Genomic DNA, 72,089 nt, shown 5'->3' with positions numbered 1-72,089 from the left:
CTTTCTGAGGGTATTCATATTTTTTCACACTACTCCAAGCCACTCTTCTGTCTTTTCCTTTCAACATGCAGAAACCCCTTTAGTAATTCTTCTTGGACTGATCTTTTGTTGATGAACTCTCTATTTACCTTTTCCTGTGAATATTTTAAAGTTTCCCTCACTTTGAAAGATAAACAATTTTTGACTGGCAATCTTTTGCTTTACTACCTTAAATATATCATACCACTGCTTTCTCACCTCCATGGTTTCTGATGAGAAATTGGCACTTAGTCTTATTGAGGATCCCTTATATGTTACAAATCAGTTTTCACTTGCTGCTTTCAGAAGTCTCTTCATTTTTGGCATTTTGCATTCTGATAAGTGTGTGTCTCGAAGGGGTTCAATTAGGATTTATTCTGTTTGGAGTATAATGTGCTTCTAGGAAATGTGTGTTTATGTTTTTTGTAAAAGTTGGGGGATTTGGGGCTGTTATTTCCTCAAATATTATTTCTGACCCATTTCCCCTCTTTCCTCCTTCTGGGACACCCATGACACATATGTTTGCATGCTTCATGCTGTCACTGAAATTACTGAAACACTGCTAATTTTTTTGTAGTCTTTTCTCTGTCTTACCACTGACAGTATGCTTCCTATTTTCCTCTCTTTTAATTCACTGATTACTTTTGCCTGTAAAATCTGCTGTTGTATGCCTCTAGTGTATTTTAATCTCTATTATTGTGACTTTCATCTACATAATTTCTGTTGTTTCTTTTTATACTATGAAATTTTTTATTCTCACACATTGTCTTCTTAATATCCTTTAGCTCTTTATCCTTATTTTCCTTCACCTCCTCAACTGATATGGGGGATTTCTTTGAACTACTTTTTTAGTTGATGTGTTTCCTCTGAAGTTTTAATTTGTTTCTTTGACTGAGCCATAGCTGCCTGTTTTGTAGTATGTCTTGAAATTTTTTGCTGATGTCCTTAGATTAAATCTAAAGGTCAGTTTCTCCCTCTTGTCTAGGGTTTATTCTTTTTTTTTATTTTATTTTGAAATAAATTCAAAGTTACATGAATAGTTGCAAAAACAATACTAGCCCCATACACAAAATTCCATCATACCCTGACCCCCCTCCCCCGATAGCTCAATCCACCAACTTTAACATGCTGTCACATCACTATTTCTTTCCCTCCCTCGCTCCTTCCCTCCTTATCTATCATCCATCATATATTTCTCTGTCTTCTGAATATATGAGAGTTAGCTGCACACATCCTTGAACATACACTATAATTCACGTATGTACTTCCCATGAACAAGAACATTCTTTTATGTAATTCCATTAAGCACAGCTAAGAAGTATAAGAGATTCAACAATGATACAATGCTTACATTCTATATTTCCTTTTCCTTATGTCTCAACTGTGTCCCTTCGAGCCACCTGTCCTCCACCCTGAATGTGGGGTGCGCACATGGGTGGCCAGGGAGGAAGGGCAGCTCTCTCTCGGTGTCCTGTAAACCACCGGACTTGGCGTAGCGCCCCTGGGTTCTCTGAGCGGATCCCCCCTCCCAGCCGTGATCTTCCCTCAGCCGAGGGGGGTGCTGTGCTACATCATCTGTGTGCACCGTCCCTCTAGGGAAGCCCTGGGCCACTTGGCTGTGCCGTGGGGCTCTCAGCTCATTTCAGAATGCAGAATGTGTGAGGCTGTCTTTATTGCAATGCCTTGTGGGCTGAGAGCAGCTGAGGTTTTCTCCACAGAGAGAGAGCGAGAGACAGAATATTTCCCCCGATTCTCGCAAGGTCAGTTGTCACCAAAAGCCTCTGTCTGCTTGTTGAGGATTCACTGTCTGTACTGGGCAGTTATTATTAAAACCTCATTTGGAGCTGGGCTGAGAAAGTGCATGGCGCGGCTTCCATGAGGGAGGGGCTCCCGGCTCTAGGTTCTCAGTTCTCAGTGCGGGTCCGCAATTTTACTTACAGATTTTATGCTGTGATCTTGGGCATTCCTCCCAATTCATGTCGGTGAATGTTGAGTGTACAGTCACGTTTCTCTCCCCGCTGCCATTCCAGGTTATTTAATGGTTTTTTGTTCCTTTATGAATTGTTCTGGGGGAGACTAAGTCTTCCACTTCTTTCTATGCCACCATCTTCCCAGAATCCCCTAGGGTTTATTCTTAATTGGCTTTGTGTTAAGGATCTCTAGTACACTTGGTCCATCTTATCCTATACTTTTGGAGTAGTCCTTGTTTAATGGTTCAGATTATCTCAACACTTCTTTATCTGATTCTTGCCCTCTGTATGTGATACTATTTTTTCAGATTGCACTTTTTCAGGGATTGCTTAACCTCCAGGAAAAAGTTTCATTTCCTCTGTTCCTTCTCTCAGGATCTTGGTTTGTTCTGTTTGTTTTTGTGCAGGGTTTTCTCCCCAGTGCCTCTCCTTTGATTTTATTCCCCCCCTCACTCAGTTATTTCTTTTCCTTATGCTTTTCATTTCTGGGACACCCTTGGCTTACAGCGATTCAATTTAACTAATGACCATTTTCTGTGGGATGCTTCTCTACCTCCAGTTTCTTCCCTGCTATTTTACCCCACCACACGGTGTCAGGTGTAGTGAATCAAGAAAGGCTGGGTCACTATATGAAATTTCATTTTGTATTTAGGTGGTCCAGCCAACATAAATGTATGTTTTAGTAAGTGCACCTCTTTCCAACAATTCTGCCTTAGTCTGTCTCTTCTCTTCCCCTCTGGGGGGGTCTTCTGTATGCAATATGACAGTTTGTGTTTCACCCTGTGTGTCAGTTGACTTGTGTTACTGTGCCTGATATGCAGGGGTACTAACTTGCTGCTATAGCTGGTTCTATAATCTGTGACCATGGCAAAATGGAGGCTGTGCTGTCCCTGTGTGACTCACAATGTGCATGGGACTAAGTGTAGGGGAGGATATGTATTGACATGTCCAGGATGGAAATTTCCTACCTGTTCTTGTAGATTATTGTTATTTGATTAAGCATTTTTGGAGTCCTTCTGTAGTGTCCATAATCCTCCAAAGTTCTAAGCAAGGGGAATTTGTCCTTTCATTAGCCAATTCTGAGGGAATATCTTTCCATGGATTGTAGTATGTCACCATATTGATGATGTCAGAAAATGGAAATACATTCTCAATTTCCTTTCTGGGTTGTTCATAACTCATATTTGGAAACACAACAGATTTTTTTTTTTATTAATTTTGTATTCTGTAAAATTCCTGTATGTTTTTTTTTTTCTTTTCATCTGCTAGACTTTTGGGGTGTTACTATAGATTACTTGAGATTTTCCACATAAAAAAATCATGTGATCTGTGAATACAGTTTTACTTCTTCCTTTCAAATCTAGATGTATTTTACTTTTTGTTCATCCCTGAATCCTCTGGCTAGACCTTCCAGTAGTATGTTGAATAGAAGAGGCAAGAGGAGGAATACTTGTATTGCTCCCAATCTTACATGGAAAATGTTTGGTTTCTTACCATTCAGAATGATATTTATTGCAGTTTTTTAAATTCAATTTTATTGAGATTGTTCACATACCGTACAATCATCCAAAGTGCAAAATCAATTGCCCACAGTAGCATCACAGAGCTGTGCATCCATCACCACAATTGTTTTTCAAATTTTTAGAACATCTTCATTACTCCAGAAAAGAAATAAAAACAAAAAAGAAAACTCAAATCCTTCCATACCCCTAACCCACCCACTCCATTATTGACTCATAGTATTGGTGTAGTACATTTGTTACTGTTGATGAAAGAATGTGAAAATATTACTAACTATAGTACATAATTTGCAATAGGTTTATTTTTCCCTATATACCCTTCTAATAGTGAACTTCTATTTATAGTGTCATACATTTGTTTTAGCTCACTAAAGAGATTTCTAATGTTTGTACAGTTAATCATGGACATTGTCCACCACAAGATTAACTGTTTTAAACATTCCCATATTTTAACCTCCAACTTTCTTTCTGGTGACATACATGACTCTAAGCTTCCTCTTTCCACCACATTCATACACCATTCAGAACTGTTAGTTATTCTCACAATAACATGCTACCTTCAACTCTGTCCATTTCCAAACACTTAAGTTCAACCTAGTTAAAAATTCTGCTCATAAGCAACTGCTCCCCATTCTTTAGCCTCATTCTATATCCTGGTAATCTATATTTCATGTCTATGAGTTTACATATTATAATTAATTAATATCAATGAGGCCATACAATATTTTTCCTTTTGTGTCTGACTTATTTCACTAAATACAGGGCCCTCAAGTTTTCTTCATCAACCCATTTTTAGATGGTTTTTTTTACACACCATACATTCCATGCTAAGTAAATAATCAATGGTTCCCTGCATAACAAAGTATTTATGCCCTCACCACCATCACCATTATCTACATAAGGACATTTCCATTTCTTCCACAAAGAAAGAGGAAGAGTCAAAGAAGGTAGAGAGACAAAAGAAAAAGAAAAATAAAGAAAAAACTGACAGCAAAATGCAACAAAAGGAAAGATAGAATTAAAATAAAGTACAATAAAAGAGTCACACACCATCACCACTGCCAACAGTTTCATACCCCTCCCTTATATCCCCCTCTTATAAGCATTTAGCTTTTGTATATTGCCTTTGTTACATTAAAGGGAGTATAAAACAATGTTTCTGTTAACTATAGCACCTAGTTTGCATTGATTGTAATTTTCCCCAATACCACCCCATTTTTAACACCTTGCAAGGTTGACATTCATTTGTTCTCCTTCATGTAAAAACATATTTTGCATTTTATGACAGTTGTTGATCACTCTAGGTTTCACTAAGCTATACAGTCCCAGTCTATTTTCTTCTTTCCTTCTGGTGTCCCTCATGTCCATAACCTTCCTCTTTCAATCATACTCACCATTTTTGTTCAGTGTACTTACATTGTTGTGCTACCATCACCCAAAATTATGTTCCAAACCTCTCACTCCTGTCTTTTCCTATCTGCCTGTAGTGCTCCCTTTAGTATTTCCTGTAGAGCAGGTATCTTGTTCACAAACTTTCTCATTGTCTGTTTTTCAGAGAATATTTTAAATTCTCCCTCATTTTGAAGGACAGTTTTGCTGGATATAGGACTCTTGGTTGGCAGTTTTCTCTTTCAGTATCTTAATTATATCACACCACTTATTCTTGTCTCCATGGTTTCTACTGAGAAATCCACGCATAGTTTTCTCAAGCTTCCTTTGAATGTGATGGATTGCTTTTCTCTTGCTGCTTTCAGGATTATCTCATTGTCATTGGCATTTGATAATCTGATTATTAAGTGCCTTGGCATAGTTCTCTTCAGATCTATTCTGTTTGGGGCACACTATGCTTACTGGACCTGTAATTTTATGTCTTTCATAAGAGATGGGAAATTTTCATTGATTATTTCCTCTATTATTGCTTCTGCACCTTTTCCCTTCTCTTCTCCTTCTTGGACACCAATGATAATGCATTCTTGTATTTTGTTTTGTCCTTAAGTTCCTGGAGATGTTGCTCATACTTTTCCATTCTTTTCCCTCTCTGTTCTTTTGTGTGTAGGATTTCAGGTGTCTTGATCCCCATTTTCTGTGTGTTTTCTTCTGCCTCTTGAGATCTTCTGTTGTATGTCTCACTGGTTTTTCATCTCTTGTATTGTGCCTTTCATTTCCATAGATTCTGCCTGTTGTTTTTTCAAACTTTCAATTTCTACCTTATGTTTGCTTAGTGTTTTCTTTATATCCTTCATCTCTTTTTCAATATCTTTCCTGAACTCATTGATTCAGTTTTTTGAATTGACTTAACATATTTCTTTGAAAATCTTTAATTCATTTTTTTTTTCATTAAAGTGAAATAATATCTCAACTGTATCTTAATTAAGGTGTAAGTTTGTTCCTTTGACTGGGACATATCTTCATTTTTCCTAGAGTGTTTTCTGGTTTTCTGTTGTCTTGGCATCTGGTTTCCTTGATTACCCCAATTGGATTTTCCCAGACCAGAATGGGCTCAGGTCTCAGAAGGGGGCAATATTCAGTATACGGTTTCTCTGAGGGTGTGTCTTAGAAGATTGACAGACTTTCCTGTGAAGCCTCTAGCCACTGTGCTTTTCCTAACCTTCCCAGAAGGTGATGCCTGTCAGCCTGTTGCTCCCCACTGAAAGAAGTGTGGACCCTTTAATTTTAATGTTAAGTTGTTTCTGGATTGATTGTTTTCCCACAGGCCCTGGGGTCTGAGTTCTGAATGGAGGGTGGACACTTGGTTTGGGCTCCACTCCTCTCCTCTTAGGGTAGATACACTCCCTAGGGAGTTTCTTCTGCACTTGAGTTACTCCTTTGTCTCTCTGACTCTGTTAACTCCACCCCTGTCTTGGTCAGAGCTCTGCAAACTGAAAATGAATGGAAGAGGCTCTCTCCACTGAGCCACTCAGGTAGAGAGAGAGAAAAAGGGAAAGAAAGCCCCTTTTCAGGGTCAGTCCATGGCCTCCCAGTTTTGCCCATCATCCAGAGAGATCATCCATTCTCCTGGGCTCCCTTTCCCAGGGGACAGTTACCTTCTGGCTCTCCAAGTTTGGTCTCTAAAATCTCTGTATTTTTTTCTTTTTTTTAATTATTGTTTTTCTCTCCATCAGCCCCACCTCCTCTCCACTCAGAGTGACCTCAGGGTACTTTGTTGTTTGTTAGGGGTTTATCTATGTTTGTTTTCAGCAGTCCACATTTGTTAATTAAAACCCCAGTTGGAGCTGGGCTGAGCCACATTCACGGGCTCCAGGAATGCTGATTTCTCCTTCAGTGAGGTCTTTCAGCTCAGCCTGCCATGGGGAGAGGGGGCTCCCAGTGCAGTTCCACAGTTTTTACTTACATATTTTATGCTGCAACCTCAGCCATTCCACCCAATCTAGGTGGGTGTACAATGTGTAAACAGTCACAGTTGTCCTCTAGCAGTTGTTCCAGATTAACTAGTTGATCCTGTTTGTTTATTTTTTTTTATTTATTTTTTTATCTTCATTTTATTGAGATATATTCACATACTATGCAGTCATACAAAACAAATCGTACTTTCGATTGTTTACAGTACCATTACATAGTTGTACATTCATCACCTAAATCAATCCCTGACACCTTCATTAGCACACACACAAAAATAACAAGAATAATAATTAGAGTGAAAAAGAGCAGTTGAAGTAAAAAAGAACACTGGGTACCTTTGTCTGTTTGTTTCCTTCCCCTATTTTTCTACTCATCCATCCATAAACTAGACAAAGTGGAGTGTGGTTCTTATGGCTTTCCCAATCCCATTGTCACCCCTCATAAGCTACATTTTTATACAACTGTCTTCGAGATTCATGGGCTCTGGGTTGTAGTTTGATAGTTTCAGGTATCCACCACCAGCTATCCCAATTCTTTAGAACCTAAAAAGGGTTGTCTAAAGTGTGCATAAGAGTGCCCACCAGAGTGACCTCTCGGCTCCTTTTGGAATCTCTCTGCCACTGAAGCTTATTTCATTTCCTTTCATATCCCCCTTTTGGTCAAGAAGATGTTCTCCGTCCCACGATGCCGGGTCTACATTCCTCCCCGGGAGTCATATTCCACGTTGCCAGGGAGATTCACTCCCCTGGGTGTCTGATCCCACATAGGGGGGAGGGCAGTGATTTCACCTTTCAAGTTGGCTTAGCCAGAGAGACAGGGTCACATCTGAGCAACAAAGAGGCATTCGGGAGGAGGCTCTTAGGCACAACCATAGGGAGGCCTAGACTCTCCTTTGCAGCAACTGTCTTCCCAAGGGTAAAACCTATGGTAGAGGGCTCAACCCATCAAACCACCAGTCCCCTATGTCTGTGGTCATGTTAGCAACCATTGAGGTGGGGTAGGCCAATACCCCTGCATTCTCCACAGGCTCCTCAAGGGGGCACTACATCTTTTTTTTTCCTTGTTTTCCTTGTTTTTTTTTTTTTTTAACTTTCCCTTCTTTTTTAAATCAACTGTATGAAAAAAAAGTCAAAAAGAAAACAAACATACAATAAAAGAACATTTCAATTTCAAAGAGACCATAACAAGGGAGTAAGAAAAAGACAACTAACCTAAGATAACTGCTTAACTTCCAACATGTTCCTACTTTACCCCAAGAAAGTTACATAATATAGCAACATTTCTGTGAACTTGCTCCTACTATATCCATCAGAAATTAACAGACCATAGTCATTCCTGGGCATCCCCAGAACATTAAATAGCTTATCTGCTCTTCTTGGATTATTGTTCCCCCTTCCTTAATTGCTCTCTACTGCTAGTTCCCCTACATTCTACATTATAAACCATTTGTTTTACATTTTTCAAAGTTCACATTAGTGGTAGCATATAATATTTCTCTTTTTGTGCCTGGCTTATTTCGCTCAGCATTATGTCTTCAAGGTTCATCCATGTTGTCATATGTTTCACGAGATCGTTCCTTCTTACTGCCGTGTAGTATTCCATCGTGTGTATATACCACATTTTATTTATCCACTCATCTGTTGAAGGACATTCGGGTTGTTTCCATCTCTTGGCAATTGTGAATAATGCTGCTATGAACATTGGCGTGCAGATATCTGTTCCTGTCACTGCTTTCCGATCTTCCGAGTATATACCGAGAAGTGCAATCGCTGGATCGAATGGTAACTCTATATCTAGTTTTCTAAGAACTGCCAGACTGACTTCCAGAGTGGCTGAACCATTATACAGTCCCACCAACAATGAATAAGAGTTCCAATTTCTCCACATCCCCTCCAGCAGTTGTACTTTCCTGTTTGTTTAATGGCAGCCATTCTAACCGGTGTTAGATGGTATCTCATTGTGGTCTTAATTTGCATCTCTCTAATAGCTAGTGAAGCTGAACATTTTTTCATGTGTTTCTTGGCCATTTGTATTTCCTCTTCAGAGAACTGTCTTTTCATATCTTTTGCCCATTTTATAATTGGGCTGTCTGTACTATTGTCATTGAGTTGTAGGATTTCTTTGTATATGCAAGATATCAGTCTTTTGTCAGATACATGGTTTCCAAAAATTTTTTCCCATTGAGTTGGCTGCCTCTTTACCTTTTTGAGAAATTCCTTTGAGGTGCAGAAACTTCTAAGCTTGAGGAGTTCCCATTTATCTATTTTCTCTTTTGTTGCTTGTACTTTGGGTGTAAAGTCTAGGATGTGGCCGCCTAATACAAGGTCTTGAAGATGTTTTCCTACATTATCTTCTAGGAGTTTTATGGTACTTTCTTTTATATTGAGATCTTTGGTCCATTTTGAGTTAATTTTTGTGTAGGGGGTGAGGTAGGGGTCCTCTTTCATTCTTTTGGATATGGATATCCAACTCTCCCAGCCCCATTTGTTGAAAAGACCATTATGACTCAGTTCAGTGACTTTGGGGGCCTTATCAAAGATCAGTCGGCCATAGATCTGAGGGTCTATCTCTGAATTCTCACTTCGATTCCATTGATCTATATGTCTATCTTTGTGCCAGTACCATGCTGTTTTGGCAACTGTGGCTTTATAATAAGCTTCAAAGTCAGGGAGTGTAAGTCCTCCCACTTCGTTTTTCTTTTTTAGAGTGTCTTTAGCAATTCGAGGCATCTTCCCTTTCCAGATAAGTTTGATTACTAGGTTTTCCAAGTCTGCAAAGTAGGTTGTTGGAATTTTGATTGGGATTGCATTGAATCTGTAGATGAGTTTGCGTAGAATTGACATCTTGATGACATTTAGTCTTCCTATCCATGAACATGGAATATTTTTCCATCTTTTAAGGTCCCCTTCTATTTCTTTTAGTAGAGTTATGTAGTTTTCTTTGTATAGGTCTTTTACATCTTTGGTTAAGTTTATTCCTAGGTACTTGATTTTTTTAGTTGCTATTGAAAATGGTATCTTTTTCTTGAGTGTCCCTTCAGTTTGTTCATTTCTAGCATATAGAAACATTACTGACTTATGTGCATTAATCTTGTATCCCGCTACTTTGCTAAATTTGTTTATTAGCTCTAGTAGCTGTATCGTCGATTTCTCAGGGTTTTCTAGATATAAGATCATATCATCTGCAAACAATGACAGTTTTACTTCTTCTTTTCCAATTTGGATGCCTTTTATTTCTTTGTCTTGCCGGATTGCCCTGGCTAGCACTTCCAGCACAATGTTGAATAGCAGTGGTGACAGTGGGCATCCTTGTCTTGTTCCTGATCTTAGAGGGAAGGCTTTCAGTCTCTCACCATTGAGTACTATGCTGGCTGTGGGTTTTTCATATATGCTCTTTATCATGTTGAGGAAGTTTCCTTCAATTCCTACCTTTTGAAGTGTTTTTATCAAAAAGGGATGTTGGATTTTGTCGACTGCTTTTTCAGCATCTATTGAGATGATCAATTGATTTTTGCCTTTTGACTTGTTAATGTGTTGTAATACATTGATTGATTTTCTTATGTTGAACCATCCTTGCATGCCTGGAATGAACCCCACTTGGTCATGGTGTATGATTTTTTTAATGTGTCTTTGGATTCGATTTGCAAGTATTTTGTTGAGGATTTTTGCATCTATATTCATTAGGGAGATTGGCCGGTAGTTTTCCTTTTTTGTAGCATCTTTGCCTGGTTTTGGTATTAGATTGATGTTAGCTTCATAAAATGAGTTAGGTAGTGTTCCATTTTCTTCAATGTTTTGAAAGAGTTTGAGTAAGATTGGTGTCAGTTCTTTCTGGAAAGTTTGGTAGAATTCCCCTGTGAAGCCATCTGGCCCTGGGCATTTATTTGTGGGAAGATTTTTGATGACTGATTGGATCTCTTTGCTTGTGATGGGTTGGTTGAGGTCTTCTATTTCTTCTCTGGTCAGTCTAGGTTGTTCATATGTTTCCAGGGAATTGTCCATTTCTTCTACATTATCCAGTTTGTTGCCATACAGTTGTTCATAATATCCTCTTATAATTTTTTTTAATTTCTTCAGGATCTGCAGTTATGTCACCTTTTTCATTCATTATTTTGTTTATATGCGTCTTCTCTCTTTTTGATTTTGTCAGTCTGGCTAGGGGCTTGTCAATCTTGTTGATCTTCTCAAAGAACCAACTTATGTTCATATTTATCCTCTCTATTGTTTTTTTGTTCTCTATGTCATTTATTTCTGCTTTAATCCTTGTTATTTCTTTTCTTCTACTCGGTTTAGGATTGCTTTGCTGTTCATTTTCTAGCTTCTTCAGTTGATCCATTAGTTCTTTGATTTTGGCTCTTTCTTCCTTTTTAATATATGCGTTTAGTGCTATAAATTTCCCCCTTAGCACTGCTTTTGCTGCATCCCATAGGTTTTGGTATGTTGTGTTCTCATTTTCATTCGTCTCTATATATTTAGCAATTTCTCTTGCTATTTCTTCTTTAACCCACTGATTGTTTAGGAGTGTGTTGTTTAACCTCCAGGTATTTGTGAATTTTCTAAGTCTCTGATGGTTATTGACTTCTAATTGTATTCCATTGTGGTCAGAGAATGTGCTTTGAATAATTTCAATCTTTTTAAATTTACTGAGGCTTGTTTTATGTCCCAGCATATGATCTATTCTGGAGAAAGTTCCGTGAGCACTAGAAAAGTATGTGTATCCTGGTGATTTGGGATGTAATGTCCTGTATATGTCTGTTAAATCTAATTCATTTATCAGATTGTTTAGGTTTTCAATTTCCTTATTGGTCTTCTGTCTGGTTGATCTATCTATAGGAGAGAGTGATGTGTTGAATTCTCCCACAATTATTGTGGAAACGTCAATTGCTTCCCTTAGTTTTGCCAGTGTTTCTCTCATGTATTTTGTGGCACCTTGATTGGGTGCATAGACATTTACGATTGTTATTTCTTCTTGTTGAATTGCCCCTTTTATTAGTAGGTAGTGGCCTTCTTTGTCTCTCAAAACATCCCTGCATTTGAAGTCTATTTTATCTGAGATTAATATTGCTACACCTGCTTTCTTCTGGCTGTAGCTTGCATGAAATATTTTTTTCCATCCTTTCACTTTCAGTTTCTTTGTGTCCCTGTGTCTAAGATGAGTCTCTTGTATGCAACATATTGATGTTTCATTTTTTTTGATCCATTCTGCGAATCTATATCTTTTAATTGGGGAGTTTAATCCATTTACATTCAACGTTATAACCGTGAAGGCATTTCTTGAATCAGCCATCTTATCCTTTGGTTTATGTTTGTCATATTTTTCCCCTCTCTCTATTAATATCCTTTATTGTACCCATACCAAATCTCTTTTGTACTGAACCTTTCTCCAAGTCTCTCTGTCCTTTCTTTATTTCTTTGTCTGTAGGGCTCTCTTTAGTATCTCCAGTAGGGCAGGTCTCTTGTTAGCAAATTCTCTCAGCATTTGTTTGTCTGTGAAAAATTTAAGCTCTCCCTCAAATTTGAAGGAGAGGTTTGCTGGATAAAGTATTCTTGGCTGGAAATTTTTCTCACTCAGAATTTTAAATATATCGTGCCTCTGCCTTCTCGCCTCCATGGTGGCTGCTGAGTAGTCACTACTTATTCTTATGCTGTTTCCTTTGTATGTGGTGAATTGCTTTTCTCTTGCTGCTTTCAGAACTTGCTCCTTCTCTTCTGTGTTTGACAGTGTGATCAGTATATGTCTCGGAGTGTGTTTATTTGGATTTATTCTATTTGGAGTTCGCTGAGCATTTATGATTTGTGTATTTATGTTGTTTAGAAGATTTGGGAAGTTTTCCCCAACAATTTCTTTGAATACTCTTCCTAGACCTTTACCCTTTTCTTCCCCTTCTGGGACACCAATGAGTCTTATATTCGGACGTTTCGTATTATCTATCATATCCCTGAGGTCCATTTCGATTTTTTCAATTTTTTTCCCCATTCTTTCTTTTATGCTTTCATTTTCCATTCTGTCATCTTCCATGTCACTGGATCCTGTTTGTTTATTAGTTGCTACAGGGAACTAACTAAACTCCACACCTCTCTATGCAACCATCTTACCCCTCCTCCCTCTATTGTACATTTTTAATAGATACCTTTATCAGATCAAGGAAGGTTCCATCTATTCCAATTTTGTAAAAAGTATTTATCATGAATTGGTATTGGATTTTGTGAACTGCTTCTTCTGGGTATATTGAGATTATCATGTAGTTTGTGTACTTTATTCTATTAATATGCTGTAGTACATTAATTGATTTTTTGATATTAATACAACCTTGCATTTCAAGGATAAATCTCACTTGGGAGAGATCTGTAATTTTTCTTAACTGTTGTTGGATTTGCTTTGATAATATCTTTTCAGATATTTTTTATCTATATTTACAGGAAGCATTGGTCTGTAGTTTTCCTTTCTTGTAATTCCTTTGGCTTTGTTTTGAGTGAAAGTTTGGTTTCTTTCAATGAGTTGGAAAGTGTTCCATTCTTCCAAATTTTCAGGAAGTTTGTGGAGTTTTGGGTTTATTTCCTATTTAAATCTTACTGAAGATTTGACTGATTTGCTTCAATCTCATGATAAAACTTAAATGGATGTGGAGTTGCTTCTTATGGATGGACAAAGAAAATGGTTTCTTGAGAAGGAATTTACTCCTGTTGAAGATAGTGTAATCATTTTTGAAATGACAACAAAAGGTTTCAAATATTACATAAACTTAGTTGCTAAAGCAGCAGCAGGATTTGAGAGGATTGACTGAAATTTTTAAATAAGTTCTACTGTGGGTAAAATTCTATCATACACATTGCATGCTTCAGAGAAATCTTTCATAAAAGGAAGAGTAAATTGATGTGTCATGCTTCATTTTTATCTTATTTTAAGAAATTGCCACAGCCACCCCAATCATCAGTAACCCCCACCCCAATCATTCAGCAGCCATCGACATCAAGACAGTTCTTCCACAATTTCACAAGATGAAAAATATTGTCTTCATGAAGGTTCAGTTGATAGCATGTTTTATCAGTAATGTATTTTTAATAATGTATGTACATTGATTATTTAGATGTTATGCTATTGCACATTTAATAGACTACATTATAGTGTATACATAACTTTTATATGCACTGGGAAACCAAATAACTTATGTGTCTTGTTTTATTTTGATATTTGCTTTGTTGTGGTGGTCTGGAACCAAACCTGCAATATATCTGAGGTATGCCTGTATACAAAAACTACTGCAATATAGCTCTTCTCCAGGCTCCTTCTTTTGTGCTATTATTGTCATACAAATTTCACCTGTTGTTCCAGTTTGCCAAAGCTGCCATTATTCAAAATACCAGAAATGGATTGGCTTTTATAAAGTAGATTTATTGGGTTACAAATTTATAGTTCTAAGGCAATAAAAGTGTCTAAAATAAGGCATCAATAAGAGGATACATTTACTGAAGAAATGCAGCTGGTGTCCAGAACATCTGTGTCATCTGGGAAGGCACGAGGCTGGTGTCTGCTTTTCCTTTGCCCCTAGGTTCTGGTTTCAAAATGGATTTCTCCAAAATGTTTCTGATCTTTTGTCTCTCTTAGCTTCTCTCTCTTCCAGCTGCTATGCATCCTTGCTTGTTCTCCCAGGGTGTTCCTCTCTAAGTGACTGGGGGTCCTCTCTTAGTTTCTCTGGGGCAAATTCTGGGCTTTATCTCTTAGCTTACCATCTCCAAATGTCTTTTTGTCTTCATCTCCAAGTGTCTGGGACTGTGTTGGCCCCTGAACTCTCTTAGGGACTCCAATAAACTAATCAAGACTGATCCTAAATGGGCAGGCCACATATCCATGGAAATAATCTGAATCAAAAGGTCTCTACCAAAAATAAAAAGGTCTGTTCCACAGTTGGGTGGGTCACATCTCCAGGAAAACAATCTAATTAAAAATCCCACCCATAATATGTCTGCACCCACAAGATTGGGTTAAAAGAACATGGCTTTTGTGGGGGACATGATAGATTCAAACCAGTACACCTGTATACATTATCAGCCCATCAAAACACTTTTGTAATTATGGTTATATAGAGTTGTCTTTTAAATCAGAGAGAAGGAGTTATTAAAATATATTTCTAAAGTCTTTTTCCATACCTGTGTAATTATCTTTACCTGTGCCCTTTATTTATTCACGTGGATACAGGTTACTCCTAGTGCCTTTCATTTCTGCCTGAAAGATTCCTTTCAGTATTTTTTAGGACATCTCTGTTAGCAATGAATTCTTCCAGTGTTTTGTTAATCTCGGAATGTCTTAATTTCTCTTTCATTTTTGAATAGTTCTGCTGAAAGTAGTATTCTCAGTTGACAGCTTCCTTTTTAAAGCATTTTGAATATATCATTCCACTGTCTTCTGACCTCTATGGTTCATTACTGGCAATAAGTTGTTAATTTTATTGAGGATCTCTTGTAGTGATGAATCACTTCTCTCTTGCTGCTTTTAAAATCCCGTTTGTCTTTCTAAAAGTTGATTATAATGTGTCTAGGTGTTGATGTCTTTGAATTTATCCTATTTGGAATTTTTTATGGTTCTTTGATGTGTAGATTAATGTTTTAACCAAATCTGGGAAATTTTTCCCCCTTCTCTCTCTCCTGTCTTTCTGACATTATGCATATGCTAGAACACTTGGTTTCCCACAGGTCTCATTATTCATCATTCTATTTTTTTCTTTTCATTTCCTCATTCTTATTCCTTAGACTGGATAGTCTCAATCAAACTGTCTTTAAGTACTCTGATTCTTTCTTTGACAATTCAAATCTGCTGTTAAGCCCACTCAGTGGTTTAACCTATTCATTTATTGTACTTTGAAACTCCAGAAATTCTATTTTGTCCCTTTGTTAAAATTTCTACTTCTTTAATGATCTTTTCTATTTTGTGGGCCATTCTAATTCTTTATTTTAGCTTGATATACATGGTTTCCTTTAGTTCTCTCAATATATTTATAATAGCTGATTTAAAGCCTTTGTCTAATAAGTCCAAAGTTTGGACTTCTTAAGAAGCAATTTCCATTGATAGCTTTTTTGCTGTGTATGGACCCTAATTACCTTACCTGATTCATTATATATCCCATATTTTTTCTGTTGAAAAATGGATGTTTTCAATATTTTGTGGCAATATGATGTGGTAACTATGGAAATCAAAACCTCCCAGTGTTGTTATTTATTGTTGTTTTGTTTTTGTTACTGTTGTATTTTGTTTTGTGACATTCATGGACTAGTTTTGATAAGTCAGTATGCTTTGTCTCATTTGCCCACTGAATCCTGCTTCATTTGCTTAGTGGTCAGATAATGATGTGGCAAGTGTTTCCTTAAATGCCTTGAACCAATAAGTCTCCCACCCTTTGCTGAAGAGTTCTCTGTGTTGTGTTTGTGCATGCCTTCAATACTCAGGTAGGTTTTTAATTCTGACTTAAGCCTTCACTTCCTGCATACACTGGCTCTCAGTGTGAGCCAAAGATGAGTTATTAGGGCTTCCTGAATTCTTAGTTGTGAATGCACACAGCCTACATGTGCATGCAACTTTCTAGAGCCTCAGAAAAATGTCAAGAGTTTTCCAATGTTCTCTATGAACATATCATTTCCCAGGTCTTCCTTTTAAGTTTCAGGTCAGACTATAGTTATTCACAATTGGTGTCATAGCCTTAGGCAGCTTCAATGTTAAACAATTGCAACCAATTGTTTTGAGAAATGCCCAGGAAATAGTGCTTTTACTGAAGCAAAAGCTCTAAGTTTGGTCAAACATCCACGCCTTGTAAATGGGGATTTCCAAGGAGTTTGGAGACAGTTCAAATAGTGACAATGCTCTGGGACTGAGTTTTATTCAGGAGCTCCCAAGCTGGTAAGAAAATTACAGTGGCTGCAAAGGTGGCTTTTTTTTCCACAGATATCATAATATTGAACTCATTGAAAATTTTTGTAACTACAGATTTATTTTCTCTTAGAACATTCATGATTATTTTGATTTTCTAGTTTAAACATACTTGGTTTTAAAACTGTGTAAAATTGTGTTCTTTAGACATATCTAGCAATGCAGTATACGCGTGGTGATATCATTCTGTTTCTATTACTGGCAGTGAATTACTTCACACATAAGAAATTATTTCAGTTGAATTAAAAGCTGTATTTATGGGAAGTAATTCCTTCATACAAATGCATTCACAGTTTTAACTTTTAGAATCTTTTCATTCAAAATAACTCTTTGAAAAAAACTATTCTTAGGCATAAGGCACTTAGGTAAGTCTCTAACAAGTAATTAGTATGTATATAATATATTCTGTTCCAAAGGTGAAAAGATTTCCTTTTGGAAAATATTTTAACGTTTGTTATCATCATCAACATGGCAGCAATTTTATTTATATTTAAATGTTTAAAAATGGCAAGCCCAAAGAGATAATAGTCATGAACTGTGCCTAAAGAAATGTTTTGGAAAAGTCATTATTCCATAAAAATATGTTCATTGTTTAAATTACATGATACCCATGATACCAGCAATTTCTTGATATAAAATTTGTTGAATATATTAATAAGAATTCCAAAACAAACAAAAAAACTATTCATCCTTAAGAAAGGAGAGTTTATCCTTGGGTTTATTCAGCATCTTTATATCATCCAATGTTTTTTGGGGGGGGTTAAAATATGTGTAGAACCAATAATAACTTCACAGGACTTATGTGTCTTAGAAACTTCATAAGTGCAGTCCATTTCAGAATATGTAATTCCTCCAATAACAAAGACAGTCAGCTTTGACCCATTTGTACATTCCTCTAAATAATTAGCTCTGGGTTTCTGGTGAGCACTCACAGCTTCTGAGCCATTCCACACTGCTGAACACTGGAAACAATATGGCCATTCTTTTGAATCTAATCTGTTATAAATGACATCCTCCATAATATCTTTGATAAAAGGTGTCCATTGAGAGAATTGAAAAGTTTCTTCTGTACACTGATCCTTTCTTGATGGTTTGCCCTGTTGAGATTGGGGGGCAATGGGAACACCAAGGTAACTCCAGTTATGAATCATGTCACTCTCATTTTCTATTTTTACATTTGGAATCAATTTGTCCAAAATTTCTTCCATAACTCTGTTAGTATATAAAGTGTTTATGTATTATATAAAATATAAATCATTTATATATGTATATATAAAGTAGTTTAGCTCTTATTTTGTCATAATTATCATGATTTTTGTTGAGTAGAACTGGAAGGAGTACTGACATTGAATCTTTCACCTTCTATTCTTCTGCATCAGTTCCAAGTGTCAAGTCCTGTTCAATTTTGCAGAGCCTTTCTATATTAGGCTTGAACTTATTCATGCAATCTTCTAAGTTATGATGGAGAACTTGCTTAGTAGTCTGTTTACAGAAATGGGGCATTTTTTTCATAAGTTGAGCAAGAGCACTATGTGATGTCTTTCCTTCTGTTGCTTTCTTTGTTGATAAAATTTCTTTCATAAGCTTAGGAATTTCTTCTAATACAACTGCAACATGTTGATGTTGAATTCTGATGCAGAGGCCATCATCTTCCTCAAGGACTACCTCCTTTTCTTTCCCATCTGTTTTATATTTGTATGTATCATGCTCAATCAGTAGTAGATCATATGCCAGTCCCTCAAAGGTCAGTTCATGAAAGTCAGTGGACATAGAATCAAAGCCACAATCAATTATTAAGAGCTGGGAATGAGTTTTACCCTTTATTGGGGTTTTTCCATCATCTTGCAGTAGTTTTCAAGTTTTTTTTTTTTTTTCTTTTTCAAAAAGCTGTGCAAGCTTATTGGCATTATCTAGAGTTTGTTTTTAAATCTTGTTCTGGTATTTTCATCCAGGGTAGCACATACTGTACCTATATGCTCAGCCATTGCTTCCATAATGGCATATTTTCCATTTGCATTACAAGGATCCAGACAGTAAGAGTAATAGAATGCATCTGGTACATCAAGATTATACACTTTAATCAAGCCTCATTTTCCCTGTCATCTTGATTTCATCTTTTATTTCTTTTCCTGCTCTCCTTTCCTGTTTAGTCTACCTCTATCCTTGAATTATTTTTTCATATACAGATTGTACTCTTTGCTTTTCACCACCTGAGATTCAAGTGGAATGAAAGAAATACATATTTCTTTGCATCTTCTTATTGACTTGGAGCAAGAAGCCTTAATTTTTGTTAAAAGGTTATCAGGGCAAAAGTCAGTGAAGTATATGTGCACCACTTTATATCTTTTCTCTGATTTATTTACAAAAAAATCATGTAAAAAACAATCCTTGATGTTGGAGGAATAAAATAATGAGCTTTCACTGTCTGACAGTTTTGCAATTCTTAGGAATATTCTTCACAACAGTTATACCCTCTGCTAGAAGATCTGACATTTTGCAACACACTGTCAAAAGCTTACTGGTAAATTCATCTAAAAGCATTATCTTCCATTCCTTCTTTCTTGCATCATCAAATTCTGTTCCTTTTATCTAGTTTTGAGGTTATGGAAATGTCCAAATCAAGGCATCATAAAGACAATGCTTTCTTCCTGAAGACCAGCTACTGGAGTTCCTAGATCTCTCTGTCACATGGTAAGGCACATGGCTGTGCCTGCTTGTCTCTCCCTTCTCTTCTAGGTTTCCTCAAACTCACTGCACTTTAATGTTACAATGGAGCTGAGGAGAGGGGTATATGGGATAGTCAAATTAAACAACCACAAAAACTGCTGTTCTTACCAAGGTTCAGCAACTTTTCTTGAATAAATGCTCCTCAGTTTTTCACAGGCATTTGGTTAATTACAAGAGTCCTGTAAAAGTTGATTTTGGTATTTTAGCAGTTTTTTTAAAAAATTAGTTTTATGGAGTAGCAGATTTACAAAAGTCCTCATTCCAGTTTTCTAGACATCTTGATATTAATGTAATTTAATTTTAACATAAAGCAATTGTTTCTTGCAAAGGATAAATATAAAATATCATGACCACTTACTAAAGTAAACTTGTATTCCATTATTCTTCACTATACATTAGGCATGCAAATATACAGATAACACTTTGAGCCTTGGAAAAATTAATTCTGAATCACAGCATTTACAATGACATGATCTCATAACATTGTATTCTCTAGAATTATACTGTTATATTTCATGATAAAATTAACAAAATTACCACAGTGAACCTTCCTCATTCTCAATCAGTAAGATGTGAGAAGTGAAAGCCACATATATGCAAAGGAGATAAAAGTATTCATATCCAGGTTTCTACATTATATACTTTTGGTTTAGGCTCATTTACATTAATGCCAAATATCATGTACCTTGGTCAAGAATATATCTATTAAAATATACATCATGCCATTTGCCATTTTATTGTTTGGTATTAATGATTAGTAAGGAAGATTATGATTATTAGCGTTTTTCTGTCAGAAAAGACAGACAAGTATATTTGGAAGCATTAAGAGAAAAAAAAGATGTTGAAAAATTCAATCCTGACATACACATAGACCATTTTTTTTAGGAATTAAATGATGGGCTTTGTTCAGGCATTTAGGGCATTACCCATTATTTGTGGCACTTATGTTACATGGCTATGAATGATGGAAGAAGCTGAAATAACCTTTTTAAATCTGCAAAACTCTATGACAGAGTACTATTTAATGAAGATGACCATAGGAGTGTATGATGATCTTGTACAGTTTGCTGACATGAGAAAGTGAAACTGCTCCCTTTGCCATTAGGCACCTCACCAAACTTTCAGTGAAAATTGACCTTTCTTTGAAAAGTTCAAAGATTATTGGAATTAAACCCCAATAATCAGGGATAATTGAAATGCTCAGGATTACCTAAAACATACCAGCCCTAAGATGGGATTCATAAAGCACAACTGTATTTCCACTCAATAATGAACATATGCTTCCTCAGTATACACATTTAAACTTTGCTGTTTACATGTGTACCTCCGTCATTATCTATGAAATCCTTTTTTTAAATAAACAAGTGTCATATTTTTCTTTATCCCTAATGCATAGCAAACTGTCTAGCACATAATAGGTTCTGAATTAATAGTCCTTAAAAGTAAAATAAAGCCATTCATGAACAAAAATACTCAGAAAAGACTCAATATCAGGATACTGAATAAAGGAAAAGGACTTATTGAGCACTTATTAAATGCCAGACACTGTTCTAAGAAACACTTTCCCTGAAGTAACTCATCTAATACTTTTAGAAAACAAACAAATAACCAGAAGATTGATACTTTAAAAATGAAAATAGTGATGTACAGATAGTTTAAATATCTTCTACAAAAAATGTCACAGTAAGTGGAGGACCCAGGAGTAAATTCCAGGCAGTAAGTGCAGTGGTTCATTTATGAAAAAAAAATTCCATGAGAAGTTTCTTTACTGATTGTACCCCAGGCAAATCATTCAATCAATAACCCTTTCTGGAGCCTGTGAACTCTTCAAAGTTATCCTGTGGAGGCTGCAGAGTTGTATAATCTCACTTCCATTTGACTTGATCAGGTAATGGTATCTTAGAAAATGATTAATGCTAAACATAAAGCATGCATTTATGAAAAAAGTTAACTAGCTACACTATGTGTTCATTAAAAGCATCTCCCTCCCATACCAACTAGAAAAGGGCTCATGAATCTTAGTCATTGGTTTTAGTGGAAATTGGGTAAATTTATCAATTCTTTTGAAATAGACACAGAACTTCTAAGTAGAATAAAATCTTATAACCCTTCATGGTCACATGGGGAAAAGGAAAGAGAACTATATGCTGCAATATTTGCCTAACTACTCTGGCAGTAATACTACTATTACCTCCTTGTTTGCCTATAATCTATTCTCCACAGCCTCTGTTTACTCTTCATCCTCCCTTCCTACAATTCTTTACTTGCTTATTTTACTCTATCCACTTTGGCTTCCTTGCTGCAACTTAAGCAGAATAGGTTATTTCACCATCCATCCAAAAAGGAATTGAATAAGTTTTGCTGCTCCAGGTAGCAGAAGTATTTGCACTAAAGCCAGCAAGGACATAGTTACTATGTCAGCTTTGTTCCATTATTGGATAGAAGTGGGTGCCACAGAATAAAAGTGGAGGGAAAGGCCTGATCGATGCTGAATTAAAAAAATCTCCAGACTGCCTGGATTTCTATTCTGGCTCTTCAACTTGATAGTTTTTTGATGCTGGGCATTTTACTTAATCTTACTATGCCTCAATTGCCTCATCAGTTATATGGAAATAGTAATAGTATTTGCCTCATCATGTTGTTGTGAGGATTACAAGGCATAATCAATGTAAAGTGCTTAATTGACTGCCTGTTTTGTAGTAAGCCATCATTAAAGGCAAAGTATTGTTACAAGTATACCTAGTTTTTAATTTTTTTATTGAGATTGTTTGGATACCATACAACTATCCAAAGATCCAAAGCGTACAATCAGTTGCCCATGGAACCACCATGCAGCTGTGCATCTATCAACACAATTATTCTTTTTCAATTTTTATAACATTTTCACTACTCCAGAAAAGAAATAAAGACAAAAAAAGGAAACTCAGATCCTCCCATACCCCTAACCATGCCCCCTCCATTGTTGATTCATAGTTTTGGTATGGTCCATTTGTTAACATTGATGAAAGAATGTTAAAATACTACTAACTGTAGTGTATAGTTTGCAATAGGTATATTTTTCTCTATATGCCTCTCTATTATTAACTTCTAGTTATAGTGACATACATTTGTTCTAGTTCATGAGAGAGATTTCTAATATTTGTATAGTTAATCATGGACATTGTCCACTGCAAGATTCATTGTTTTATACATTCCCATCTTTTAACCTCCAACTTTCCATCTGGTGACATGCATGACTCTGAGCTTCCCCTTTCCACCACCTTCACACACCTTTCAGCACTGTTAGTTATTCTCATAACATGCTACCATCACCCCTGTCCATTTCCAAACATTTAAGTTCACCCTAGTTGAATATTCTGCTCATAATAAGCGACTGCTCCCCATTCTTTAGCCTCATTTCTATATCCTGGTAACTTATATTTCACTTCTATGAGTTTACAAATTAGAATTAGTTCATAGCAGTGAGATCCCATAATATTTGCCTTTATGTGTCTGTCTTATTTCACTCATTATAGTGCCCTCAAGGTTTCTTCATCAACACATTTCTTTTAGGATGCTTTTCTTCACACACTATACATTCTGTCCTAAGTAAACAATCAATGGTTTCCCTTACAGTCACGTATTGTCCTAGTTTGCTAATGCTGCAGAATGCAAAACACCAGAGATGGATAGGCTTTTATAAAACGGGGGTTTATTTCACTACACAATTACAGTCTTAAGGCCACAAAGCGTCCAAGGTAACACATCAGCAATCGGGTACCCTCACCGGAGGATGGCCAATGGCCTCCGGAAAACCTCTGTTAGCTAGGAAGGCAGCTGGCGTCTGCTCCAAAGCTCCGGCCTCAAAACGGCTTTCTCCCAGGACGTTCCTCTCCAGCAAGCTTGCTCCTCTTCAAAACATCACTCCCAGCTGCACTCGTTTCCTCCCCCCAAGTCAGCTCATTTATGTAGCTCCACCGATCAAGGCCCACCCCGAATGGGTGGGGCCATGCCTCCATGGGAACATCTCATCAAAATTATCTCCCACAGCTGGGTGGGGCACACTCCAAGCAAATCTAACCAACACCAAAACTTCTGCCCCACACAAGACTACAAAGATAATGGCATTTGGGGGACACAATACACTCAAACCGGCACACGTATTTATGTACTGAGCATCATTGCCACTCTCTACATAAGGACATCTTCATTTCTTCCATAAAGATGGAGGAAGAGTCAAAGAAGGCAGAGAGACAAAAGAAAAAGAAAAGAGAAAGAGAAAAACAAACAAATTAAAAAATACCTTGATATCTAGAAAGTGACAAAAAGAAAGACAGCACTAACCTAAAGTAGAATAAAGACTCAGACAACATCACCAATGCCAGGAGTCCCATACCCTTCCCCTATTCCCCACCCCCCCATATGCATTCTGCTTTGGTATATTGCCTTTGTTACATTAAAGGAAGCATAATACAATGTTTCTATTAATTCTAGCCTCCAGTTTGCATTATCTTTTCCCCCATTCCACCCTCTTTTTAGCACCTTGCATTGTTGACATTCATTTGTTCTACTTCATGTAAAAACATATTTGTACCTTTTATTGCAATCATTGAGCACCATAGGTTTCCCTGATTTACACAGTCCCAGGCTTTATAATTTGTCTTTTGTTTTGGTGTCCCACATGGTCCCAGCTTTCCTCTTTCAACATATTCACAGTCATCTTTGTTCAGTGTACTTACATTGCTGCGCTACTATCTTCCAAAATTGTTTTCCAAATCTCTCACTCCTGTCTTTTACTTTCTGTCTGCAATGCTTCCTTTAGTGTTTCCTGTAGAGCAGGTCTCTTGTTCACAAATTCTGTCATTGTCTGCTTGTCAGAGAATATTTTAAGCTCTCCCTCATATTTGAAGGACAGTTTTGCCAGATATAGGATTCTTGGTTGGTGGTTTTTCTCTTTCAGTATCTTAAATATATCACCTGACTTCCTTCTTGCCACACACGGTCTTATCAAGCTTCCTTTGTATGTGATAGATCACTTTCTCTTGCTGCTTTCAGGATTCTCTCTTTATCTTTGATGTTTGATAATGCGATTAATAAGTGTCTTGGCTTAGGCCTATTCAGATCTATTCTGTTCTTGGATCCATAATTTTATGCCTTTCATAAGAGATGGGAAATTTTCATTGATTATTTCCTCTATTATTGTTTCTGCCCCCTTTCCCTTCTCTTCTCCTTCTGGGACACCAGTGATGTAAATTCTTGCTTTTCATTTTGTCTTTAAGTTCCCAGAGACATTGCTCATATTTTTCTATTCTTTTCTGTATCTGTTCTTTTGTGTGTAGGATTTAAGGTGCCTGGTTTTCCAGTTCCTGAGTGTTTTCTTCTGTCTCTTGAGATCTGCTGTGGTATGTTTCCATTGTGTCTTTCATCTCTTGCATTGTGTCTTTCATTTCCATAGTTTCTGTCAGTTGGTTTTTTGAACTTTGAATTTCTACCTTATGTACGTCCTGTGTTTTCATTATATGGTTCAGCTCTTTTGCCATATTTTCCCTAAACTTTTTGAATTGACTACTTATTATTTGTTTCAATTCCTGTATCTCAGTTGAAGTGTAAGTTTGTTCCTTTGACTGGGCCATAACTTCATTTTTCTTAGTGTTGGTTGTAGTTTTCTCTTGTCTAGGCATGGTTTCCTTGGTTACCCCAATCAAGTTTTCCCAGACCAGAATGGGCTCAGGTCCCAGAAGGAAGAAATATTCAGTATCCAGTTTCCCTGAGGGTGTGTCTTAGAAAATTGGTACACACTGTGATACCTCAGGTCACTGTGATTTTTTGCCCAGCAGGTGATGCCTGTTAGCCTGTAATTCTTGACTGATGTAAGGAGGTGTGGCTGTTTTTCCCCAGGATCTGGGGTCTGGTTCTGAATGGAAGGTGGGTAGTAGAGCTCGGCCCCACTCCTTTCATCTTAGAGAAGATAGAGACCCTAGGGGGAGGTCATTAACATTTCAATGGTCTCTCTCTGCCTGTGCTATCTCCACCCTTCTCTGGGTCACAGCACTGAGAACTGAAAATGGCTGAGGCCAAAAAGGAACAGATAGTCCCCTTCAGAGCTAGTCTAAGGTGACCCTCCAGCTCTCCAAGGTCAGTCATCATCCAAAGCCTCTGTCTGCTTGTTGGGGATTCATACCTCATAGTGAGCAGTTCACACTCACTAATTAAAACCCCAGTTGGAGCTCAGCTGAGCTATATTCCCTTGCTGGGAGAGAGCTTCTCTCTGGCACCATGAGGCTTTGCAGCTTGGGCTATGGGGGGAGGGGTCTCCTGACTTGGATCCACAGTTTTTACTTACAGATTTTATGCTGTGATCTTGGGCATTCCTCCCAATTGAGGTTGGTGTATGATGAGTGGATGGTGTCATTTGTCCCCCTGCAGTTATTCTAGATTATTTATTAGTTGTTTCTGTTTTTTTTTTTAGTTATTCCAGGGGACTACTTAGCTTCCACTCCTCTCTATGCTGCCATCTTAGATCAATCTACCTAGATTTACTGTGCTTCACAGATATCACTTTTATTACAAATTAAAGCTTTGTGGCAACCCTGCATCAAGCAAGTCTATCAGCACCATTTTTTCAACAGTATATGCTCAATTTGTATCACTGTGTCACATTTTAATTAAGGTATACACATTGTTTTTCTAGAAATAATGCTATTGCACACTTAGTAGACTAAGTATAGTGTAAAAACAACTTTTATATGCATTGGGAAACCAAAAAATTAGGGTGAGTCACTTTATTGCTACATTCACTTTATTGCAGTGGTCTGGAACTGAACCCACAATATTGCTGAAGTAAGCCTATATTATAATTATAATAATTATCATTTTTTAAAGATTAAATGCAGTAACATATTTTGTCTGGCACAAATCATATTGTCTGGCACATATCCTATTACCTGGTACAAATTATGTTATCTCATTTAATCAATAAAACAACTCAGTGAGGGTTATTCATTTCTCCAGTTTCAGATGAAGAAATTGAGGTTCAAAGATGTTAATTAGCCTATCAGCTTGGATCTGAAAGCATGAAAAATTGGATGAGAGAAACTCCTAATGTGCAATATAGTTGAAATATTCTTTATTTTTCTGGCATACATGTTAAGCACTTTGGTTTGATGCCAGATTGCTTGATTAAAATCCTAGCTTCACCACTTATAAAGGTTATAATTTTAGACAATTTTCTGAATTTCTCTGAGCTTCAGTCTCCTCAGGAGTAAAATGGAGATATATTAGTGTCTTCTTTATAAGGTTTATGAAGATTGTGATTATAAATGTAAAATTCCTAATATGGGGCCAGGCAGATAGATGATGTTCTGGAAAGGTTAGTTATTACTTATTATAAATTAGAAATATGTATATCCCATCTGCTATGATTTTCATAAGCAATTATCTTTCCAGACCTATTTTCTAGTGTATAGCTATAACATGCTAACATTGCACACAAAGCTGACACACTTGACTAACCCCAAGTAAAAGGTAAGCTTTGAATTTTCTCTTCCAATAGTAGCATTGGATTTGCAGGAAACCGTCTTCATCACCTCATTTATTCTCCATTCTAAACAAGCTCTCCATTTGCCAGACAACCAACTAGGAACAAGGGAGCCTACCTTGCCCTTAAAATGCTTGAACTCCTGAATGGAATATTTCTAGGCTATCCTAACAAGCCATGGATACAAACAAGCAATAGCGTAGTCAGTCAAATTGTCTTAACTCTTCTATTTTCAGAGCTATTACTTGAAACTCAGCTTATCTTTAAATTTCAGTTTTCATTGATGATTTTTATCAGAAGCAAAATGCCTGTTCTGCAGGCAGAATGGGAGATCTGTAATACATTTGAATTTCCATGTATAAAGAATCACAATTTTTCATCAATTTGAAATAACATTTGTAACTATAGTTAGAAGGCTCACTTTTCTATAACCTCTCTACATTTTCTCAATTATTATTAGAGAATATCTACATGTGAAAGCAGAATGAATGAATTAATGAATCAAATTTCCTCGACAAAATAATACTCAATAAACTGTCTCATTAAACAGTAACTCTCTACTGGGTTCCTTTTGTGGTTATCTATTAAAGATGCCTGAGGAGTAAAACAAAACCATATGTATATTCTTACAACTAAATAAGCCACAGATTTCAAATTTCTTTTGCTTTTATTTGTTTTTTAACTAAGCAACATATATGCATGGAATAATTTCATTAAGATGCAAGTAAAACATAATAAAAATTCTTCATTTACGTTTTCTTATTATTTCTACTTTTTCCAGGATCTGTATAATTTATGGTTTTGTTAGTAGGGAGCCTTCAAATTTCATACACTTCTATAAAATTATCCTTAAATAATGTTATATCTTATAAGACATTTTAGCAATATTTAATGCAAAATTCTCTTACAGAAACCCAAGGAGTTTTCAAATAACATTTACAAACTCCTACTTAAGTCTGAAGGATTTGCCCCTTAAGAAGGTCTTGTGAATAGAAAGTGCCAAAATAAATACCTTCCTCAGTGCTTATCACAGATTTCCCTATTACTACTGTTTTTTTTCAAAAACAAGAAAGACTGCTCTTTGTATTTTTATATCAATACAGTATTTTCTCCCCATTACATAAAATTAGAAAACAGAGACAAGAGAGGGGAGAATGAGAGACTCTAATTGCATTTAATAAGACTTTACATGTAAAAATACATGCATTTGCCAATTGGCATGAAAGAACTCACTAAATTCAGAGGAAAAACCATATCCTCTGCTTTAAACAGTAAAAGAGGAGGTGTTCTTAGACTAATGAATGAAACTGAAAACAATTGAGTTAATTTTAAAACATTACAGTCTATTGAATTATATGAAAGTAATTAGAACCAAGTAAAATGAGATATTGTTAACTTTTGGAATTGTTTATTGGAATTGTGTTTATTTGGAAGTGTGGTTTATGTCATGTTTTTTTTTTTTTTTTCCTTTAGTAATCATGAAACAAGCTTCCTTGCATTTGGCCTACCCTTGAATGCCAGTATATCAAATGAATTCCTTTAATGCTTTTGGGCATTGTTTCACAGAGACAGTTCATATCTATATCATACACTATTTTCACTGTTGCCTGGTTATGAAACCACCCTCTAACTTCTATATTTACTATAACATTGGCAAAGAAATAAATTGATGAAAAATAATTTTCTTAGCTGACTGGGAGCAGAAATCCTAGAGCTTGAGGAGAATAAACAAGAAAACAAACATCAAGTGGAATTTAGGGCATTTTCAAATTTCTAGATAAAGAAATGGAGCTATGTAATGCATGGATGGACACATGTGAAGAGAAGATAGACACATTTCAAACATTCTTGTACTTCCAAGATACCTTAAAAATATTGGATGCCAAATGATGAGTGCCTTGTTAATCAGTCATGTCTCATAGGAATCATAGCAAGACAGCAGGATGAGGTACCTCTTTTTGCCCGTCAGTCATTGACAGAGAAGAGACAATGATTTGGGGGCAGGTCTCCTAGTCCAAGTGCTTATTTGGTTCTGAGTTTTGAGTTTGAATTTTTGTTTTCTCTTCACCAAACTCACAAAATTAATGATGCCGTAGTTTAGAATACTTAGGCTTAGTCAGATGGTTTTAATGCTCTGGTTTAATTGCACTTTAATAGCTTTCAAAAAATATTTGTTTGACTCTGGTTCAAACTAAATTCTCTGCCTCTCTGTCCCTCTCTTGTTCTCTTGTCACTTGCTCTCTCACTGTCTCTTTCTCTCATTCAATCTCTCTCCCTTTATGTGTGTGTGTGTGTAAAAATATTATTATTCAGTTTATAACTCAGCAACAACTATGGAAATTTGGGTTTGGTGTGAGGCTCAGCCAACCAGCACATTTCATTTTGGCTATAAAGCCATGGTATATTTCAGTTAAAGTCCTACCCATTCACAAAAGAACAGTTAAAGCTTCCTGAATAAGGGCTTTCAATATATTCTTAGTCCATCACCTCCCTTCCTCCTACTGACCAAGATAAACCATGCCTGAAATACATTTCCAATCCTACATCCTCTGACTGGTCACAGAGAAAGGGCTGCACATTTAGAGAAGCAAACTGTAGCTTTATTTTATTTGAGAGCCAACCAACATTCTTCAGACACAACAGGGCTTTACATGATCTGTTTATGAGTCTAAAAATAAGAATTGGAGTTAGAAATTGCAAATGCAGGGGACACAAAGTGGCAAGAGATGACCAATTTTGTTAGTAACCAAAGTGTACTTGTGACTGGGTAAAAAAAAGGAAGGGACACTAACATGGGCTGAGCATACACTATATACCATACATTTTGGTAGATGCTTTCATACACACAATATCTTTTATACTCATGGCAACTCAAAGGGATTAGGTGTTACCACATCCCCTCCCTTACTTTAGATATGAACAAACTGTTACCCCAGATAGCTTAAATAACTGTTCCAAAGCCACACAGTTAATGTATGGCAGAATCTAGATTTGAACCCATCAAATCCCATACTTTGTGATTTGAACAGGGCTGAGGCACGGATGAGTGGGGGTATTCTGGCCTTCACACTGGTAAGGTGACCAGTAGATAAAACCTTCCTGTGCCCTTTTACAGAGCCACATCCTTAGTACTATTAAATCTTACTTCTATAAATCTTTCTGTGCCTCTCTACATGGTCACTTGCCTATACCTCTCTCCCTCTGCTTCAGAAAGAAAGCTGTAGTCAATAGCAAAGGCAGCAGGTAGGATATGAGTAATAAATTATTTTTCCTGAATGCAGAATTATACAAATACTTGCTTATTTATACATTTATATAGACCATTCTGGATGCAAACACAGAAAGTTCTGAGACAAATTTTAAGTATTCTTTTGGTTGCTACCTGTCCTCTTTGAGGGAAATCACAAGTTTAAGTAAACCAAAATACAAAATTCAGTTGTAATAAGATCAGCAAATAATTGTAGATAAATTAATTTCCAAGTATTGAGCTGTGCATTGCTGTAGTAGTTCTCAAACTTAAATATGCACAGGAAATCTCCTTGGAACTTATTTTAAAATGCAGATTTATCCCTCCCCTCAGAGATTCTGACTTACCAGCCAAGGATGGGCTCATGCATTTGCAATTTTAACAATCACTTCAGTTGATTCTGATGCTGGTTGTCCCTTACTACATTTTAAAAATTTCTGCTGTAAAATAAATCATGTACTTAGCGTGGGGATGATAAGGAAGATAATTTAAATTAACTTTCATATTTTACATTTCCTAACATATTTAGTTAGTTAATTTAGGAAAATACTGTTGAATCTTAAACAATTGTACTTGGCAAAGATTTTTCCAAAAATTTGCCTGGTTGTTGACAGGAGAATAGAAATAAAATATGCTTGAAAATAGTAAAGGTGGGAGAAGAGGTAAACTTATATATTGTATGAAAGGAAAGAAGATTCATATTCTCCTTGACAAGGATTGAAGAGCCCCTTGAAGCTGCATAATGTGGATATGGTCAAGACATTGCCACCTACTTCAGGGCATCTAATCATGGAAAACCACAACAACCCAATCCAGGCAGAACCACTAATGGCCCAGAACTTTCAGGAATGAAGGTTTTAGGTCACCCAAAAGGCAAAAAACAACAAGCTGAGGAGCTTGCTGAGGGTAACAGGAATATGGAATGGGTAGTGGAAAAAAGTCATAAATACAACCTATGACTATATAACCAGTTGCAGAAATGAGTACTGTAGTGGTTGTGAGTATTTCTTCCTTGTTTTGTTGTGAATATATTTGTATGTATACATAAAGAAAATATCTTTTCTTCACTCTCATTTGAATGTCACATAATCTCAGTTGAATTTACTTAATATCACAGTATTTAAGTTACAAAATATCAAGTATAATAGTGAATATCACCCAAGGACTTGTATCTTCTTTGTTGGAAAGGGTAATGTGTTTTCAGTTGTACACAGGATATTTGTGTTATCGTAGTGAAAGTGTGAATATGTTATTGTCTTTATATGGAGATTAAGTGTGGTTTAGGGAGATGTATATAGGTGCCAAGTTGACAAATGGTGAACTCTGATGGCTAATTTAATGTGTCAACTTGGCTAGTTTATGTCATCCAGTTGCTTGGTCAAGCAAGACAAACTGTGAGGATATTTCATAGGTGGATTAGCAAGTAGGGGTGTTTACTCACCCAAGGAGTTAGGGGTATTAAAGCAGAACTGGGAAATTTGGTGGTCATAAAGAAGAATTTCTGCCTCTTCAGCCTTCCAGCTTCTTCTGGAGAATACAATTTCATCTTCATCTGAGTTTCCAGCTTGTGGCCTGCCCCATGTAGTTCAGATGTACTGGATTTCAGAATCATCTTTTATCTTTTTTTTTAATTTCCAGCTTGCAGTCTGCCCTTACAGAATTCAGACTTGTCATTCCCAAATGTCATGTGAGCCAATTCTCTGGAAATCCTTAATGCACCAACAAAAGTTAAGGAAGGAGGAGAAAAGTGAAAAGAAAACAGCTAAATAAGAAATACAAGAGATGGCATAAGTAATTTCAAATATATCATTAATGACTAAAATTGCAAGTGGTTTGAATGAACACATGAACTCTCAAATTGTTGTTATTTTAAATACATTATAAGTCTAATTAAAATAAAACTTCACTACACTGGATAGTTAAAAATAAAGGGATGGAAATAAATATACCAGGAAAGTCTAACAAAATGCTGATTTCTCAACTTGACTGTCTAAGATTTTGAATCAGAATTTGCTTTCTTAAAAGGTACTGTTCCAAAAGGGGGGAAAGAAAGGTTAAAAAAAAAGTAAGGTCTCAATGCCTAACAGATTTCAAATAGAGTTGAGAGGCTATCCTGGAGGTTACTTTTATGCAAGCTTTGGCTAGATATTCCAAATGACCACAGTATGCCAAACCCAAATCAACAGTAGTCCTGAAAATACTAAAGAATACCTAGGTCCCTACCTGAGATTCTCTAAAACTTTCACGCCCTCAGTTTATTTTTCATAAACTTAAAGCCTCCAGAGTGTTCCTATGCCAGATAAGTCCCAAAACCCAGAGGTAACAGAGTTTTCAAGATCAGACAGAGGCAGCCCCCTTCACCATAATGTCGACACCACTTTTCAATATGAACAAGTTAGGGTGGTCACTGCCCAGATATCCCTGAAGACTGAGACAGTGATCAAATGAGAGAGAGGGATAACAACAGACAAGACAGGATTTAACAAAGGATTATGAATACTGAATCTTTATATGAATATACTGTTGCTGAGAAGGGTACTAGAATAGCTAGAAGGAAATAACTTACATGATGGAACTGTAACACATAATATTCTCTGAAATTTGTGTTCAAACTACATGTTAAGTTGTACTTTGAAAGTTATCACTTTATGTATGCTATATCTCACAATAAAAATGTAAAAAATTATAAGAACAAAAGATTATGAAATTTAGTAAATATAACAGATGTGCTGCAGCTGTAGTCAGCTGATGATTATGTGTGGTACAGCTAGCTATAGCAGACTGTCTCAAGAAAGATAGAGAAATCCACAAGTTAAAGGAAAGGTTACAGTTAGAAAAGATACATGGACTTCCACATCTGCTTTATTGGCAGGTCTTCCAGAGAAATTAGATAAGAGAAATAATGATATAGATGTACTGGCCTGTCAGGTTTTAAAATTAGGAAGTCAGAAAAAAGGATGCAGCCAATGTTTAAAACTACCTTAGCTGAAAAGGATTGGAATCAAAAAACCTGGACTCCCTTGGGGGACTTCAAGAAATAACTAATAGAATTTAAAATCAACAAAAGTGCAAATTGTCAGACTGGCACAAAGTCCCTTGAACAGCCCTGTTTGGCCAGTAAATAAAACTATAGTTATGAGGGAATAGTCTGCCAGATAATTAATTAAATTGGGAAAACTTCTCCTAGTGACCAAGAAGCAAATGCTTTAGCCCATATCCTTTTAATATGTCCCACACCTGCTGAGAAGGATTTATGATATGTAAAGAAAGGGTGGGCATAGAGGAGCAGCCATGAGGTGGCAAATGGCAAAAACATTAAGAATCCCTCTTGCATACTCTAATTTAATAACTGTTATACAAGATTTTAGGCTTGTTCCCAGATTCACCCTTATTCACTATCCTATAGTAGTGGACATATACATGAAGCCAATGTGCTTCTAAAGAATTTAACAAAACTGTGAAAAATAATTTCATGAATTTCAAAATTCATGCACAATTGAATCATTGTGGGTTTTTGAGGGAACAATGTAATACCTATATGTTCCATTAATCCTTGACAAGAGTGTCTATTACTCTTTCAAAGTTTATTGACTATAATGTGTATGTGTTCAGCATTACTCTGAAAAGTTTGATTTTAATGGTAATTTTATGTTCTAAGATGTTTCCTTGAAAAGAGTTTCCAGAATCATTTTGGTAACTTTTAATCTAAAATATAAAAAAATGTGTTTCATTAAAAGGAAAACAAAAGCAAACAAACACACAAAATATACTGTTGCTGAGAAGGGGCTTGTTGCCTGATGTGCACAGGAGTCAATTCCAGGGTGTTGAGATTTTTGAGAAAGGAGTTTTATTGTGAGGTTGATCAGCAAGGAGACAGGAGGCAAGGCTCAAATTTGTCTTCCCAACTTGAGGGCTAAGGGATACCTTTTTGGGATGGGAGCTGGGTATCATTATGTGGAAGGTTAGTCTAGTGTGGTTTCATTGGTTAGACCCATATTTGTCTATATATGGTAAGGCAGTCCCCAGACCAGACTTCCCTTGTTGAAGGACATCTCACATTGGATTTTTTCCAATGCCTCTAAATTCATGCATCATTGGTTCCTGGAGGTCATCTAAGGATGTCAGTATGTATTTCTACACATGCTTACAAAACTTGGTTGACTGCCTAATAAACAAGCTCAAGAAGACAGGAAAAGTTACAGAAGTTATAGATTAGTGAGGATGCTACTAAGTGGTTCTGGGTGGTTTCAGTGCCCCACTGAGTTTTTTAATGCAATTTTATTTAGATATATTGACATACCAGACAAGCATCCAAATTGTATAATCAATGGTTCACAATATCATCATATAGTTGTGCAGTTGTCTCCACACCCCCCCCTTGATTTTTTATTATTCCTCAATCTTGAAGGATTTGGGACAACAGCTGGTATGGCTACTTCATGTTGGTTAGAGGCATAGATCAGGGTTTGCGGGATGGAACTGCTTAGCTTGAAGTTGGAGGTATTTTTGAGTTCCTGACTGTTGTTCCTAGAGGGGCTAATATCATTTTGTATGGTGGCTGAGTTGGCATAGAAACATTCCCAAGGCTTCAAGTCTCTGAGAAATAAACTTACCAAGTAAATTGAAAGCTGTGGCTAGAAGAAGGATGATAATGATCAGGGGGCTTATTAATGAATATAGCCATGTCATACTAGGAAAATATTTTTTATGGACTCCCAGACAGAGTCTGCAGAAGGGTTGTTGATCCCATGTAGCCATGTGGCCTGTGTAGGTTTTCTGCACATTTTGTTCTATTCAACCAGAGACACTGGCTATTGCACAAACTCCTCCTTGCTCTGCAAGGAGATAATCCTAGTCTAAGTAATTGTCCATGACAACATTTGCTAATATGTCCATAGTTATTCAAGTGGTATTGAGGGCTGTCTCAGTAGAATTTGCCAATTCTTCTATGGAAGTTGTGAGGTTCTTTAATGTAGCCTCATGGTAAGCAAATCCTCCCCAAGAGGCCAATAGTGTGATAGTGAGCACTATGCTTGCTATTTTCTTCCCAAGCACTCTTTCCCATCCTGGTATGATATGTGGGATTGAAGATAGATATGTCAGGCTTTAAATATCCCAGAATACATTGACTCATGATCCAGATATTGTTTAAAAAATTAAATAGCCTGACACAGGGACCACAGGTGGTACTTGATCATCTGGAAAGAAAATGGCTCTCTGGGTTTCTATAAATAAATGCATAGCCTTGGGGGGCACAAACAGATTTCCAGTCAGAGGAATTTAGTCTACTTATTCCCTACATTATGCCAGAATCATCTTGGGCCCCATGGAGACTTTAACACTGGAGAGAAAAAGGGCCCAACTTGTAGGATCCAGTAAACTCACAGTATTTGTGGTGTGGGCTTTGTTTTCAGATAGTCTTGAGATTTCTCCATTGGGGTGATGTATTATATAGTAATGCCCATTTCACATTTCCTTCAGGCCAATGATGGTTGTACTGAGTATATGAATCTTCCTGGATGAATGTAGTATATATCAGCTAAAGTTGACTACTGAATAGTTCAGGACCCACTTTACTGCATGATTGCATTGTGGTTGACTGTAATTATTTACCAAGACAAAAGTTGTGTCATGAAGGTGTCTTTATTTTGCAAGAAAGATGGTATCAAGCAAAGAGTTGGAAAAAAAGGAGGAATTAAGAAATACAAAGCCAGTATTTACAGTCCAGTTAGATATGGGATTTAAGTCAAAGCAAGGAAAGTTTTTACCTCTGATTTCATCTGTTAGCAGAGTCTCTTCTATTGGGAGCTCAAATTTAACGTCCAATTGGGTCAACAGTGGAACTTGGGAAGAGTTATGGAAGGGGAGGACAGAATATGAGTTGAGGTGGCTGTAGGGATTTGGATGGACATATCCAGCAGTCTCATAAGTTTCTAGTAGTTTCCCCAATGGTTACTGCCTGCGATAGCTTTATTAACAAATATGTTTCCCACCCCTTCACTGACGTATACAGGGGGGCATGAATTAACACAAGTACTAATATCATAAAAATAGATGCAATTTACTATTTTGCCTGATTACATAGAAATGGTTTAATCTGTTCAGCAGCTCACAAAGGCACATTAAGATATAAAAGTGATAAATAGATCAGCAAACACAACCAAACCAAAGAACCAATGGTCAATCATTATTTATCTTGTGGTTTGTTTTCCTTGAAGAGTATCTTGTCAGACATGAGCTCACAAGAGTACTCTGAAGGTGAAGGTCTTTGGAAGGGTCCCAGGCACATCCAATGTCCTGGGGATCTGGTCCTTCTGATCCCCGTTGTCTGTGAAGACTGTTTCCATTTCCTGCTTGATTCCTGCAGACCATCCTGGGATGATCTATGTGGTTAAGAGACACCAATTTCACTCGAGTGATGAATTCATGGTCTTATGCCTTGCAATTTAGCAGAAGAATGAGTAACAAGCAGAATATCATAGTGTCCATTCCACTGGAGCCTTAATTGATCCTCAGGGTGTTGATTCTTCCAGGTTTTTCAGGAGCAGCCAGTCCCCTGGACCTATGGAGTGAAATGGCACATCTGTGGTAAACGTAAGGCAGCTGGAAACATACTGGTGAAGAGCAGGCAGGGTAGCACCTAAAGACTGTACACACTTTATGGTATTCATTTCCTTTAAAATATGGCTAACTTACAGATTATAGTAAAACTTTGTCTTAAAGAAAGTTTTCTCATATGACATTTCATAAGGGCTCAATTGGAGCTTGCTTCTGGGGTCTACTCTCACCCTAAGCAGGCCTGTGTGTATCACCTAAATTCTGTGATAATACCTCAAGACCTAAGCAGTTCAGTTGGCAATGCTTTGTCCCTGTTAAAAGTTAGTTTCTTGGCAGAGTTTTGCTAAAGTCTTCTTCAAGATATTATTCATCTTTTCTGTTTTCCCTGTGGATTCTGGCCTTCATGAAGCACACAGCTTCCACTGTATTTCTAGGGCTCCAGTTACCTCTTGGGTCACCTGAGAAATGAAGCCTCCCCCATTTTCATTCTGTATAGAGTATAGCAGTCCAAGGTGGGGAATAATTTCTTGCAGTAGTCCTCTTGTTACTTCTGAGGCCTTTTCTGATCCACAGGGAAAAGCACCTATGACCCAGAATACTAAGAGGTATTTACAGTTTCCTCTGGCCTTTGGCATGATGGTAAAATCTATTTGCCAGTCTTCTCCTAGTTCTGTTCCTCTCATTTGTACTCCTTTTACAGGAGGAGGGGGTCCCACTCTGGGGTTGTTTCTGGCACAGATTAAACACTTATGGACCACATTTTCAATTATCCTCTGCACATTTGGGTCAACCATGAATTTTGTAGTCATTGGTACACGGCATCCCTCCCATAATGGGTTCTCTGATGTAAATCTGTGATAATTCCTTCCATTAAATGTTCAGGTACTAGTATGATTCCTTGTTCATTATAAATCCACCCTTCCTTGGTAACTATAGGGCTCCTCACCAGGGTTTTGAGGATCTATATAAAATTCCCATTCATAAGACCTGTCCAAATCCATTGCTGAATATTGAATTTAAATGAGTACATATTTAGGCTAGGTATCAAGGGGAAAATATTACTGCTTGGATTTCTTTCTCTGGCTACTAGTTTAGCAGTATTGTTGGCTAAATTGTTTCCTTTTGCTGTTAGGTGATCAGTCTTTTGGTGTCCTACAATTGCTGCTTCTTGTGGCAAGACAATGGCCACTAGCAGGGCTAGTATAACTTCTGCATGCTTGATCTCCTTTTTTCCTGATGTTAATAATCCTCTCAATTTCCAAATAGCTCCTTGTGCAGAGTCTACTTAAAGGCATAATTTGACTCTGTATAGATTGTGACTCTTTTTGCTGTTCCCAAATGTAAAGTTCTGTTGAGAACTATAAGTTCTCTCTTCTGTGCAGATGTACCTGGAGGAAGTATATTCACCTCTAAAATTTCTTGGAGAGTCCCTAAAATATACCCAGCTTTTTCAAGCCCCAGTCCATGAAGCTGCTTCTATCAGTGAACATTTTAAGTCTGGATCCTCCAGGTGTTGGTCCATGAGGTCCAGTTGGCTAGAAAAAATGACTTCAATTATTTGCATACAATAATGGATTGGTCCTTCCTGAACACTGGCAAGTAGGGTGGCAGGGTTTAAAGAAAATACTAAATTCAATTTCACATTTGGGTTATACAATAATATAGCTTGGTACTTGCCTAGCCTCTTGGAGGTAATCCAATATCCCCCTTTCTGTTCAAGAAGAGGTATGTGAGGGGTGTACACTGTTATCAGTTGTCCTGGAGTTAACTTTACAGCCTCCTGCAATAGGTCACAGGTGGTAGCCACTGCTCATAGGCATGCAGGCCATCCTTGGGTTACTATATCCAGTTGTTTCAAAAAATGAGCAACAGGCCTGTGCGTATCAGCTAAATTCTGTGAGAATACCTCAAGACCTACTCTCTGCCATTCATGCACAAAACATCAAATGGTTTTCTCATGTTTGAGAGCCCAAGTGCTGGTGCTGTTAAAAATTTTTCCTTAATAAATATGGAAAGCCTGCTGGCATTTGGCAGTCCAGTCTAAGTACTCATTATCTTTTCCTTTAAGGGTCTCATAAATGTTTGGCTATAAGTCCAAAATTTGGGATCCAAATACAGCAAAATCAGCCATTCCAAGAAATCCCCAAAGTTGCTTCTTGGTGGTTTGTGCAGTCACTCTAGCTAACACTTCTCTGCTATTTGGTAACAAATTTCTTTGGCCTTTTGACAGTTCAAATCCTAGATACTTCACAATAGGTTGTGAGATTTGGGTCTTTTTCTTAGAGAGTTTATATCCTTAATCTGCCAGGAAGTTAAGTTAGGAGAGTATTCTGATCTGAAGCTTCTTGTTGGTTCTGATGATTAGCATTTCATTTACATATTGTAGTAAAATTCCTTCCTAACGTTGGAGCTCCCTTAAATCTCTAGCTAGCATTTCTCTGAATGTAGTGGGAGCATTTTTAAATCTCTTTGGGAAATCCAGCAGTAATGTTGCTTTACATTTTTTCCAGGAATATTCCCATTTGAAAGCAAACAATTCCTGAGATTCTGGACTGATGCATATTGTAGAAGACATATTTTAAGTCTAATTCTGTGAACCAACAAAAGTTCCCTGACAAACTAGTGAGCATGATGTAAGGATTCAGTACTCCTGGATTAATACCTTCCACTATTTCAAAAATCACCCTTAAGTCTTGTACAAAGTGGTAATTGATATTACTGGGTTTCTGATTGGGCACGATAGGGTATTAAATTGGGATTGGCAAGGCCAAATCAACCAGCATTGGAGAAAGTCACCTATTATGGTTTTGATGCCTTCATTCACATGCCTTTTTAGAGGATCTTCTTCTAAATTAGGAATTTTTGCATTGGTTTGGAGTTTTACTTGAATTGGATCAGCCATACTGGCTTTTCCTGGCATCCCATTAGCCCATAACTCTGGGCTTACCTTCTGCAAGATCTCATCCAGGACCTCTAACAGTGCCTGTCCAATCAGTTGTAGCACGACAACCTAGAGGGTGTGAAATTGTTTGGGAGGAAATTTGATGCTTAATTTCCCTGATAAAAATGTCACTTGTGTCTTTAGCTTAGTCAGTAAATCCCACCCCAGAAAAGGTATGGGGCATTCAGGGAAAACTTTTTTAAACTACTTTCTTCCTGTTGGCACTCAAGAGGTTGTAGGAAAGATGTCTGTGCCATTATCCCAAATACTACATTGATAGCCATAGTTCTTGGGGAAAGAAGATCCTGTTTTTCATTTAGAATGGAGTAGGTTGCTGTGGTGTCTACTAAAAAGTCAATGAGCTTTTTCTCCACCATCATAGTTACCTGGGACTCCTCATGGGAGATCCAGTGGGGCTGGTAAGGTTGAAAGGTGCCTGTTTTCAGCAGGAATGTTGCCACGGCCCTATTTGAAAGCAGTTTCTTTGTGTACAGGGTGTCCCAGGGGTCTTTCCTGTGTTCACATGTCCACATCAGATGATGTCCTCCTTGTTTCTGGAAAATTGTGGCATAAAGTCATTAGAGTGGCTTGGTGCCTCATATCTTGCTGCTGTTGTTTATCCTGAGTCTGATATCTTTTGTTGTAGACCTTAAAGGCAATCTCAACCAGTTGAGACATAGGCATACCTAACCCCCATTCAAGTTTTTGTAACTTCTTTATACTATTGGGGCATATTGGCTAACCAAAATCATATTGACTAGTCTCATATCATCTGGGTATACCAGATCTAGATCAGTATATTGTCTGTATTCCTCAAAAACTCTCTTGAGAAAAGTGGATGGATTTTATTTTGCCCTTGTTTTACTTCCTGGATCTTGAGCATATCCTTTGGCCTTAGAACTCCCTTCTGTATTCCCATTATGATCCATTCCTTGTAATTGTCTAACTTGGCCTAGCTCCCAGGGTAATTTCAGACCCAGTCTGGTTCTGCCCATGGGAATGTTTGTACCATTGGCATTTGGATTGGATTGTTGGCTTGCAATTCATGCAGTCTGTCAGGCTCCTGATGAGTCTTTTCTAAGACTATTCTGTGCTGTTTTTGTGTGAGGAGGGTATTCATGAGGGCCTGAATATCTACCCTCGTGGTGCTATGTATAGGAAATATGGAATTGAAATGATTCTCCATCCTTTTAGGGTCATCTCAATATGGGCATATTATTCTTCCAATTGTACAAGTCAGAAATGGAGAAGGAAGAATGAACATACATAAACCCTCTGGGGATGCCTTGATGACCTAGTCCTGCAGGAAATTTGAGTGCAAATTGCCCTGTCTGGGTTTGAGTATTCCCTAGGCCAAATTGAGTATCCTGTTGGGTGTGGGATGTGGAGACCATTTCTTCCTGTTCAGTAGTTAAAGGAGGGACGATCTAACAGTTGGCCTCAGGAAGGTTGGGGGTCCCCCATTTCCAATATATGGCAGTGGTGCTGAGGGAGACAAGTGGGGTAAACTTAAATAATCATCTGGTTTAGAGTCTGCTAACACAGGTTTGGCTGAAGGTTTAGCTGAGTCTGATAACACCATTTTTACCTGCTTTCCCTGAGTTCCTTCCCTCTGGGTAATAATTTTGCATTTTTTCAGCAAGTTCTTATTTTGATAAAAGACATAAAAGACTGAATTTATGGGATCTCATCCCAATTCTCCTCCATTTTGCAAAGCAAGTCTAATTGCAGGATAGTATTATCATTTAAAGATCCATTCTCAGGCCAGTGTTTTTATACCAGAACCTGATTTTAATTTATACTGTGGCCAGGCTGTATTACAAAAAATGATGGTCCTTTTCCTCTTCATGAGTTCACAGCTGAACATAGACCAATTTTGTAAAATATATCCCAAAAGACTGCAGTTTCTGATATGTTATTATCCTTACCCATGATGATCATTCTGCTGTGAGCAATAACAAGCTTTATATCCTAAGGAGATGTTTCAGGGTTTTGGCCAGTGTTATTTCAGTGTGCCTTGCATGGGATACTCATTACACCTGGCAGACAGTGTGTGTTCTAGTTGTTCAACCCATGGTCAGGTGTCCCTAGTTGCACAGAAATTGTCTTAAGGGTGGCAGGCAACATATTTTCAGTCTTGCCTATTGGTGTCCTTCTTATCTTAGCACTGGAGACTTCTTCTTTGGAACCTGAGGCTTCTCATTAAAAGTTGGTGGGAGTTGCAACAGCATTTAACTGCTCAGCCCATGCCAACTGATAGTGAGTATCTAATGAAAACAGCCAGAAAAGAACCTCTATTTTAAACTAAATACCATGAAAATTCCCAATTCAGAGATACTTCTCAATCCAGTAGTCCAATAATCTAGATCCCTATGAGTACCTCCATGGCTAAATTATCTTATATCATCTTTTCTCTTGGGACTCAAACCCAACCAGATGTTTACCTTTTAATAAGGGGACTCAAACCCCAAAAGGCATACCTTACCCTAAAGGGTAGGATCAAACCTCAAATCCAGTGGGGCACAGACAAAAGAGAGTAGGTTCTCAAATGAGATACTTACCCAGGAGACATCTGTGTTGGAGCCATATTCTTTCCTCAAAATTAAATGTAGTAGTGAAGGGTCTGGAGTGCCAGGCCAGGGCAGAGAGAGCCCCAATCATCAAGCTTCTAGACTGACTCATCCAGGTAGCCACTCATGGTGAGAAAATAGGGCCCACTCCCCATTGGGGCTGCAGTGCCTCAGGCAAACAGTCCTGGAAACTTGGGTCCCATGTGGGTCACCAGCCCCAGACTGGAATTCACTTGCGGAAGGACATCTTGCATTGGATTTGTTTCCAATACCTCTCAATTCATGCAACTTTTGTTCTTAGGGGATGATTTTTATTCTTGGCATCTTGGAGGTCATCTAAGTATGCCAGTCCATATTTCTGTGCATGCTTAGGTTATATAATTTTCAGTTGGCCACTCAAAAAGCAAGCTCAAGAAGAAAAGTTACACATAGGATAAATTACAGAAGTTACAGATAAGTGAGGATGCTACTAAACATTCTGGGTGATTTCAGCACTCCAGGTGACTCTAATGCAGGTGGTCAAGACCATACTTTGAGAAAGACTTAACTGGAGCTCAGTTGAGAACAATAGATTCTCTGACCTCAAAAAGCTTAAAAATAAACTCCACCTGGATTTGGATTCTCAAATTATGAGAATTTTTATTATTTTCTAACTCTATTCTAAAATAATTTCAAACGAACAGGACTGTTACAAAATGAATATAAATCCCATACAGAGAAGGAAAACATTCCCTGACCTCCCCTCAGATACCTAGATCCATCAATTTTAATATTTTGTCACCTTTTCCATATCATTCTGTATATCTATCCATCATTCAGTCCATCTACCTATCTATCCATCTGTGTGTCTGTCAGTCCGTATATCCATTTACCAATCAATTTTCTGAACATTTGAGTGTAGGTTGTATACATCATGCTTCTTAAACACTTAATGCTGCCATGTACATTTCCTAATACCAAGGATATTCAACTATATAATCATCTAAACTGTAGTTATCCAGTTCAAGAAATTTAACATTGATATTACAATTTTTTCAAATATGTTAATAATGTCTTTGTATTAGTTAGGGTTCTCTAAGGAAACAGAATCAATGAGAGGTATCTATGACTATAAAATTTATGAAAGTGACTCACACAACTGTGGGTATGCATGAGTCCAAATTCTGTAGGGCAGTCAGCAAACTGTCAGCTCCAAAGAAGATGTCCAATGAACTCCTCAGGAAACAAACTGGCAGCTTTGATGAACTCCTCAGGAAATGCTTCACTGGTGTTCTAGTTTGCTAATGCTGCTGGAATGCAAAACACCAGAGATGGATAGGCTTTTATAAAGGGGGTTTATTTGGTTACACAGTTACAGTCTTAAGGCCATAAAGCATCCAAGGTAACACATCAGCTATTGGGTGCCTTCACTGGAGGATGGCCAATGGTGTCCAGAAAACCTCTGTTAGCTGGGAAGGCATGTGGCTGGTGTCTGCTCTAAAGTTCTGGTTTCAAAATGGCTTTCTCCCGGGAGTTCCTCTCTAGGCTGCAGTTCCTCAAAGATGTCACTCTTAGTTGCACTTGGGATATTTGTCCTCCCTCATTTTCTCCGGAGCAAGAGTCTGCTTTCAATGGCTGTCTTCAAACTGTCTCTCATCTGCAGCTCCTGTGCTTTCTCCAAAGTGTCCCTCTTAGCTGTAGCTCCTCTTCAAAACGTCACTCACAGCTGCCCTGAGTTCCCTCTGCCCATCAGCTCATTTATATGGCTCCAGTGACTAAACTTACACCCACCCCAAATGGGTGGAGCAACACCTCCATGGAAATTATCCAATCAGAGTCATCACCCACAGCTGGGTGGGACAAATGCCAAAGAAACACTCAAAGAATTACAATCTAATCAACACTGATAACGTCTGCTCACACAAAATTACATCAAAGATCATGGCTTCTGGGAGACACAATTTATTCAAACTAGCACATTCCAACCCCTGGACCCCAAAATGACATTTTCTTTCCAAATACAAAATACATTCATCCCATCACAATATCACAAAAACTTAAATCATTTCAGTAACAATAGTTAAGTACAAAATTCTATCAAAATCAATTATAGGTGTGGTCAGTCCTAAGCCATAATTCTCCTTTAACTGTGAATCTGTGAACTTAGTACAAGTTATGTGCTTCCAATATACAAAGGAGGGACATTCATAGGATAAACATTTGCATTGCCATAAGGAGAAACAGTAGGGAAAACAGGGTTAACAGGATCAAAACAGTTCCTAAAACCTGCAGGGCAAACTCCATTAGATTTCAAAGTCCAAGAGTCATTTACAGAATGATGCTGCATCCTTGGGACTTGAGAGAGTGGGAGTCTAACACTTCCTAAGGGCCTTTTCGGCAGCCCTTTCCTCTCCAAATGCTTAGGTGAGTGCTCCAACATATCCACACATTGGGGAGACCACCTTCTCGGCCCCACCTTCCTCAAACATTGGGGCTGCACCCGGATTCCCTTCCATCTCTGGGGCACATGCTCAACCCCTTCAGAACAGTGTGGTGGCAGCCAGGCTCTCCCCAATTCCCTGGGAATGTGCTCCACCCTCTTTGGAACCTGGGATGGCACAACTCTTCTGGAGCATCGAGGTGGAATGCCCACCTTGGACCTCCAGGGCAAACTCACTCTTTCCATGCATGTGGGCTGCTCTGCTCTCCCAGCCTGAGACCTCTTGACTCCAGACCTCAACCTCCATGGCTCTGTCTTTGAAGAAATTTTTCCTTCATTTTTTTCCTTGTCTGCTCCTCCAGTCCAGATCGGCAATGGCTCTGTCTATAAAGATCTCACAAAAATTCTGTTGGCTTTGCATGAAGCACACAGGGGTCAAAGCCATCAAACAATAGGACTTTCCACCGATCCTTTCTGGATAACTCCATCTCCAATCTTGGCTTGTACTGAAACAGCGGCTGGATTCCATGTTCAGTTAAATCCTCATGTTGGGCTGTAGCTTCTGGGGATCCACCCCCTGGAAGCCTGTAATTTTCTAAGCCATCAGCTTCTGGTTTCTTTGAACCCAAGACCTCGGTTCTAAGTTTATCTCTCTCCACTCGCATTTTACTATAAGCTGCAAGGAGAAGCCAGGGTACATCCTCCACATGTAGTCTGGAGATCGCCTCAGCTAAGTATTTCAGGCTGTCACTTTCAAATTCTTCTTTCCATATGACACCAGGACTCAATTTTGCCAAATTCTCTGCCACTTTAAAACAAGGATTGCCTTTCTTCCAGTTCGCAACAACACATTCATCATTTCCGTTCAAGGCCTCATGAGAAGGATCTTTAGAGTCCATATTTCCACAGTCTCTTCAAAGCAGTTTAGGCCTTTTCTATCAAGCTCCTCACAAGTCTTCCAGAATCTTCCCCTTATCCATTTAAAAAGCTGTTCCAACATGTTTGGTATTTGCAAACACAGCAGCAAAAGCATCCCACTTCTCCGGTACCAAAATCTGTTCTAGTTTCCTAATGCTGCTGGAATGCAAAACACCAGAGATGGATAGGCCTTTATAAAGGGGGTTTATTTGGTTACACAGTTACAGTCTTAAGGCCATAAAGCATCCAAGGTAACACATCAACTATTGGGTACCTTCACTGGAGGATGGCCAATGGTGTCCAGAAAACCTCTGTTAGCTGGGAAGGCACATAGCTGGTGTCTGCTCCAAAGTTCTGGTTTCAAAATGGTTTTCTCCCAGGAGTTCCTCTCTAGGCTGCAGTTCCTCAAAAATGTCACTCTTAGTTGTGCTTGGGATATTTGTCCTCTCTCAGCTTCTCCGGAGCAAGAGGCTGCTTACAACGGCCGTCTTCAAACAGTCTCTCATCTGCAGGTCCTGTGCTTTCTCCAAAGTGTCCCTCTTAGCTGTAGCTCCTCTTCAAAACATCACTCACAGCTGCATTGAGTACCCTCTGCCCATCAGCTCATTTATATGGCTCCAGTGACCAAACTTAGACCCACCCTGAATGGGTGAAGCAACACCTCCATGGAAATTATCCAATCAGAGTCATCACCCACAGCTGGTTGGGGCACATTCCAAAGAAACACTCAAAGAATTACAATCTAATCAACACTGATAACATCTGCTCACACAAGATTACATCAAAGATCATGGCTTCTGGGGGACACAATATATTCAAACTGGCACAGCTGGGAAGCTGAAGAGCGAAGGTCCTCTATCTGTCTTGCTTATAAGTCTTCAGCTGATTAACTGGATTAAATCCAGCCAATTGCATTCTCTCATTGTGGAAGACACGCCCTTTGGTGAGTCATCAGTCACAGCTGCAGTCAATTGATTGATGATTTAATAAACCAGCCACAAATGTCCTCACAGCAATGGTTAGGCCATTGCTTGCTTGAACAGACAGCTGGGTACAATCTCCTGGCCAAGTTGACACATGAACCTAGCCATCACAGTCCACCCCTTGTCAACATGGCAGTTGCACACATCACCTAAAACCATACTTTATCTCTAAGGAGATAACAGTAACAGACATATATTTTGCCTAACAATACTCTGCTCTGCAGCATACAACTGGAAATGCACTAAATCTCTCCAGAATAAGGTGCAAGTCCTTGGGTGACATTAGGTCTTAAAATTGACGTCCTTTACCTTAAATACAGCAAAATGAACAGTACAGGTTATGCCATATGATAAGGGGATAAGACAGAGAAGAAAGCAAAGATATTTGCTTTACAGACAATACAAACATAATCATAACAAAACAGGGAGGAAATATTCATGCCATCATAGTCCTTGTTTCTGTAACTGGTCATGTGGCCATAGTTCATATTTATCACTACCTTCTTCCACTACCAATTCCATGTTCCCTTTTCCATCAGCAAGCACTTCAGCTGGCCATGGTACTTTGCCTTGTAGGGTGAACCAAACCTTCATTCCTGAAGTTTCTTGGCCATTGGTAGTCCTGCCTGGATTGGGTTGTTGCAGTTTTCCATTGAATTTAATCACAGGGCATGGTAGTACTAAGAGATGTCCTTGGGGATCTCCTGTATTCCAGGAAAACTCTTCTTTACTTCCATTGTGTAGTGCTGTTTCCCATTGATAGTCAGGATCAATCACCCCAGTGAGTACAGTTATCCCCTTCCTTGCCTGTTGATTCAGAGGAATAAGAATCCCAAAGTGGCCAGGTGGCAGTTTTAACTTCCAGTTAAATGGGATTTTTGTGTTTCCTGGTGGAAGCACTCCTCTTTTTGGAACCAAGAACTGTAGACCAGCAGAGCTTAAGCTTGCAGGGACAGGAAGGAAAAATTTACCTAGTGGATCACTAGGAGTGATAGGGAGTGGTGACACTCTTGTTTCTATCCCTTGATTCCTGGACCCATGAATCCTGGCTATGGGAGAAACAGCACCATAGAGTGGATGCTCATTCAGAGCATACACAGCCTCCTGGAGAACACTGTCCCAGCCCTGCAAGGTATTGCCACCTAGTCGGCACCATAATTGAGTCTTCAACAGGCCATTCCACTGTTCTATCAAACCAGCTGCCTTTGGATGATGGGGAACATGGTAAGACCACAAAATTGCATGAGGATGTGCCTATTCCCTCACTTTATTTGCTGTGAAGTGGGTTCCTTGGTCTGAAGCAATGCTGTGTGGAATACCATGATGGTGGATAAGGAATTCTGTAAGTCCACAGATGGTAGTTTTAGAAGAAGCATGTTGTGCAGGAAAGGCAAACCCATATCCGGAGTATGTGTGTATTCCAGTAAGAGAAAATCACCACCCCTTGCATGATGGAAGTGGTCGAATGTAATCAACCTGCCCTCAAGTAGCAGGCTGATCACCTTGGGGAATAGTGCCATATCAGGGATTGAGTGTGGGTCTCTGCTGCTGGCAGATTGGGCACTCAGCAGTGGCTGTGGCCAGGTCAGCCTTGGTGAGTGGAAGTCCATGTTGCTGAACCCATGGATAAGCTCCATCCCTATCACCATTACCACTTTGTTCATGAGCCCTTTGGGCAATCACAGGAGTTGCTGGGGAAAGAGACTGGTGTCTACCAAATGGGTCATTTAATCCACTTGGTTATTAAAATCTTCTTCTGCTGAAGTCACCCTCTGGTGAGCATTCACATGGGACACAAATATCTTCATGTTGTTTGCCCACTCAGAAACGTTTATCCACATACCCCTTCCCCAGACCTCTTTCTCACCAATCTTCCAATCATGTTCCTACCAAGTCTCTGACCATCCAGCCAAACCATTAGCAACAGCCCAGGAATCAGTATACAAATGCACCTCTGGCCAGTTCTCCTTCCAAGCAAAGTGAACAACCAGGTGCACTGCTCAAAGTTCTGCCCTCTGAGAGAATTTCACCTCCCACTGTCCTTCAGGGACATCCAAGAAAGGGGTTGCAGTGCTGCAGCTGTCCACTTTCCAGTGGTGCCTGCATATCATGCAGAACCATCTGTAAACCAGGCCCGAGTTTTCTATTCTTCAGTCAACTGATTGTAAGGAACTCTCCAAGATGCCATAGCTGTGGGCTGGGAAAGAAAAGGTAAGGTGGAAGGAGTGGGGGCCATGGGCATTTGGACCACTTCCTCATGTAACTTACTTGTACCTTCAGGACCTGCTCAAGCTCTACCTCATATATACCATTTCCATTTTATGATGGAGTGCTGCTGTGCACCCCCAAATTTATGGCTTTGTGGATCAGACAATACCCAGGTTATGACAGGTAATTCAGGTCTCACGGTAACTTTGTGGCCCATGGTTAAGCTTTCTGCCTCTACTAAGGTTCAGTAACAGGCCAACAGCTGTTTCTCAAATGGAGAGTAGTTATCTGCAGAGGATGGTAAAGCTTTACTCCAAAATCCTAAGGGCCTGCATTGTGATTCTCCTATAGGGGACTGCCAAAGGCTCCAAACAGCATCTCCATTTGCCACTGACACTTTCAGCACCATTGGGTCAGCTGGATCATATGATCCAAGTGGCAGAGCAGCTTGCACAGCAGCCTGGACCTGTCGCAGAGCCTCATCTTATTCTGGTCCCCACTCAAAACTAGAAGATTTTCTGGTCACTCAGTAAATGGCCAGAGCAGCACACCTAAATAAGGAATATGTTGTCTCCAAAATCCAAAGAGGCCAACTAAGAATTGTGTTTCTTTTTTTGTCATAGGAAGGGCCAGATGCAACAGCTTGTCCTTCAACTTAGAAGGAATATCTCAACAGGCCCCACACCACTGGACACCTAGAAATTTTACTGAGGTGGAAGGCCCCTGTATTTTTGTTGAATTTATCTCCCATCCTCTGCCACACAAATACCTTACCAACAAATCTAGAGTAATTGCTACTTCTTGCTCTCTAGGTCCAATCAACATGATAGCATCAATATAATGGACCAGTGTGATGTCTTGTGGGAGGGAGAAATGATCAAGGTCCCTGCAGACAATATTATGACATAGGGCCAGAGAGTTGATATAACCCTGAGGTAGCACAGTGAATGTAAACTGCTGGCCTTGCCAGCTGAATGCAAACTGTTTCTAGTGGTCCTTACTGACAGCAATTGAAGAAAAAGTATTTGCCAGATCAAGAGCTGCATACCAGGTACCAGGGGATGTGTTTATTTGCTCAAGCAATCATACCACATCTGTAACAGCAGCTGCAATAGGAGTCACTACCTTGTTAAGCTAATGATAATCCAGTGTCATCTTCCAAGATCCATCTGTTTTCTTCACAGGCCAAATAGGAGAGTTGAATGGGGATGTGTTGGGAATCACCCCTGCATCCTTCATGTCCTTAAGAGTGGCATTAATCTCTGCAATCCCTCCAGGAATCTGGTACTGCTTCTGGTTTACTATTTTGCTAGGCAGGGGCAGTTCTAGTGGCTTCCACTTGGCCTTTCCCACCATAATAGCCCTCACTCCAGGAGTCAGGGGACCAATGTAAGGATTCTGCCAGATGCTGAGTATGTCTACTCCAATTAGTATTCGAGCACTGGGGAAATAACCACAGAATGGGTCTGGGGACCCAATGGACCTACTGTGAGATGAACCTGAGCTAAAACACCATCAATCACCTGACTTCCATAGGCCCCAACTCTGACTGGTGGACCAGAGTGACATTTTGGGTCTCTGGGAATTAATGTCACTTCTGAACCAGTGTCTAATAATCCATGAAATATCTGATCATTTCCTTTTCCCCAATGCACAGTTACCCTGGTAAAAGGCCATAGGTCCCCCTGGGGAAGGCTGCGAGGAATATTAACAGTATAAATTTTTGGCAGTGTAAGGAGGTCCTTCCTCAAGGATACCTGGGCTTCCCTTCATTCAGTGGGCTCTGGATCTGTAAACTGTCTCAAGTCTGGGAATTGATTAAGAGGCCGTGACTCTCTGTTTTTGTAATTCAAGGGAGACTTTTGTTCACATGACCTAGAATTCTTCTGTCTATATAGTTCAAACAAGAATTTAGTCAATTCCCCATCTATTTTAGTACTTGGTACTCCATGATCTACTAGCCAACACCATAAGTCTCTGTGAGTCATATTATTTTGATTGCTGCTTTGAGCCTGTTTTCCATTATGGTAGCCATGCCCACCTTGTCTGTGGTGATTAACTGCAGCCAGCCACTTGGCTTCTGCCAACTGGGGACCCAATTATCCCCATTGTGTTTAAGGATTCCAGCTCAGTGACAGCAGTTCCTACAGTAATATCTGACCTACAGAGAAGGGCAACTACAGAGCCCTTCAGGGATGATGGAGCTAGTCTCACAAATTTATTCCTCACAGTCCTGGTAAAAGGTGTGTCCTCTGGACATTCCAGGGGTATGTGGGCAGTTCTTCCATGATAAATCGACTCTAACATTCCAGTCTCTCTAAGCCTTTGAATCCCCTCCTCCACATTGTACCAGGGCAGTTCTGGCATTTCAACCTCCAGTAATGCTGGGCACCTTTTGGTCCACATCTCAGCCAACCACCCAAACTGTTAACACCCTTTCTAACCCCTCGAGCTAGGACATTGAATGCAGAATCTCTGCTTAGTGGTCCCATATCAGTAAATTCAGCCTGATCCAACCTTATATTCCTTCTGCTATCCCACAACCTTAATATCCATTCCCACACAAATTCCCTTGGTTTCTGTCTGTATAAGTTGGGAAACTCATACAGTTCTTTTGTAGTATAGCATATTTCTTCATGGGTCACACTTTATACCTCACCCTTTGGGGCCTGTTGGGACTTTAGCATAGTTATAGGTATTGAAGCAAAGACTGGTGGTGGGGGTGGGTCATGAAAAGAATTAGAATTATCCCTCAAGCCATTTACCTTAGGACATTCTGTTGCATTTTCATCTCTTAAAACAGGATTAATCTCTCCAGACAGAGGAGTGAGGGCTGCTTCCTCAGCGGAGGTGCTTACAGGATTAGCAGGCACTGAAGTGTTAATCTCTTTAGGTGGGGGTTGGATGACAGGCTCCTTATGGCAGACTGGAGGTTGGGAAGCTGTTTCCTCAGGACAGCCCTCTACAGGTAAATCTAACAATGGCTCAGCAGAATCCAGGGTACCATTGCCCTCACTGCCATTATTATCAATCCATATGTCCCCATCCCAAGTTTCCAGATCCCATTCATTTCTAATCAATGCCTTTACTTTAACAGCAGACACCCTGAGAGGTTGAGATTTTAGTTTATGTTGTAAATCTGCTACTCACACAATGAGAGTCTGCATCTGGTTTTCAGAAACCTCAAATCTGTGGGCACAGGAAAAAAGATTTTGTTTCAGGGCACACATATAAACCTTTACATCTGTCATATGGCATTTAAGTTTTGAGTTTGAAGCCTTTAGCTTATCCCTTTCTCTTACAACTTTATCCAAAGTATCTAAGAGCAGCCAGCCAACATCATTATACCTCTTAATTCTGCAAAACTCTGTGAAGGTGTCAAAAACACTGTCACCCATAGCCTTCCTTCATACTAGACTATGATTAGGAGGATCAAATGGTGCTATTTTGGGTATCTCCTTTTCCAACTCATGCCATAGACTGTCAGTTCCCTCTTGATTATTGGAAATAGAATCATAGTGCCTTTGAATCTAATCAGAGTAGAAAACAAATTGTAAAATCCCATTTTAAGATTTTGTTTCTCAAGAACCACTCATGGTATCAAGTTGTATTAGGTTTCTATAGGGAAACAGAATCAATGAGAGGTGTCTATGACTATAAAATTTGTAAAAGTGACTCATGCAACTGTGAGTATGCGTGAGTCCAAATTCTGTAGGGCAGTCAGCAAACTGTCAACTCCAAGGAAGATGTCCGATGAACTCCTCAGGAAACAAACTGGCAACTTCAATGAACTCCTCAGGAAATGCTTCGCTGGGCAGCTGAAGAAGAAGTGAAGGTCCTCTGTCTGTCTTGTTTATAAGTCTTCAACTGATTAATTGGATTAAATCCAGCCAATTACATTCTCTCATTGTGAAAGACATGCCCTTTGGTGAGTCATCAGTCACAGCTGCAGTCAACTGACTGATGACTTAATGAACCAGCCTGTTGGTTTATTAACCAGCCAGAAATGTCCTCGCAGCAATTGTTAGGCCAGTGCTCGCTTGACCAGACAGCTGGGTACTATCACCTGGCCAAGTTGACACATGAATCTAACCATCGTCCTTTGTTAGAACCTGTTCAGGATCATGTATTTAATTTGTTCATTTTCTCTTTAGTTCTTTCTTTTTATTGTGAGAAGATATATATAACATAAACTATCCCAACTCAACTACTGCTGAGGATGTCCTTCAGTGAAATTAGTCACATTCTCAATGTTACAGAACCCTCTCCACTTCCATTACTAAAATTTTTCCATCTCCCCAAAGAGACACCATACAATCATTATAAATTAACTCACCATTCTCTGTTAGCTTGCATATTCTCCGATATTATCTTTGTAGTTTTCATGGGGTTTAAATAGAACATCTTATATCTATAACACTCTCATTTGCTTTGAAACAAAATTAAATACAATAGTATACCCAAATTTTGTTCCTCTGCCCCTCCATTCCCCAACATTTATGCAGTTCTTTTCACAAATTATGCATTTATGTATTATGAGCCCTTAACTGCTTATATATCACTACTTTTTATGCATTTAACTTTTAGATCCTATAGGAAGCAAAAATTGGAATTACAAACCAAAATTAAAATAGCACTGGAATTTATATTTACTCATGTTGTTACCTTTACTGGAGATATTTATTTCTTCATGCAGCTTAAATTTACTGCCTATCATCCTTCCCTTTCAATCTGCAAGAGTCTCTTTTGCATCTCTTTTAGAGCTGGTCTATTGGTAATGAATTCTCTTGTCTTTTTCTTATGTGGGAATGTTTTCATCTCCCTTTTCTTTGAAAGACAACTTTTCCAGGTATAGAATTCTTGGTTGGCAACTTTTTGTTTTCAGCATTTTAAATACGTCTTCCAACTGCCTTCTTGCCTCTGCCATTTCTGATGAGAAATCAGCACTTCATCATATTGAGGCTTCCTTTTATGTGGCACATTGTTTCTTGTGGCTTTCAAGTTTCTATCTTTATCTTTGGTATTTGACATTTTGAGTGTAATCTGCCACACTGTGTCTATTTGGGCTTATCCTGTTTGGAGTTCATTTAACATCTTGGATATGTATATTCAGCATGTTAAATTTAGGAAATTTTCAGACATTATTTCTATGAATATTCTCTCTGTCCCTTTCTTCTCCTTCTGGGACTCCCATCATTTGTAAATTGGTATGTTCGATGGTGTCTCACAGGTTCTTCAGGCTCTGTTCACCTTTGCTCATTCTCTCTCTTTTCTGCTCCTCAGACTGGATGATTCAAATGTCTTACCTTCAAGTTCATTGATTACTTCTCCAATCTGTTGTAAAACTCCTGCTAGGGAATTTTTTAATTTCTGTTACTGTGGTCTTCAGTTTTGTTTGCTTCCATTTCATAACTTCAGTGTCTCAATTGATATTCCATTTCTGTTCATCTATTGTTTTCCTGATTTGTTTTAATTTGTTGTTTCTTTAGAACTTTGAGCATGTTTAAGACAATTTTTAAAGTCTTTTTCTTATATGTCCCATCCCTGATCCTCCTTATTGGTGATTTCCAAGGCTTTAATCTTCTCCTTTGCCTGGATCATCAATTCCTTTTTTTTTTTTTGTATGTTTTGTAATCTTTTGTTGAAACCTGGACATTTTGATATTTTAAAGTGCTATCACTGGAATTTGGACTCTGAGGCTTTTGTTCCTTAAGGTGTTAACCAGTTAGTGTTATGACAGTGGTATCCTCGAATGCTGGGAACTAACAATAATAAAGATGGAATGATATGCTCAGTCTTTGGGGATTGACCTGTGTGAGTGCTCTCCTTCAGAGTTTCCATGCAATGAATATAGAGAATACATTCAGAAAAAATAGTAGGGACATCTTTTTTCCTATTTGCACATGTGTCTTGTCATAGGCTTGTGTATGAAGCCCTAGGAATTCCTCTGCAAGGATACAAATGTAAACTCTTCCCTAGGAAACAGTTTTATTATGGTCTCTGGGACTGCAATATATGTTATACAACCATCAATCCCTTGCCCCCAGCAGCCATGACTTTTCTGCTCACCCAAAGGATTCTGCAGGAGAGATCTGTAGGCTGCCGTCTACATGCATAGAAATTTCTGAGATTATGAGTATGTGATAATGATCATGGTTCAGTCCCTTAGGCTGACATAAATCAATATGGGCCAGAGATACTTGCTGCATTTACATGCATGAGTATTACTCTGATATCTCCAGAACAAGGACAAGTGACCCAAACTGGGGGTATGAGAAGGCTCTATGCCAAGGAGTTGAAGGGATATGGGAGGGGCCATCCAGGGAGCCTAAAGAAACTTCTGCTTTTTTATATTTGTGGGGTTCATTTTTGTTTTGTTTTCTTTATTAGAGAAGTTGTGGATTTACAGAAAAAAATCATGCATGAAATACAGGATTTCTATATACCACCCTGTCATTAACACTTTGTGTTGGCATGGAACATTTGTTAAAATTGAAAGCACATCTTTATAATTATATTATTAACTATAGTTCATGGTTTAACTTAGGATTCACTGTTTACTGAAATTAATGGAATTTTTTTAAAGTTCAATAGCATAGACATAGTTTTGTAAACTCCCCTGTCCCCCCACCTTTGTGTGTAATTTTTACCACTTATATTTTTGTACATTTTATTTCTGAAACAATAGTGTTATCATTACTTTTTATGTATTTGCACTTTAGCACCTGTGGGAAGTAAGATTTGGAATTACATACCAAACAATCCAAATTAAGATACTGGGATTTATAATTACACAGATGGTTACTTTGCCACAGGATTTTATCTCTGTGTGCTGATTTGAACCACTGCCTAGTGTCCTTTCAATCTGAAGAACTCCATTTAACCTTGCTTGTAGTACAGGTCTAGTGGTGATGAACTCTCTCTACATTTATTTATCTGGGAATGTCTTAATCTCTCCCTCATTTTTGAAAGAAAGTCTCACCATATATAAAATTCTTGATTAGCATTTGTTTTCTTTCAGCTCTTTAAGTATTTCAGCATACTGCCTGCTTGCCTTCATGCTTTGGTTGAGAAACTGCACTCAATCTGATTGGGACTCTCTTGTAAATAACATGCTGCTTTTCTCTTGCAGCTTTCAGAACTTGGTCCCTGTTCTTTGTACTCAATAGCATGATCAGTAGATGACAGGGTGTTTTTCTTCATGTTTATTTTGTTTGGTGCACTCTGGTCTTCTTGGATGTACATATTATGTCTTTTGCTAAGTTTGGGAAGTTTTCTGTCATTATTTCTTTAAGTATTTGGTCTACCCCTTTCTTTCTTTCTTCTCATTCTGGGACTCCCATATTACACATACTGGTATGTTTGATGGTATTCCAGAAGTCTCTTATGCTATTTTCACATTTTATAATTCTTTTATCATTCTGCTTCTTGGCCTGGCTCACTTCTAGTGTCTTTTCTACAGATTCATAGATCTTTGCTTCTGCAAGCTCCATTCTGCTCTTGAAACCTTCCTGGGCATTTTCCATTTCAGTTATTGCAATCTTCAACTCCAGTAATTCTGTTTGTTTCCTTTTAAATATTTCTTTCTTTACTAAGATTGTCAAATTGCTCATTCTTTGTTTTCCTGACATCATTTTGCTATTTCTCTATTTTCCTCCATCTCCTTGAACAATTTTAAGATCATTTTTAAGAGGCTTTTTTTGTTGTTGTTGTTATATACATGTTTTGGTCTTCTTCACTGGTGTTTCTGGATTTTCATCCTTTTCCATTGTATGGGCCAACATGTCCTGTTTCTGTGTTGTCATGAACTTTTTTGTTACTCATGGTGCATTTTAGTATTTAAAAATGTTAACTCTGTAATTTATTCACTAACATGTCTGTTGATTTTATGCCAGTTGGTGATTACACAGAAATTTTCTTTAGCTTCAGCCCTCCTATCAGGAAGGTCTGCCCAAGGTGAATGCAGTATGCAGAGTTCTCCATGTCTTTCTGAGCATATGTGTTGCCCTTAGTTTTACTTGTTTGGTGTTTTGGAGTTCCCCTTTTCACAGGTGTTTGGACATTCCCTCTGTCTTCAGGGAGACAGTTGTCCCTCTCATGGGTCTTGGAAACTGACAAGACTTTTCCCCAGACTGTCCACTTCTGTACATTCCTTTTATTTTCTCAATCTGCTTCTACCAGGAGGGCAAATTCTTGAAGCAGGGCACACCTGAGAAGACTTTCCCAGATCAGACTTTTCAAGTCAAAACTAAGTCAGGGACACATGAAGGGGGTGCAGAGTTGCTCCAAAGAGTTCTGGGGGAAGGTATCATGTAAGGCACCAAGTGCTTCTTCCATGGTTCTCCACAGCTGAGCTTTCTTGGCATGACAGCAAATAAGGCCCTTCAACTAACTCTTCCCCCAGCCCTGAGGAAGCATGATATCTTTAAGTCTCCTCCACACCAGCCTTTGTCAAGGGTGGTTTGAAACAATTGCTACTGCTTCCTTTGGGCAGTTTGAAACAATCGCTGCCTTCAGATGTAGGCCCCCAGTGATCTGAAGAAGTTATTCAAAAGCCATGACCTGTGATGGGCCATGCCCACCCATGACCTTGCGGAAGAGGATTGTTTTTCTCCCTTTTTGTCATCAGCAAGCTACCCAGGGGCTAAACCCCATGGCAGGCTTCTGCAATTGTGGAGGATGGATGCCATTAGCCATCGCATGGAGAAGGCAATTTACAATTCTTTAATTTATCAGACTTTTCCTCCTGCTCTTCCCTGGATGCTTTGCAGTGTTCTTCTGACCTCTGGAGTTTCAAAATAGATGTTTCAGACTGTTCTTTCCTGTTTAATAATTGTTCTGTTGGAAGGACTGAGTCATGGAGAGCCTTACTCTGCCATCTTCCCACAAACCTCTCAAATTTCCCTTGAGAGATTCTACTACTTTTAAGTTGCCTTTTTCTTGATTCAGTGTTCACCATGATTATGCACATTTTTAACTGTTTTCTGGAGCTTTGAGAAAGATTTTTCTGCCATTTCTGGTTGTTCAAAGCTTCTGTAGGGGGGCAAAACCCTGAATCTTCTAATTCTGCCATCTTGATCAGAAGGGCAGTCAGGAATTTATTTTAAATCAATTAATGGTGGTTCCTGGGAAGACCCATCTTGAGGAAACCTGGGAAATTTTCAACTCCCCTTATTTCAAACTTTCCTCATTTGACTTTCATCATTTTGTTTTTTCTGAAGCTATTCAAATTAGAAAGTGGCTGCTCATCTCTTTGTTACAAGGCTCCATTGTTAACTTTTTCACATTCTCTTACAGTTCTCAGTGAAGCTGAGCAGATAATTTTTAATGCCAAAATCAATCTACTTAATAACCCCATGCCTTTGCCTGAAATCAGTCAGAGATGTTCAGAAAGGGAAATTTGCTTCCATCAGCTAATGGTCTCTTGAACATTAATAGAGCACAAATATTCTAGTGTAAAAATCTGACGTTCACAGTGTGGGTCACATTTATCCAATGTGAAGACTGATTTGTTGATCCCTTGGCATAAGACCTTAGGAGAGGAATAATGTCTTTCAAAAAGTAGTCATGCCCTACCTTTTCAACCTCCTTTCTCACCATTATAATGTATTAGTTGTATGTGTCAAAAAAACCAACCTATTGTCCAACTTTTGAATTTTCCCACCTCTGAGAATTTGTTGAAACTAGTCTCTCTGCCAGAAATACCACCACTCCCTTTCTTCCCTGCCAGTCAGAAACCTCAACCAGCTCTCATATCTCTAGAAAAAGTGTTCAATCAACATTTTCCTAATCTACCTCCCTCCCGTACCAAAAGCTTTTGAGGATAATTCTTGCCTGTGAATTTATAAACCTTTAGTTATACTTTTGCATGGCTCTTTTTATACTGCCCAATTTGTGACTATCAATAACTATATCTGATAAATGTATTGTGTAATTACTATATTTCAGGCACTGTGTTGCATATGTTATACTTGGCATGACTGTATGAGGTAAGTAAAACTGTTTCTATTTTAGTATTAGGAAAAATGAGTCATGTAGGTGCTAAGTAGTTTGCCAAAAAGCATGTAACTAATAAATGAAACAGCTGTATTTGACCTTAAGTGTGTCTGATTCCAGAGGCTATATTCTTAGCCACTATGTATGATTCATAATTCCTTGAAGTTACTGGATGTATCTAACTAACCTCTGTATCTCCAACATGCTTAGAATATTGTTTGCCCATGTAAAAGAAAGCATGTCATACTTACACAGTTACTACAGGGAACAACAATGTGATTCTGGACCACTTATAAAAACTGATGTAGTAAATAAGAATCTCAGTTTGCTGTGCAAAAAAGATATTGCATTTCTTTTATTTCTATGAATGAATCATGCTTTTATTTTAACTCCCTGGTAGGAAGTTAAAATATGTTATGTTAACCTTAACATTCTTGGGACTCAACTACAGGAGTTGTACTTCCTATCCTGGGTCTTATGCAATGCCAAAGTGGTAGGGTTTTGGTGGAGATCTGAAACACAGTCATCTGTCCACAAAGGCTACTGCTGTACCTGTCTACAGACATCCTTCAGGACTGGAGAATCTTGGATGCTCTAGTTCATGCTTGGGGTGCAGGAATCTTTCTTTCTTTCTTTCTTTCTTTCTTTCTTTCTTTCTTTCTTTCTTTCCTTCTTTCCTTCTTTCCTTCTTTCTTTCCTTTCTTTCTTTCTTTCTTTCTTTCTTTCTTTCTTTCTTTCTTTCTTTCCTTTCTTTCTTTCTTTCTCCTTCCTTCCTTCATTCTTCACCATCTCTCCCTCTCTCCTTCCTTCTTCCCCACATCCCTTCCTCCTATTTTACTGTTTGTCTTTCCATTTAAAAAAAATGCAGTCTTATCAAGGTACAATTTAAAAGAATAAATTTTGCCAGTAGTAATTTTATAATTTAATGAGTTTTGTAGGGACATACATTTTTATTTCTCTTAAGTAAATACCTAGGGGTGTGTTCTAGTTTGCTAATGCTGTGGAATGCAAAACACCAGAGATGGATTGGCTTTTATAAAAAGGGGGTTTATTTGGCTATACAGTTACAGTCTTAAGGCCATAAAGTGTCCAAGGTAACACATCAGTAATCAGGTACCTTCACCGGAGGATGGCAAATGGCGTCCGGAAAACCTCTGTTAGCTGGGAAGGCACGTGGCTGGCGTCTGCTCCAAAGTTCTGGTTTCAAAATGGCTTTCTCCCAGGACGTTCCTCTCTAGCAAGCTTGCTCCTCTTCAAAACGTCACTCACAGCTGCACTGAGTTAGTTTCCTCTCTCTGATTGAGCTCATTTATATAGCTCCACTGATCAAGGCCCACCCCGAATGGGTGGGGCCATGCCTCCATGGGAACATCTAATCAAAATGATCATTACCCACAGCTGAGTGGGGCACATTCCAAGCAAATCTAACCAGCACCAAAAACGTCTGCCCCACACAAGACCACAAAGATAATGGCATTTGGGGGACACAGTACACTCAAACCGGCACAGGGTGGAATGATGGGGTCATATGATAAGTATATGTTTAACTTTATAAGAAACTCCAAACTGCTTACCAAAGTGGTTGCACCATTTTGATTCCCACCTCAAATGTATGCAAATTACATTTGATAAAAATATCTTTTTGTGCCACATAATTGCCAACACTTGGGATTTACCATCTTTTTTTAATTTTTGCAATTCTTTGGGAATGAAGTAATATCTCAATGTGGCTTTAATTAGTATTTTCCTAATTATCAATAATGTTAAACATCTTTTTCACATGCATATTAGTCATTTGCTAGTAGTGAAGTGCTGAAATATCTGTTCAAAGCTTTTAAAAATTGTTAAGAGTTCTTTATATATTCTTGATACAAGTCCTTTATCTGACATATGTTTTCAAAATATTTTCACCCATTGTATAACTTGCTTTTTCATTTTCCTAGCTTTTTTTCTTTCTTATAAAATATTTTTAATTTTTATGAACTCCAACTATCATTTATTTCTTATCTGGTTTGTTCCTTTTGTGCCTATCTAAGAAGTATAAGAAACTGGCTATCTAAGAAACTTTCTTATCTAAGGAATTGGCTAACCCAATGTTGCAAATATTTTCTTCTATATTTATATCCAGAAGTTTTATAGTTTTAGCTCTTAATTTGAGATCCAATTCATGTTAATTTTTTAAAAGAGTAAGGGTTGAGTTTCATTTTTCCATATCGATATCTAATTATTCCAGGTTCATCTGCTGAAAATACTATCTGCATTGAATTATCTTGACAACTTAAAATCAATTGACCATAATATATGTATGTCTATTTCTGTTCCATGATCTATATGTCAATCTATATGCCAATATTACAGCATCCTAACTGTAGCTTAATATTAAAACTTGAAATCAAGTAATGTAATTTCTCCAACTCTTTTTTTTATTTCAAAGACATTCTTGCTATTCTAGGTTCTTCCTGTTTCCATTTAAATTTTAGAATTAGCTTGACAATTTCTATATAAAAACCTGCTAGATTTTTTATTGGGATTGCATTAAATCCATAGATAAATATGAGGAGAAATGAAATCATGAAAGTCTTCAGTCAGCCAAACCATAATCAAAGTATTTCTCCATTTATTTATTCTTTTATCTCTCTCAATATTTTGTAGTTTTCACTATAGAAGTCTTTCACAGATTTTGTTAAATTTTCCTGTATGTATATCATATTTTGATGCTGTTACAAAGGGTGTTTTTATTTCAATCTCAAAATATCCATTAATGGTATATAGAAATAAGATGGATTTTTATGTTGGCCTTGTATTATGAGACCTCACTAAAATCATTCATTTATTCCAGTAGAGCTTTGTAGAATTTCTACTATACGATTTTCTACTGAGATGATCATGGGACATGTCAGCATTTGGTGAAGACTGAAACCCCGATGATCCATTTCACCAGATGTATCATACAGCTTTTCATCTTTGATGCTATGCTGCTTCCCAAGGGTACTGCCAGAGAGCAGGTTCTCTGAATTTGCATAATGCTTTCCCTTCCCCTCAGTGTGTGTGTACATTTCCCTCTGGCTTCTGAAACTATTCTACTTTACCCCAAAACCCCCTTTTACCTTTAATTCATTCATTCAACAGGTATTTAGTGAGTGCATCTAGTACTCCTCCAGGAGCTCTTCTAGGTGGTTGAGATGCATCAGTGAAAAATATATGTCCCTGGCCTCATGGAGCTTCTTTCAAATGAGGAGATACAGGTACTAAACTATAAAAATAATACAAATGAAAAATATAGAGAATGTTAGAAGGTGCTAAATGCAATGGAGGAAAAAAGTGGACCAAGGAAACATGACGGGTAGGTTGCAAATTAAACAAGGTGCACAGGATAGGCCTAAATGCAAAAGTGACATTTCAGTAGAGAATAGAATGATGCAAGGAATTTAACTCTGTTGATTTTTAGAGGAAGAGTATTCCAGCCAGAGAAAGCATTCAAAGCAATGATTCTGAGGAGGGAGCATGCCTGGAATATTCAAAGATGCTAATGTGGCAGGAACATAATGTTTGAGGAGGAGAATGATAAGAGAGAAGGTAGAACAGGAAGAGTAGGTCATTTAGGGCCTTATAAGTTATAAGAAGGACTTTGGCTTATGCCCTGAGTGATTTGGGAATCTAGCAGAGCAGGAGTTCTTGCTCTCAAGGGTGTTTGGATAGAATTCAGGAGATCTGTGAACCTGAACAGGAAGAAAAATTACATCTTTTTTTCACTAACTTCTAACTAAAATTTGGCATTGCCTTTCATTATGAATGTAGCAACAAACCTCAGTACTAAGAGTAACTGATTTCATTATCAATAGAAATCACAGATAGTTTCATATATTACCATTGTTACAGATATCTTAACATATCATATGTACTACTACTTTGAAATTATGGTAGTTATTAGTCTTGTTATTTAACATGTTATGAAGAAGCACATATTACTATATCATAAATTTGGTATTTAAAATGTTTTATCTACTGTATTTCAAAATAAGTGGTTTATGCTTTTTCCCTTTTTAGATTTTATGCATTTAAAAATATTCTGGGAAGTGATATCTAGGTTTCATTAGACTAGGAACAGGGTTCATGATAAAAAAATAAGTTAATAACTCCTGAACTGGGAAGTTCAGAAGAGAGGAATAATGTAATTCCCACTTTTAAAGTATCACTCTGGCTACAGTACTGAGAATAGACTGGGAACCAGAGTGAGGGGGGTGTAGAGAAAAAAAACAGTTAGGAGTTTATTGCAGTGGTCTGGGGAAGAGATTATGGTGGTTCAGGACAGAATTGTCTCAGGGTAAGAGGTGAAAGTGTTCACATTCTTGATATACTTTGAAGATAGAGCCAACAGGCTTAGCTGGTGATAGAATGTGAAGTATGAGAGAGAGGTAGGTTTCAAAGATGATTAAAGTTTTTTTTTTTCTCTGCAAAGCATACATTCTCCTATGGATTTAGAATTTTAAAACAAACCTAGAAATTCTTACCAACAACCCCATGCCTCATACCTCCCCTGAGGCAGGAAAATTCAATGTGAGGAAGGGTAGTGGAATGATGGCATGAGGTGACAAATTAATACTTCAAAATAATATCCATCCACACCCCATTTGATATTATATTGCCTTGAGGAATTTTTATTCAAAGGTAAAGAACCACAATCTAGTGCACCAATGAAAAGTAATTTACAAGTCTGTTCCTTGGAGTTATGAAATACCTGTGGCATTGTCCTGAAGACAAATTATCTCAGTATCTCAAAGTTGAAGGATGGAGAGAGAATGGAAAGAAATTGTGCTTGCTTCATTCCAAACTGTGTTTTAGATCAATTACTTCAGTATATTAAATATGTGGTCTACTTAGGGTGCTGGATCAGCTCAAATTTAAGCTGAAAGCCTTAATAACATCCAGGCTTTTTCATAAATGACACTGAGACAAAATCCCTTGTCAGAAACAGAATTCTGGCTTGGATGGACTGTGGCTATTCCTTTATCTAGCAAGTCTATTATTAACAAGGAATTCCAAAAAGTTCTTGTTTTTGTGCTGCTTTTTAATGGGAGTGGGAAGGAGGATAAGCAGATAAGAGAGATCTTATTTATAACAAAGATATATTAAGTATAATAAAATTCAAAATAATTTCAAATGGTGAGTTGGTTTTCTAAACAATTTTAAGAATATTATCCAACTAAATGAGGTATATATTGAACAACAGAGCCATATAATTTCTAAAATACCCACTTATCATAAAAGACTTGATTTTTATAAGAAACTTTTCAGTGAATCATAAAATATAATCAAATAATTATTTTATTCCAAAGAATAATAAGACAAACATCAATTTATTCTTCTATTACCTTTTTTTTTTTTTTTTTGCAATATGTATATTTTATTTAATCCAATACAACCAACGTATTATTTCAACATGCAATTAATATAAAATTATTAATCAGATATTTTACATTCTTTGGGGGGGGATACTAAGTATATGTTTTACACATACAGTGCTTATCATTTTGGGCTGCCTCATTTCCAGTGCTCATAGCCACATGCAGCTCAGGGCTATCATACTGGACAGGGCAGATTTAGCCCTTGCCTACCTTGCCAACCTTATCTCATGTTATTTTCTCCCTCATTAACAAGGATTCAGACTCAGTTACATTTTTTAGTTTCTTAGGTACACAAAGTTGCTTCTCGCCTCAAGGCCTTGGCACATGTTGCTTCCTCTCCCTAGAACAGTTCTCCTGCACTCGTCACATAGCTAACCTCTTAAATTTCATGTAAGCTTGCTTAAGTGACACATACCCAAAAAGTCTGATCCAAGGTTAGGTCACCCTTATGAGAACATGTTGTTATTTTATTCAGTGCATCTCATTTTGTAATTCCTTATTCATTTACTTGTTTTGTCTACCTCCCCCATCACTACCAGGTAAGTACAGTCTGCCCTAGTTTTCCTAGGACAGCCTGGTTTACACATGTTGCCCCATGTAATTATTATCAGCACCCCTTTCATTCTCTGAAGTGTCTTAATTAGAGGATAAATCACATGACAATTCTAATTATATTCTTTATACACAGAATAGTGATGGCACATGGTAGGCACCCCTAGCTATTTATGGACTATTTGATGAATATTCATAATATCATAAATAATTACAGGTATTTTTCTAAATGAGAAATGCATTCCTGAAAAACCTCACAATCTGTAAAATCCCACACTGAAAATAGTAGGCTTTATGAGAAAAACAGCACTGTGGCAGATTCAAAACCTACACAGCTTTGTAACCAGAGCACTAACATAAACAATAATTGGTGGAGGCAACAAATCCTGAAGGAATAAAGTGGAAATGGCTGGTTAAAGTGCTGAGACAATGCAGACGCAGTGGAACTTTGAGCCAGTGGGGCTGCCATTAAGGTGGGCACAGGAGGAAGTGCAACCTGTCACAAAATGAGAGCTATACAAGGCTGGGAAGGTACTGAAGAAGGTACCTGAGCACAAGTTGTCACTCTTAATTTTCTTAAAATAGAGCTGAAAAGAATTACCACCTATTCAGTAGCTGAGCAAAAAGCTTTTTCTTTGATAATTATAATTCTATTCCCACTATTCCTGATCCCCCTGCCAAGGAAATCACAAATGGACAAACATAATTTCCACATTATACTGATATCAGTCCCTTATTTAGCAACTGCATATAAGCTAATTGGTGCCAAAGAAACAGACGTTATAGAGAACACTGTATTAGCTCCCAAACTTGCCAATTAGGACAAAGCAAACTATGGTCAGTGGGCCAAGTCCAGCTTGCTTGCTGTTTATGTGAAGTTTAACTGGAACACATCCATGTGCATTCATTTATGTACTGTCTATGGCTGTTTCTACTCTGTAATGGCAGAGTGGAGTATTTGTAACTGAGAATGTATGGCCCCAAAAAAGCCAAAAATATGTGGCCTTTTACTGAAAAAGCTTGCAGACCCCTGCTTCAAATTTCCATGAATTTACTGAAAGGTCACAAAATGTCCTCAAAAAAGATGTGTCCCCAACTCCCTGACCAAAACTCAAAAAAGGAAAGGTACAGGAAATCTTCAATGAAGAACAAAACATTGGGGGAACCTGTCCTTCCTCCCTTGCAGCAGATATGACAGTGGAAACACCTTACAAAGGTGCCAGCCCATCACCACTTTCACAAAACAACAGCTGCTGTCACCACTTTCACTGCTGTGTGGAGAGAGAGAAAAGGAGATCTCCTGGGAGAGATGTGTATATCCTAAAAGTTAAAAAAACAAACAAACAACAACAACAAAACACCTCTTAATGTATTGTGAATTTTGTGAATTTTGTCATGTGAATTTTATAATTTCTTAAAATGCTATCTATTTAGCTTCCTCACTGGTACTTATGTTTTAATTCATGGCTGTAACAATAAAGGGGAACTGACATTTAACCCTTTTAAGAACTTGGAGGAAGCAGGTCTGATTAAGAGAAGAAATTGGGTGATTCCTTCCTGCAATTGAAAACACCTTCCAATTAAGGCCCCAAATCCCTCTTAACTCAGTTAAATAATTAATGAAGTCTATTAAACATCTGGGGTTTTAAAGAAACCACTTCTATGTTACAAAATGTATAAACAATCAGTATGTTGCTATTTTATCCAATAATTGTTTGGTTCCCACTTTTTCCAACAGTTCATCCTATGGATTATTATGGATTAATGTTATGTTTTTATATCAATGTTTTAGATTACACAAATTCTTTATAATAAACTAGTGATCGTTTAAGCCACCTGTCTCTCGTTTTCAAAAGATTCAACCCCATTCTCAAACTACATGTAACTCTTCTAAATAAACAAATAAGTAAGTACTTATCTATTTATATTGCCCCTTTGGGGGTACAGCAACCTATAATCCTAGACTGCGTAAAATTTGTCTCACTCCTATATATGAAATGATAACCTCCTCTTCTGCTGAGTTTTGTGGCACACTTGGAATCCAAGTAAGCATAGGATCAGGAGGGCTTAGACCACCAGTGAAAGGGAAGGCTGGAATCCCTGGTTGACACATTTTCTGCATCAACACAAGAGGGGATATGGGGGTTCAAGCTCCCTGGGCTCCCAAAGATAGAACCCTTTTTTGTATCCCCACACTAGGTACTTACATTTTTCACAAGGTCATGATCTCCTTTTGAATTCATAAAGGCAAGGACCATATTTTACTCATCTTTGTATTCCAAGTGCTGAAGCAGAGCAGTGTAATTATACATGTGTTTCCCTTTCTTTCATTCAAGAGATGTTTACCAAGAACCTAACAGATACAGGTTCTTGCCAGGGACACAAAGCAAGCAAAACCAGACACGGTCCTAGACCTACTGAAGCTTACAGTCTATTGAGAGAATAAACCAATAATCAAATAATTGCTCTACTGAAAATGTGAGATAAATGATGTGAGGGAAAGAAACAGACTTTTGTGGGCATGTATAACAAAGGACTCTGACTTAGCTTGAAGGTTCAGAAAATGTATCCTCCAGAACATTTAAGCTGATATTTGAAGACTGAGTAGAAGTTAAGTAAGGGAAAGCATTCTATATAGAGAAGACATCAATGCAAAGATCCCGGTGGCAGAAGGAAGAATTGCATGATCAAGAAACCAAAAGAATTGTGGAAAGGCTGGACCACAGACAGCAAGGGAGTTGAGTTGTGCAAGATAGGGCAAGATGAGGAAGGCAGAAGTCAGAACATGTATGGCGTATGGTCTTTATCCTGTGAACAACGGCAAACAATATCAGGATTTTAAGCTGGATGCAGATGTGCGAATATATGTTGAGCTGATTTTCATTCTGAAAAAATCATTGTGGCTAAAAATGTTTGAAAAATGAATAATTGCTATAAGAGGACTGCTCAGGGCCTCTTGATCTCCGTTAGATGAATAAAGAAAAATGTACCAAGGCTTACTTGGTGGAAGGAAGCAATTGAAATTGGGTATTTTTTAAAAGACAAATCAGTTCCTGGTCAAGATGCCAGTAAAATCAAAATCTGAGAGACAAATGGCCAAAATCAGCCAAGGAAGGTATGGAGTCTGAGACTACAGATGCTTAAGAGCATCAGGACCCAGTAACAGCCTTAACAGCCTGAATTCCTCTTTATCCAAAGGTGCTGCAATGTGAAGCACAGGTTATGTAAGTCACCTGGCATTCTGTAACAAGAGAAAAGAACAGAATAAGCAGCATAGGAAATCATGCTATAATCTATTGTTGTTATAATTTCGGTCCAGATGGGCACATGGCAAAATAAAGACCTTCAATCTGAACGGAGAGAATCCCCAGATCCCGAAGTTGCTGGTTGTTGCTCTGAGCCAGGATCCTCAGCCGCTCTGCTGCTTCCCGGGGGATGTTGAATGTCACACGCACACTGTTCCAGGGCTCCACCTTCTGCACCTTTAGCTTGCTGGATTCCATGTGTAACAAATTGGGCACAATCTCCAATATTGTGTCCAATTTCCATTTGAAGTCTTTATCATCTATATTTCCTTTAAACGCCAAAAAGATTGTGGAATCCTCCAAAATACTATCACTTTTTATGTCATCATCTTCTAGTCCAGAGTCAAATTCCATCTCTGAGTCTTCTACTGTTGATGGACACAAGGAAGTATAGATGTCTTCTAAGTTTGGAAGGTCATCCAAAACCATGATGAATATTATTCCAGAAGCATATGCCAATGGAAAATAAGAAAATCAAAATGTCTTTCTTAATTTTTATCATTTACTGAGGTCATCTTCTAAGTTCAAACAAGCAGGCATTTTTAGGGCCTGTATTTCAGGGTAGCAGCCAATCAAAATTCTCTTTATTGTCACTAACTTCTAAATGGAAATTATCATTTTCTTCAAAGTTGAATCTGGCAACAAACCATTGTAGTATAAGCAGTATCTGTGACTCTGAGCGGAGTTCTCCGGCCCTCCAAGGCGGGCCTCGGAGCGCCGGCCCGGGCCGTGCGTATCGCGGCCCTCTGTGCGTCCGTGCGTCTGTCCTCGCCGGCGCCCGTCTGTCCGACGGTCCGCGCCCGGCCGCCCGCAGCCCGACCCGGCAGGGCCTCAGGGAGCCGGCGGGGAGGGGGATGGGCCGGACCGGGCTCTTCTATTACCTTTTTAATGCAATTTTACTGAGATATATTCACACACTCTATAATCCATCCAAAGGATACAATGATTGGCTCACAATATTAACACTTAGTTGTGCATTCATCAACACAATCAATTATACAACATTATTCCAAAACAGAAATAAAAATTAAAAGAAAGCCTAAAACATCCCTTACCCCTTATCACCCTCCTATTATTTTTAACAGTTTTATTTACACACCATACAATCCATCTTAAGTGTACAATCAATGGCTGTTGGTATAGTCACTCAGTTATGCATTCGCCACTGCAATTAATATAATTCTCATTTTTTCCAAAGAAAAAATCTCATATACCTTTGTTACCATTAATGCCAGAATATTCCAATATTATGTGGGATGATGTTATCTTTGGGGAGAGTTATCTTTGTATTTGGGATGATGTTATCTTTGGGGAGAGTTATCTTTGTATTTGGATTTTCCAAAGATTCCAATCTATCACGACTTCAAAATATTAAAAGCTCTGTTTATTTCTGCTGAGTTCAGAGTGCTAGAAAAGGGATATTGTTCCAGTTTGCTAATGCTACTGGAATGCAAAATACCAGAAATGGATTGGGTTTTATAAAAGGGGGTTTATTTGGTTACACAGTTACAGTCTTAAGGCCATAAAGTGCCCAAGGTAAGGCATCAACAATTGGGTACCTTCACTGGAGAATGGCCAATGATGTCCAGAAAACCCCTGTTAGCTGGGAAGGCACATGGCTGGCATCTGCTCTGGAGTTCTGGTTTCAAAACGACCTTCTTCCAGGATGTTTTTTCTAGGCTACAGCTCCTCTTCAAAATGTCACTCTCAGTTGCTTCCAGCTGCTGCTGTGTCTGGGCCTGTGTGACTCTTTTTAAAGTATACTCCAGTGATCCAATATGACCCACCCTGAGTGAGTAGAGCAACACCTCCATAGAAATGATCCAATGAAAGTTCTTGCCCACAGTTGATTGAGTCACATCTCTATGGAAATACTGAACCAATAGGTTCCAACCTAATCAACACTAATGCATTGGCCCCCAAAAGATTGCATCAAAGATAATGGTGTTTTGGGGGACATAATACATCCTAACTGGCACATTGCCTAATTTCTCTAGCTAGAACTTCCAGCACAATGTTGAATAACAATAGTGGGAGTGGATATCTTTGTCTTGTTTTAGGTTTAGAAAGCTTTCAGTCTTTCAACATTGAGTATGATGTTAGCTGTGGGTTTTACATATATGCTCTTACTATGTTGAGGAAATTTTCTACTATTCCTATCTTTTGAAGAAAGAATGCTGAATTTTGTCAAATTTCTTTTCTGCATCAATTCAGAGGATAATGTGGTTTTCTCCTTTGCTTTATCAATATGGTGTATTACATTAATTGATATTCGTGTGTTGAACCACCCTTGCATACCTGGAATAAAACCCACTTGGTCATGGTGTATACTTCTTTTTATGTGCTCCTGGATTGGATTTGCAAGTATTTTGTTGAAGATTTTTGTATCTCTATTTCATTAGAGAGATTTGTCTAAATTTTTTCTTTTCTTGTAGTATCTTTGTTGTGCTTTATTAGGGAGATGCTGGCTTCATAGAATGAGTTAGGTGACTTTCTCTCTTCTTCAAATTTTTTGAAGAGTTTAAGCAAGATTTGTATTAATTCTTCATGGAATGTTTGATAGAATTAGCATGTGAAGCCATCTGGTCATGGAGTTTTCTTTTCTGGGAGGTTTTTAATGACAAATTCAATCTCTTGTAATTGTTTTGTTGAGGTCTTCTCTTTCTTCCTGAGTGAGTATAGGTTCATCCTATATTTTTCTTTGGGTCTAAATTGAGTTCATATATTCCTAGTAAGTTGTCCATCTCATCTAAATTGTCTAGTTTGCTACCATACAGTTGCTCATAGTATCCTTTCATTATCTCTTTTATTTTTTTTTTGGTCAGTAGTATTGCCCCTCCTCCTATTTCTGATTTTATTTGTTTGCATCCTCTCTTTTTTCTTGGTCAGACTAGCTAAAAGTCCATTGATATTATTGATTTAATAAAATGACACACTACAGGTTTTGCTGATTCTCTCTATTTTTATGTTTTCAGTTTCATTTTTTTCTGCACTCATCTTTGTTTTTTCTTTCCTTCTATTTGTTTTGGGGTTAGTTGGCTGTTCTTTTTCTAGTTCCTCCAGGTGTGCCATTAAGTCCATGATTTTTACTTTCTTTTTTTTTAATATAGGGATTTAGTGTAATAAATTTACCTTTCAGCACTGCCATTGTTGCATCCCATAAGTTTTCTTATGTTGTGTTCTTATTTCAATGTTTACTGATTTCTCTTTTAATTTCTTCCTCAACCCAGTTGTTTAATACTCTGTGGTTTCACCTCCATATATTTGTGAATTTTCCAGCCCTCTGGCTGGTAGCAATTTCCAGCTTCATTTCATTATGAACCAAGAAAGTGTTTTGTATAATTTCAATCTTTTTAAAGTTATTGAGACTTTTTAAAGTTATTTGTGACTCAACATGTGATCTATCCTGGACAATGATCCATAGGCCCTTAGAAGAATGTAAATCCTGCTGTTGTGATGTGCAATGTTCTGTAAATATCTGTTTCATTCTAGTTTATCTTGTTATTCAAGATGTCTTTTTCCTTACTGGTCCTCTGTCTAAATATTCTATCCATTGATGAGAGTGGTGTAGGGAAGTCTCCAACTATTATTGTAGAGGTGTGTTTCAGTTTGCTAAAGCTTCCAGAAAGCAATATACCAGAAATTGATTGGCTTTTAAAAAGGGGATTTAGCAGGTTACAAATTTACAGTTCTAAGGCCAGGAAAATGTCTCAATTAAGGAAGCAATAGGACAATACCTTCTCTGAAGAAAGGCTGGTGACATCTTGGGTCCCTCTATCACATGAGAAGGCACATAGCTGGAGTCTGCTGGTCCTTCTTCTCCTGGGTTGTGGTTCCAAAATGGCTTTCTCCATAATGTTTTAGGGCTTCTGTCTCTTAGTTTCTCTCAGCATTCTGCCGGTTTTTCCTGGGATGCTTCTATTTTCCTATCTCTCTGACCTCCTTGGGTCCTCCTTGC

General features: G+C 38.1%; 1 protein-coding gene, 1 non-coding gene and 1 pseudogene across 2 annotated transcripts; 1 reads left to right on the top strand and 2 right to left on the bottom strand.

Moving 5' to 3' along the window:
• Window positions 1–17,467: 17,467 nt before the first annotated feature.
• On the bottom strand, window positions 17,468–37,643 carry LOC119522254 (annotated as a pseudogene).
• LOC119523904 lies at window positions 30,949–31,075 on the top strand. Its single transcript, XR_005214707.1, has one exon. It is a non-coding gene; the product is annotated as a U6atac minor spliceosomal RNA (small nuclear RNA).
• A 28,986-nt stretch (window positions 37,644–66,629) lies between the features above and the next one.
• LOC119522720 (nuclear receptor coactivator 6-like) lies at window positions 66,630–68,712 on the bottom strand. The gene is made up of 2 exons (XM_037821330.1): window positions 68,170–68,712; window positions 66,630–68,067 (listed from the first exon to the last, which is right to left on the bottom strand). Exons 1-2 carry the CDS (start codon window positions 68,558–68,560, stop codon window positions 68,015–68,017), a joined length of 444 nt encoding a protein of 147 aa, XP_037677258.1. The 5' UTR covers window positions 68,561–68,712; the 3' UTR covers window positions 66,630–68,014.
• Between the last annotated feature and the right edge of the window lie 3,377 nt (window positions 68,713–72,089).

This window comes from Choloepus didactylus, chromosome X (assembly GCF_015220235.1).
Source record: "Choloepus didactylus isolate mChoDid1 chromosome X, mChoDid1.pri, whole genome shotgun sequence".
Taxonomy (NCBI): Eukaryota; Metazoa; Chordata; class Mammalia; order Pilosa; family Megalonychidae; genus Choloepus; species Choloepus didactylus.
Note: the sequence above shows the minus strand (reverse complement) of the source record. Positions and strands in the feature narration are given on the sequence as shown.

Bases quoted from the DNA above. Each gene is read 5' to 3' on its own strand.
- LOC119522720 (XM_037821330.1), bottom strand. From the start codon at position 68,560: ATGGTTTTGGATGACCTTCCAAACTTAGAAGACATCTATACTTCCTTG. The intron at 68,068-68,169 runs GTCTTTATTTTG...CTCTTGTTACAG, and splicing joins TCTCTCCGTTCAGATTGAAG to AATGCCAGGTGACTTACATA.